General features: G+C 48.0%; 1 protein-coding gene across 7 annotated transcripts; it reads right to left on the bottom strand.

Moving 5' to 3' along the window:
• Positions 1-18,600: 18,600 nt before the first annotated feature.
• LOC144736000 (rho GTPase-activating protein 5-like) lies at positions 18,601-49,701 on the bottom strand. Of its 7 annotated transcripts, none has more exons than XM_078618627.1 (7): positions 49,620-49,701; positions 31,989-35,840; positions 30,515-30,641; positions 27,337-27,414; positions 26,274-26,405; positions 24,748-24,853; positions 18,601-22,223 (listed from the first exon to the last, which is right to left on the bottom strand). In XM_078618627.1, the coding sequence occupies exons 2-7, from the start codon at positions 35,670-35,672 to the stop codon at positions 21,962-21,964; spliced, it is 4,389 nt and encodes a 1,462-aa protein (XP_078474753.1). In that variant the 5' UTR covers positions 35,673-35,840; positions 49,620-49,701; the 3' UTR covers positions 18,601-21,961. The 7 variants fall into 7 exon arrangements, with proteins under 7 accessions (XP_078474753.1, XP_078474755.1, XP_078474756.1 ...); XM_078618629.1 differs by having other exon boundaries at positions 49,643-49,690; XM_078618630.1 differs by having other exon boundaries at positions 49,501-49,657.
• Between the last annotated feature and the right edge of the window lie 22,388 nt (positions 49,702-72,089).

Consider the following 72,089-nt stretch of genomic DNA (forward strand, 5'->3'; position numbering starts at 1 on the left):
CCTTTTAAACTGGTACAAAACTGACACCTTTATTCAAGGCATCATGTTTGCAATAACCACAACACAAGTAGTCAAAAAAGCAAACAAAAAGAAGCAACTCTGATAATGATAATAATATGCACTGTCCTTGAAGTTGATTGGTCCACACCCGAGACGGCTTTCTTTAGAGCCTAGTCCCCATTGTACCAGTTTTAAAGGGTAAAAACCTACTACTATATTTTGCCACTGGTAAAAGAGATCTCAGAGTAAATGCTTACCCCGAGCTCTCAATACTCTGATATTGCACTGTGTTTGAGTTGTACGCCTTCTGGTGTCATCTGGTCCAACACCAATGGGGACTAGGCTCTAAAGAAAGCCGTCTCGGGTGTGGACCAATAAACTTCAAGGACAGTGCATAATAGTATTATCATTATAAGAGTTTCTTCTTTTTGTTTGCTTTTTTGACTACTTGTGTTGTGGTTATTGCAAACATGATGCCTTGAATAAAGGTGTCAGTTTTGTACCAGTTTAAAAGGGTAAAAACCTACTACTATATTTTGCCACTCGTAAAAGAGATCTCATAGAGTAAATGTAATTAGGATTCTTCATTCCGAAAGTGAATTACACTTCATCAGCCAGGATCTATCCACTGCAAGGGGTTACCATCTCTCACAATATTACTATGCAACTCATCAGCGGTAGATGTCCCCTTAGGTGTGTTCTCTCCTTTTGATCTACGCAACCCCTCTAAACCCTCCTCCCTTCCCCACATAACGGCGCTTGGCCACTTTGGCTCAATGGCCAATACCCGAAACAAACTGACTCTCTGACTTTGACTGCCACTCCATTGTTAGTCTTGACCATTGGCCATCTTTCATCGTAGCGACACTCACTGCCACGTGGGTCCACTTACCTTTCTTACACGGGAGAGGGTGGCCCCTTACATTAACCGAGTGACAAGAGAAGTGAGAGAGAGAGACAACCACAGACAACAGCAATGTAACCTCCAATTTATCACTCAAACTAAACAAAAACTAAACACAAACTGCTTTTTGTGTGTAGCTTGTTATCCTTCTCCCGCACCTCCCATTTAGCATGGTTGGCTACGTACGGTGCGAAAGAAGTTCAACATGCTTATGTACGTACTCAATTACTCCCGAAACCCCCGACATCGTGATAGCTGCCGGCGTCGGCTATATCAGCACCGATGAAGCAAGGGGGCTGTTTGTGGATCGGGCTGCAGAGGGACGCGGGGGGGAGGGGGGTAACCCTGAAAACCGTGGCTCCAGACAAAAAACTGGGCTACAGCGATGTTTATCAAAAACGCTCTTATTTCAATAGGTCAGGGAAGGTCACTGAATCTTCATCAACAGTCCAACAGGCTTGCTCATTGCTCATTCACGCTTGGGTATTTTATACACTTTGTACTTTTCAGGGAGCACTATTTAAGTCCTTGCACCTGGGCTCATGCCAACCGACGCTACGCCACTCTGCTTACAGCCATAGTCTTTGCTGAGTTGGCTAAACAATCATAAGGAAGGCCAATGTATATTGAGATTAGGAAGGGACTGTATATAGATGAGTAATACGTAAACGTGCACTCTGTCAAATGTATGAAAACTAAACTAACATTTTTTTCTAGCAGGTAAGCCCCACTCAGCTATAGAGCTCTTTTTCATATTCATACTGGAGAAATCTGATGAGCTATGAAGCTCTTTTTCACAGATGTAATGCAGTTAGGGGTGGCCCACAACGTTACAATAACAAACAATACAAAACATGACAGGAGTATAACATTTAGGAAAGGTAAGCAAATAACTAAAACATGCAAGCCCAAAGCAAAGGGCTGTAATAATTTACAGCCCTATGTTAATCCACTGCTGGATGAAAGCCTTTCCACAATGTCACAGGCATGGCAGATGTTTGAAACTAAACTATTTTTATATTACCAGCTAAGGCCCACTGAGCTATTTGGCTCTTTTCAGAAGCGACCTTGCCACAAATGATTTGCAAACGAAGTGGTTTATCATGTGGAAATGTATAGCAGCCAAATACTCTAAACGCACCTTGATTTTAAATGTAGAGGGAAAAACCGGAAGACCCGGAGAATACAAAACGCGACCACGGGAAGAACACGAAAACTTCAAATATACATTCTAGAATTGAAGCTTTCGTAACTGTAAGGATTCATACTCTTAGGTTTTTTCGGTAAAGTCACGTAGGTAAAAAAAAAAATAATAGAAATAAAATAATAATAAATGAAAATAAATCAATTAAATTACAGTGATTTATTTTTTTATTTTCAAAGATACAGGTGTCAGGGTCGGGATTGAACTCACGACCTCCTATATACCAGGGGAGATAGTTAACATCTCCTATCCACCGTGTAGTGGCACATAAGATGCCATCTAAATCACGAAGTGTACCACTGTCTCTTGGTAGATCTATGGGGAGTGCAGATAAAGCCGTGTAGACCCCTCGGGTAAGATCTTACAGACTTAACAGGGCCTTAATTTAACCATTTTCCACGATTCTCCCGTGAGAGTACACGGCTACTCGATGGCTCTGTTCGACGGCTCAATTGACCCCCTCAGGTGCTCAATCAATTGGCGCTAATTGGGCACAGAGATGGTCCCGAGTGTCAGCGGCAAAAAAAAAATGCTACCGATTACAAAAAAGGCTAATTTAACCACGTTTCAGATTTTCTAAAAATAATAGGCAGGGCCTATATAATAAGCACTTACGAGTACATCTACACCACTTAGTTCATTAACAGCGTGGGTGGACACGCTTCTCCATACAGAGAGCGAGAGAGCTGTGTGTAACACATTTCACATTATCATGACACCACGCAAGTGTCTCATTGCAGATGAAGCCCTGGGTCTCGGCGCATTTCACAACTCGGTCCCATTATCTACTCACTTATTTTGACGTTCAAGGTCTCGCGAAGGGTTCGCAGTTATTTTTTCACAGTCGTTAATAATTTAACGGTTTACATAAGATGACTCAGATAACTAGTTATAAAATAGTAGAAGATGTCGAGCTCTACGTTGCCCTCAACTCCTAAGTGCTGCGGAGGGCTTGGGGGCTTTCGGGCTTCATTTGTAACCTAAGAAGGCTGAGCTAAGGTGATGAAAATATTTATAGGTTTTACCCTTTCTAGCAATAAAACAGGAGGTGTTAAGATGTTCGAACACCAAAATAGATACCCTTTTCAAGGAATAAAAGTCTGCATTAACTACACATACTTGAGGAAAAACATGCAAACAAATATGCTCTCATAATATATGTATTGTCTTTGAAACGGATTGGCATACACCAGAGACAGCCTTCTTTATGCCCTTGTCTCGCCAGTGTTAGACCAAAGAACGCCAAAAGGCGAACAGTAAAAATACAATGCAAGTATCAGAACACGTATAGCTCGGGTCTAGCAGTTAGCAGTATAGCTCAAAAAGGTACCATAGATATAAGCTAAGGTACGTATGTGCAATGGTATCATTCGCTCTTGCACCATTCAAAGTATCTTGAGCTCTCTGGGTGTTTTTATGGTTGCGCTAATTTGTCATTGTTTCTCGATATCTTTACAACTGGGCTTGATGCTTTCAACTATTTAATTTCTTCTACATTGTTCCATGGATTGGTGCACTTCCTCCAACCTACCGTGACTCTGCTCGTCGTTTGGTTACGACGTCGAGTCGCTTTGGCTCGACGATCTATTTGGAACCAATTGACTCTGCAGTTCTGTTTCGTTCCTTCTAAGATGTTCCAATGGAACAATGGTTTTGTTGCAATCGGACTAATTGACATTCAGCAGATTCTCTGCTGACTTGATCTGCTTTTGTCTGCCGATCTTTTCTCAAGGCGAGTTTTGCCTTCGCTCTTCAGTTTCACTCCTTCGATGATGTTCCAGGCATCGAAGTATTTGTTCCCACCGAATTCGACGTTCTGATTGGCTCTCAATGCTTCTCTGTTGCCACTTTGCCCAAGCTATCTCCAGCCTTGCTTCACATTCTTCTTCAGTTTCATTATCCCGCGCTAAGGCCTTTATGTGTGCTTCTGAGCTTGTAAGCTTGTGTTTGTTTGGCCATTTGAAGCTGTAAGGATTTGGGGAAAAAATCAGTGGCTAACAGGATCTTAAATTCATAATAAAGGTTTTTGGGTTCAATCGCGTAAGTATAAATGTGTCATTAATCTGCCACCACCCGACACAGCCAACCAGTAAGTTATGTCGCATAAACAAAACGTGCCGATTAGTTACTACTACTTCAGCGCACCGGTGTGTTGGAAAGTAAATCGCTGGTAAATACATCCAGCATCATCGGGCGATTTTGCCAGAATTAATTATGCTGGATGTAATTACCAGTGAAACGTCGTACTCAAATTGAAAATGTTGTGGAAGATATAAATAGCAAAGGCATGTGCCAGGTACCAGAGGTGTGGACTCGAGTCATGTGACTTGGACTCGAGTCAGACTCGAGTCATGAATTTGATGACTTGCGACTCGACTTGGACTTGCATAACAATGACTTTGTCCCACCTATGAGATGTGGACTCGAGTCATGTGACTTGGACTCGAGTCAGACTCGAGTCATGAATTTGATGACTTGCGACTCGACTTGGACTTGCATAACAATGACTTTGTCCCACCTCTGGCAGGCACTGGCTATCGCAGTGGGTCCAAGCCTCAATGGACACCAATCGACGCCATCTTAGATCCGCAGCCCAATGGTGATCCGTTACTGCTGCTGTACCTAGGCACAAACATCGTATGATATAACCAGCGCAGTATCACCGCTTCCCTGGCCCCAACACCTGGAACCAGTCACGGGCAAATGTTCTGGATCGATCCTTGACTCTGAGCCAGTCTTGAAAAATACTTAATACGGTGTTGTTATTCCAAAGGGTTTACTATGTGTGATCAGCGCGGCACAATCATGATCAGCTAGACTAATAGGAGTAGGTGAAAACAAATGTTCGGATTTACCTATACTGTTTAAGTAGGAACAAGTCAATTACTTACACAACATACCTTCATCCGTACACAGTATTGATTTATCAATTCAATCAGTCTTCAACCCGATTGATTAAAATAAAATAATAAAACACTTAAATAAACAAAATATACAGCAGTCCAAAATTCTAATTGAGTAATATCAAGTGTGTGCGTGGGGATGAGTGTTGTCAACCTTGCCACACACGTTACTTTGTACCTCATGTATCTTAATTTCAGCAGCAAGGGGCTTCAGCGTGTTTCTTCTGAACATTTCTTCCGTGCCTCCTTCGTTTTCAAGATCTCTCCATGGCTGGTTAATGTGAGGAGGGGGCTTGTATGTATAGAGTACAATTAGATGCAAATATAATAACCTCCGTGCACCACTAATTGGCAGTGACGTCATCACGGCGCTTGTGCCATGCTAGGTGCACTTGCAGGCCACGTGAAGTGTTGAAGGCCCACTGGCAGGCCACGGAACAGACCCAGGTGCCATGGGTTGACTGACTGAGATCACTGGCAGATGCACCAACTCTGTTCCCCACTGTGCCAACTTTATGCATTTTAGCCACTCTGCTTGTTGTTGTGAGTGTTGTGCCTGCTCCGACTTCCCAGTAGCATCCTTCACGAACATCCTCCACAAGAACCGATCTTGAAATTTCTGAAACTAATCATCGGCAAGTCCAATCAGCTCCGCCTCAGTCAATATTTTCTCGAGTCCGTGCCTTGGTCGGTTAGGCCCATCTATCCTGCGAAACAGAAGCTGCTTGGGCATCCTGTGGCTGGGTATGCACAGGCTAGCTTGCCGGAAGAGCTCAATGAAGGGAATGTGTGCAGATTTTTCCAAAGATCTGTGAGCTCCTCACACAATCCAGCCTAGTTAAACCCAGGATGGATGGTAGGCAAGTTAGCCAGAACGTTTCTAACTGGTGCAATGGAACACCATTTGGAGGGGGGTAAACTTCTCACAAGCATAGAGAAGGGAGGGGCATGGCTGGCCGAGAAGACAGGAAGTCATAATAAGGTATGTGACTCCGATGCCGTCTACAAGAGCTATTTTTGTTGGAATTCGTTGAAAAAATGTTGAGCAAGACACGGTGGTCCTCAATAAATAACGCGACGAAGTAGTTTCTTAAAGAGCAACCGCATACGCCTCCGGAGCCGCAGGTTGCCGACCTCTGGGTTAGAGCACGGGTTTACAGCATGGGGTCGAACATTGTTTTGAGGTTGTTGTGTATTTTAGCGTGGGGTTTCATCATGGGGGGTCGAGCATTACATTTAAACCGGTTCATTTAGATCAATTCCTATTCCCATAAATCATTATTTGGGTAAGCACACGTCCAGGGTCATCTTATTTGGGCTTGATACCTACTTCATGCAGGGACCCAACTTCATATTTCAACTGGGGGGCTATGCAAGATCCGACTGTGGCCCCCCCCTCCTTTCTCCTGACTCACTTTGACTGGAATAGCTACAGATGGTTTTAACCCGTTTAAAATAATATGAAGGCTATAACTATATATATTATTTTAGTTGCACAGTATATTGGGTTTAGAGGAAGATAGTCTCACAGTGACAATATTAATGCAAATATATATAGGTACAATACTCACAATTAAGTTATCATGGATCTTGCTTTATACGCATATCATCAAAACAAATCCTGGTGTTCAGTAACAAACACCAGCAGTAGCGCTACTATATTTTACGCGAGGTATTTTTCGAAGTATTATATATTTTTTATTTGTAACAATGTTTTTTTGGCATTCATGATTAATTGTTGGAATATTATTTGGAAAATGTTTTCTTAACATTTTTTGAAACTTGTTTATCTGTTGATTCGGGGCCCTCTTGTGGCCGACTTGGCCCCAATGCGTCGCATAACGCTGCCACATACCCCCCCCCCCCCCCATCGAATTGCCCGACTCCCAACGTCTGACGGATTCGTGCTCTTGAGAGCATTACAGAGCACCCAAAGGGTTCGACGCTAAATCGACGGAACCCGGACCATTGTATTGCACCACAGGAGAGCGTTTGGTATTATTTTTTAAGTACTAAGAACTTAAAATCACAACATGGCAGAGGTGGGACAAAGTCATTGTTATGCAAGTCCAAGTCGAGTCGCAAGTCATCAAATTCATGACTCGAGTCTGACTCGAGTCCAAGTCACATGACTCGAGTCCACATCTCATAGGTGGGACAAAGTCATTGTTATGCAAGTCCAAGTCGAGTCGCAAGTCATCAAATTCATGACTCGAGTCTGACTCGAGTCCAAGTCACATGACTCGAGTCCACACCTCTGCAACATGGTGATTATAGAACCGAGCCCATGGATTTTAAGTATAAATACCGGAAAATATACCGTTGATTTTTACATTTTAATAGCCGAAATGCTCTAAATGCAACTTGGCGTGTGCTCATAAGGCGACACTTTCCGATTCTTAATATGACTACGGTAAATACATATCTTTTACCTTTGTTTTTGAATTTGAATTCATCTATTAAATATAACGCTATTTTAACAGTCGATTCGTAACTCTAAATAATGATGACGACGGTTTAATCGGCATGTTTAATGCGGTGCCAACTAATTTTGTGGGTATCTTTAAGAGACGCAGTGTTAATTGGTGGCGCCACGGAATCAGGGAGGGGGGGAGGTGTCGTGGCAGGCCGCCGGGCAGGCCGCTCTTTATCCCGCAGAGCAATCCAGGAAAACGGGCTGCTAACGTGGGCCCTAATTACTCCCGCCAGCCATAAATTAAGAAACCAAAAGCAAACGAAGAGACGCTTGCGTTATTTTCACAAAATAAAGGCTCAATGGCCATTACAACTTCATAATGTGTTACTTAAAAATGTACTACGTTTAGCTATATTTGTATTCATCTTCAGTGTCGTCTTCCATACATGTGTAATAAAGGTCGTGGAAGCGACTTCTGGAATCCGGTCTTTATTTGTCTTTCGTTCACAACACTCCCATCTTACTCCTTCACGCTGCTGACAGACAGCGTGAGAGGGAGAGAGAGAGAGACACGCGCAGCCACGTGGCAGCCTGGACCCCGCTCCAGCGTGGCCTCACCCTCCGTTCGTTCCAGATCTGACCACGTGTTGTTCGTCTCCACCCCTTTTAATACCTGGGTCACGTGGTACCTTTCCACCAATCCTGGTTAGCCTCTATGGAATCTTCTAGACTCTATGGTACGCTCCCAGGACCACGCCTCTGACTCGTCTCCCCATTGGCTGTGGCTAAAGCCAGCAGAACCAATCCTCTACTTACAGATGTCACCTTCCCATTACGTCAGGACCACGCCCCTAGACTTCTCCCCATTGGCTATGGGCCAGGACCGGCAGAGCCAATCATCGTACGAGGTGTAATCCAACAGCAACCCGGATATGTCCTCACATTACACATGCATGTGTTCGAGTCCGTTATAGATTTCAAATGTTTGAATACGTGCCATGTATTTCATATTCATGTACACAATTACAAACGAGATGTTCCATCGTAAGAGCTTCTCTGCCTGAAATGTTTAACAATTAAGAAACTATCGCTGGAAGCTTTTAGGGCCGTCCATAAATGACGTCACGCGATTTTGGACGATTTTTGACTCCCCCCCCCCTCGTCACATGGCGTCACAAAAAGTCAGACCCCCCCTCAAATATTACGTCACAAAGTTCTGCCCCCCCCCCCCCAAAAAAAAAAAACATGCTTCAAATCGCTTTAAACTATTATCATTGTAGTGCGTATTTAATGTGGCACTGCACTCTGATGTTGTAGGAGAAAACATTTACTAAAAAGTATATTTAATTAAGTAAAACGTATTCTTGGTTCTTTCGGTAAAGTCACGTAGAAGGGAAATAATAAAAATACAACAATAAAACATATTAATTATCACGACGTTTCGATTGCAAATTGCTTGTGTTGCAATCGAAACGTCGTGAGATTTTTAATGTTTTATTATTTTATTATTTCCCTTCTACGTGACTTTACCGAAAGAACCAAGAATATGAATCCCTGTAGTCACGAAAGCTTTAAATCGAAATTTAAGTAAAACGTGTTGTCTATATTTATTTAAAATTGCGCATTTTTATGTGACGTCACATTTCTCACCCCCCCCCCCTCGTCACACATCGTCACAAATGTCTGACCCCCCCCAGATGCGTGACGTCATTTATGGACGGCCCCTTTTCTGTAAAACAAACGCCAATGGATGGAGGAGGGAGCGGTGGCACAGTGGTTAGCGCACTACGCCGTCAACCCAGCGACGACACGAATCCGATTCCCGATCACGATCGGCGGCAGTGGTTCGGGAAATCTGAACCGATCCCCCGGTCCTAACCCCTTCAATTCGCTACGGTTGCTGGGAGATGTTAACTACCTCGTCCAGTGTACAGGACTTTGTGGGTTCGATCCTGACCCTGACGCCTGCTGCTGTATATTTGGAATTTGTGTGTCTCTCCTCGTGCTTGCGTGGATTTTTCTCTGGGTCCTCTGGGTTTTCCCTCCACATTTAGAATCAACATCGCGTGTTTCGAGTACTATAATTTTCGGAGGCACGGGGCCGTCTTATTCTAGATCCTGCCTGCAAAATAAATCTGTACTCTAATGTATGTAGGGTGTGTAGGCACATATCTATATATATGTAATGTAGTAACTCGGCGGGAGACGACTTCACGGGTAGCACACTCTTTATTTCACCAAACTCGTTCACAGGTGACTAACACCCACTTAGTATCTCGGGTGACAAACACCCACTTAGCTACCCTGGCGACTAACGCCCACTGAGCTACTCGGGTGACCAACACCCACTTAGCTACTCGGCGACTAACGCCCACTGAGCTACTCGGGTGACCAACACCCACTTAGCTACTCGGCGACTAACGCCCACTGAGCTACTCGGGTGACCAACACCCACTTAGCTACTCTGGCGACTAACGCCCACTGAGCTACTCTGGACACTCCCTGCCCGGGGTGTCCGTCTTGACTGTGGGTCCCCAGCCCGACCCACGTGGGCGTCGGACCCCGGGTCCCACAGTCTCGCCTCCGAGCCACACAGGGCCCCGGTCCCTACAAGGACGGCGGGACTAGGGGTCTCGGGGCACTAGGTCTTCAACTCCGTCTTCGATCTTCAACTGGATAACTCTCCTCGAGTGTTCTCGCGCGTCCCCCTTTATACCCCACCTGCGGACGTCGCTGCGAGCACCCATCCTATTCGACCAATCACTGGGCGCTGGCTACGATCCTGTTTTCCCACATCTCAGCGTGCCTCACCACCCACGCCGCGCCGCCCCGTCATCTGTCACTCCCGGCGCGCGCGTCCATACCACGCCCACAACGCGTGCCCAACCCCGCACCCCGTGCCGCCCCGTGATCCATCACTGTCACAGTCGGCGCCCGTCAACACCACCACTACATCACCCCCTACCACATAGCTCGCAGCCGACCCGGCTGCTATAAAAATATACAAACCCCCCTGTGTGCCCCGTAACACAACAACAACAACAAGAACAACAACTAACGTAACAACACAACACAACGCGAACACTACCATCCGCAACCATCAACCAATGCCACCACGACAACAGAACAATATATACAATCCGGCGAGTGACAATACCAATGTGTATGCAGAAAGAAAAATAAATGTATTTTTTTTTTTTTTTTCTCCTCGACTCGTGCAGCGTCCCATTCTTTCCGAGCGTCCCTAGAACGGGACATTACCCCGGCAGAGGGGAACACCGGGCGAGCTTGGTGTCGAAAAAAAAAATGTCTTCATGAAAATTGTTGTGCCCTAGCCCGAGTCCGCCTTGCCGGTCCGTCGTACGGCACCAGACGCGGTTGACCGTCCGGTGGTGCCGGCAGTTCAGGAAGACATTGGCCAGGCATCGAGGACCCGTGCGTGCCGCGGGGTTCCGGTTCCCGACGGTCAGCAGCCGTCAAGCCCGAGGCACCTGGGGGTGGGTCAGGTGGAGACACGTGAGGATCAGCCTGCGACACATCCCTCCCCAAGTCGACGGTCACATCACACGCCCGGTCGTTACGGCACAGAACGGGGTCACACGGTGCCGCATAGGGCTTCAGTCGGGAGGGGTGCACGTACCAACGGCGTTTTTCCCATTTAATCTGTATACTCTGGGGTCGTGCAACCCGCACAATTTCCACCGGTCCCCTCCAAGGTCTCAACAATTTGGGGGACGTAGCCAACGGTGCATGTGGACAATGCAGCCAGGCCTTATCGCCTGGTTTCCAATCATGCGTATGCACCCTCCGCCCATGCAATCTCTCGTTCGCGATTTGCCGAGACCGCGAATTCAACCTCGCCGCCTCCCGCGCTTCAGTCAATTTGGCGATATTAAATTTGATGTGGTCTGCCAATTTTGATTTTGCACGTGGCTGGGAAATCCCCAGTTGGACGTCCATGGCCGGATCGGCCTCCCGCCCATACATAAGAAAAAATGGGGAAAACCCCGTCGCCGCATGAGGGGCCATTCGATAGGCCGCGAGTACCCCCGGCACCTGTAAGTCCCAATCAACCTGATCGTCGCAGACCTGTTGGCACAGCATAGACGTAATCGTCCTGTTCAGACGCTCAACCATCCCGTCAGTCTGCGGGTGGTAGGGGGAAGTACGCACTTTCTTTGTACCCAACAGGTCGCACACCTCGCGCAACAAAACGCTCGAAAAATTCTTTCCTTGATCCGTCAGCAAGCGTTCGGGGGCGCCCTTGTCCAAAACATAACCCTGGACGAAGGCATCCGCCACCGCTGCAGCAGACTGGTTGGCGAGTGGCCATGCCATGGGCCATCGGGTGAAGTATTCTACGCCAACCAGCAGGAACCTATTTCCCCTCGGTGTAGCAGGAAAGGGCCCCAAGATGTCCAACGCAACCAATTCGTTTGTGCGCGAAACTTGAATGGATTGCAGCGGTGGATTAGCTGCCAATGGTGGCGGTTTTCTTTTGGCACACCCTACGCATCCCTTAAGAATGTTCGCCACGTCGTTACCCATCCCCGGCCAATAATAGTCTCGCTGGATTAGGGCGAGCGTTTTGTGAAAACCCAGATGCATGAGCCGTTCATGAGCTGCCAGAACGACCCTACCCCGCATAGCAACAGGCACAACGAGCACGTGACGCCGGGACATGTTGTCCCACTTCATCAAAAGGCCCTGTCTGCACACCCAGGAACCGACCCGCGCATCCCCTACCTCGGGAGCGCCAACTTTCCGACGTAGCGTAAGTAGGGAGCTGTCGGACATTTGGAGACGGCCCCACTCAATGAGGGGCAACGACAACAGCGAATCCCTCCCCGTGGGAGCGTCGACTCCCGGGGTGTCAGTGGCGGCGAGCGCAACTCCCGGGGTGTCGGCGACCGGGAGTTTGTACCGCGCCGATCCCAGCAAACATGCGCAGTCCGTGCATGGTGGCAACCGCGACAAGGCGTCCGCATTTGAGTGTCGCAATCCCTTGCGGTAAATCGTCGTGAATTGGTAGTCCTGAAGGACCTCCAACCATCGGGGCCCGATGGCTGTGCCACGCGCATAGCGTATTGTAGAGCCGCATGGTCTGTACGGACCGTAAAATGACGGCCGTAAAGATACGGCCTGAATTGCTGTGTAAAAACCACAATCGCTAACAATTCACGGCGAGTCACGCAATAGCGTTGTTCGGCGGGGGAAAGAACTCTACTACCGTAGGCGACCACCCGTTCAACCCCCCCGACCACCTGTGAGAGCACCCCCCCGATACCCGTGTTGCTGGCATCTGTGTCAAGCAAAAACGGTTGTGTGAAATCGGGGTAACACAAGGGGGGAGCCTGCACCAAGGCGTCACGAAGGGAGCAGAACGCAGCCTCCTCTTCTGCCCCCCAGTGAAACCGCACACCCTTAGCCGTCAAAGCGTGCAGGGGCCTGGCTATGGTGGCAAACTGCTTGACAAAACGACGGTAATAGGAGGCGAAACCAATAAAACTGCAAACCTCCGTGACCGAGGTTGGCGTTGGCCATGAGCTGACGCAGTGCGTCTTAGCAGGGTCTGTCGAGATCCCTGAACGACTCACGATATGGCCCAAATACCTGACCGATTCCCGAAGCAGAAAACATTTAGCCGGTTTAAATTTAAGCTTAGCGGAACGCATCCTGAGGAACACCGCTCTCAGTCACTGGAGGTGCTCCTCAAAAGTCCGACTGAAAACGATGATATCGTCGAGATAAATCAAACAGGTGTCCCATTGGAGGCCCGACAAAACCAATTCCATGAGTCTCTGGAACGTGGCGGGAGCGGAATGTAAGCCCATGGGCAAACGGTTGAATTCAAATAGGCCACCAGGTGTCCGGAAAGCGGTTTTAGGTTTAGACTCGTTATCGAGTGGCAATTGCCAAAATCCGGAAAGCAGATCGAGTGTGGAAAAAAACTGTGCTCCCGCCAAGGCATCCAGCGACTCATCCATCCTGGGGAGCGGATACGCATCCGCCATCGAGATTTTGTTTAAGCGGCGGAAATCGACACAAAACCGCAAGGACCCGTCCTGTTTTTTAACTAGGACAATAGGAGCACCCCACGGACTAGAAGAGGGCGAAATGATATCGGCCGCCAACATATCATTAACCGCCGATTGCACATGCTCCTTCTCGGCTGGGCTGAGCCGGAAGGGATTCTGTCGAATAGGGGCCGCGTCCCCTGTAGCTATGTGGTGGCGCAACAGGTCCGTGCAGCCGATATCGTACTTATGTTTGCTGAACACGTCAGCAAACTCGAGTAGCAAACCCCTCAATGCTCCCAATTGCACTTTGGACAAGTTAGCAGAACCGGCACACAACGAGTCCAACCACTCTGTCCCCTCATCACTTGGAGGATGCGACTCGACAGTGAAATCTGCTTGAGCCACGAGCCGTTCCTCAACGGGTAGCGGCGCGGCGTGAGCCAGCACCGTTCCCTGCGCAATTACGGCCGGCCGCGACCCCGTATTCAGGACCATTACGAACGGCTCACTGTCCCCTTTCACCATGGTTTGAGCAACCGCTAAGTCGAGGCCCCTTCTGGCCCTGTTAGACGGCCCCAACAGCACTCCCTGTGCCTCCGCACCCACCTCGAGTGGTTTCCTCAACCGAAGGGGTACCAACATTTGCGATCCCGGGGGCACCCGTACAGTCTGAGTTGCCAGCGCCTGCACCGTCGCACAAACCGTGCGTATTTTGGTAGGGCTCGTCAAGAACGCAACCCGCCGACCCGACGGAAGCTCAATGCAGGCCTGATCTATGAGAATTTTGATGGGCATTTTGGACAAAAAGTCCGTACCTAGCAAACAGGGAACGGCCAGCGATGATGATACAAAAATAGGGCCCGCCAATTTGATGTCACCAATGCAAATAGTCGCCCGAATCTGGCCGATGATCCCCAGGGATCCCCCATTCGCCGCATAAAATGGCACGTCCACTGGCAGAAGGGGTCTACTTTGGACGGGAAGAATGTTATAAATAAGGTCCGAAATGATAGTGGCCGACGCACCCGTGTCCACAAGCACCCGGACCTCAACCCCGTCAATAAACCCCGTTACCACGGACGACCCGGCCGACGCAGCCACTATCCTGTGGGCCAATTCGGACCATTCGACTGCTTGCGGGCCGTGTACGGACCCCCCTCGCCGAAGTGAACCCCCGGCACCCAGCCGCGAACCCCCCACCGCCAATCGGCGACCCGAACGTGCCGTGTATGTGGACCGAGCGTGTGAGGTGCCGCGACTTGCCGGGTTTTGTTGGGATGACTTGTGGGCCTGGTCGTCGTCCCGACGTGGTCCTGTGGCGCGCTGACGCGGGGCCCGGCACCCGGCTGCGACGTGACCCCGAAGGCCGCAGTTGTAGCAGACGAGGAGGGACGTCGTAGGTTTCGGTTGCTCCAGCTTGCGGGATGAACGTGTGGGCGAACGACCTCCCGTTCTCCACTCCCCCGGACGCGATGCAGCGAAGGCCTGCTCCTGATCCGCAGCTGGCTGAGGTTCGGCGATCGTGGCGGCCAGTGCCGCGTTCCCCGCCAATTTGCAGACGACCGCCGGCTTGCGCTTGAGGACCTCGTACGCGTGAATGCTCGTGGCGATCGCCAGGGAGCAGATATCCATTTCGTCCGCCACATTGATGGGGACCCCCAACTCGTGGGCCAACGCCAGCAGCTGCTCCGTCACCATGGCGTCCTTCCCCTCCTTGTCCATGCGGGGAAAAGCTGCGTCCGCCAAGGCGAGCAGCGCCGTGCGATAGGCGAGCGTCGTTTCTCCAGCCACCTTTCGCCGATCATAGAACTGGTGGCGACAGGTGGAGGGCGGCCCGAACACCTTCGCCATCAGGTGTAGTGCGGCCTGGAGCGTAGAGCGGGACGACCTTGCAGCAGATGTGAAGGCTGCAAGCGCGTCGTCGTCGAGCATCGCTGGCAACGCACGCAGGGCAGTGGTGTCGGACCACCCCGACATTTCCTGATGAGCGAGGAACCTTCGTTGGAAGGCTCCCCAGTCGCCCCTATCCGCCTTGAACGCCGACAGCGCGGGCAATCTTTGCTGGAGGACCCGATCGTCGTCGACGTCGGAGAGATTTTCCCGCGCTCCGCTGTAGTTGTGTAAAATGTCGGCTCGGTCGTCAGGCGCAAAATGGAGAGCTCCGGCGCGCGCTGATGACGTGGGCTGCGCTGAGCGGAGGTCTCCGGCCACGTGGTGTCCGTGCTTCCCGCCAATCGATGGCGGCCCCTCAAAAACGGCGGCAACTTCAAGACTTTTGGCGCGAAGCGCCTTTTGGCGGGATCCCTCCAACCTCGCTTTCTCCACCAACCCCGCAGCCGTTTTTTCGCTCGCCGGAACGGAGATGTCCGCCAAGACAGCGGCGGCGGCGAGTAGCAACTCCGCCAACCGGGAGTGTGCGTCTTGGAGGCTGGTGTCGGAGGCGAGCGGAGCGTCGGCCATCACCGCGAAGTGCTGCATCGGCGGCAACTCCTCGTCCTCTCCTCCCGAGGTTGGTGTCCCCGGTACGCCGTCGTCTTCCCGACCTCGCTCGTGGGTACGGGTAGTCTTCCTCGTGTCCATTCTTCTTGAAGACAGGTTTACTTCTGACGCCAGTTGTAATGTAGTAACTCGGCGGGAGACGACTTCACGGGTAGCACACTCTTTATTTCACCAAACTCGTTCACAGCTGACTAACACCCACTTAGTATCTCGGGTGACAAACACCCACTTAGCTACCTTGGCGACTAACGCCCACTGAGCTACTCTGGACACTCCCTGCCCGGGGTGTCCGTCTTGACTGTGGGTCCCCAGCCCGACCCACGTGGGCGTCGGACCCCGGGTCCCACAGTCTCGCCTCCGAGCCACACAGGGCCCCGGTCCCTACAAGGACGGCGGGACTAGGGGTCTCGGGGCACTAGGTCTTCAACTCCGTCTTCGATCTTCAACTGGATAACTCTCCTCGAGTGCTCTCGCGCGTCCCCCTTTATACCCCACCTGCGGACGTCGCTGCGAGCACCCATCCTATTCGACCAATCACTGGGCGCTGGCTACGATCCTGTTTTCCCACATCTCAGCGTGCCTCACCACCCACGCCGCGCCGCCCCGTCATCTGTCACTCCCGGCGCGCGCGTCCATACCACGCCCACAACGCGTGCCCAACCCCGCACCCCGTGCCGCCCCGTGATCCATCACTGTCACAGTCGGCGCCCGTCAACACCACCACTACATATATAAAAGGGAAATTTTGTGAATGTGTGTTTGTTCAAAAAGTTGAGCGTACTCCCCGACATGCAACAAACTTTAAATTTGCCATGTGGGTACTTTCCAGACTGTACACCATGCAAAACGTATAAAAATAGACTTTTGTATTTTTTTTTGGGGGGGGGGGGGGGCGCAATAATCTCTGTCATGTGACCCCTATGCTCATGTCACCCCCCCCCCCAATCCTCCGCGAGTAAAGGGGGGGGGGGGTCCACCGGGCTTTTATAATAGATGTGGTCGCTGTACATTTCCCCGTGATGTCACTTCGTTGGGCTGTCATTTGTGGCCAGATCGCTTCTGAAATTGAGCTCCGTAGCTCAGTAAACCTTACCTGGTATAAGAAAAAGTTGAGTAGTTTAGTTTCAAACATTCACCTTGACGGTAACACTATGGAGAGGCCTTCATCCAGCAGTGGATTAACAGAGGGCTGTAAATTATTGCAGCCCTTTGGAATTGCATGTTTAGTGATCTAATTACCTTTCATATACTTTGCACTCGTATCGTGTTTTGCGTATTTTTGTTGTAACGTTCTCACCCCCCTCCGACTGGACTCTAGTATAAATATTCTTATTCACTGGATGTTTAGCATTGTAACCGTTGTGGGACGGAAGCCCCTCCTGTACGAATTTAGGGTTTTTGATAGAGATGGAGAGACAGGGCAATCTACAGGTAGAGAGACAGGGTCATCGATAGAGATACAGTGCCATTTAAAGGTAGAGAGCATGCTGCCTTGGCAGATTCCTTGGTTGAACATCGGAACAACTGTTTTATTTCCAGAAATGGTAAAACCTATTCTTATTTTTCATCATTGCCTTGCCAGGTGTTCGAGGGAGCTCTCCAGCAGTCTCTTGCATTCAGTTGCTATACTTTCCCTCTTCTCTATAGGCGTGTCTCGCTTAAGGAGTCAGATATGTTCCGCGAAAAATTGCTCTGGTAAGCGAAAAACGTGTTAAACAATCATCGTTTTCCCCATTGACTCCCACGTTAAAAGCTGAGCTACGTTTTTGGCCAGAAATGTTCCACTCTTGGACAACCTTTTTTACATGAAAATATATATTTTTAAAGAGTAATAAATGTAACACCACACATGAAGGACCACAGTGCAAGATCCCCCCTGTATAGCCTTAACGGATTGTTGGGGAAATTGCTGTTAACGAGCACTTATGGTACTGCACATGAAGGGGTTGAATGGCCAGCACCATGTCCCAGCCACCTTTGTTTCCCTTGTGGCGATTTTTACACACTGTACCAGGTACTAATTTGAGGCAGAGCAGACCTAGGGGACGCCCAGGACGAGTTCAGATGTTACTGGTGTTGGCCGTGAGCGGGAATCGAACTCGGGTAGTCGGGTTCGTAGTGCCACGAAACAGGCGTAACACACAGCACAACTGGTAAACAAACAGCGGCGGGACACCGTGCGCCCCCTGCCGCCACGGTACGCATTAAATCGATCGCTCCATTTTGCTCGTTTCGCAAACAAATGGGTCCGAATTCAAATTGCCCGTGACAGCGAATTCTCGCACGAACGCTCATTAGAGACACGCCTGTACATACACATGAAGGGCTTCCTTTAATACCTATTGTATGCATGGTGGTGACCCATCCAAGGCACTATCCAGGCTCAATTCTGCTGAGCTTCTAACATCTGATGGGATCGGGCACGAGGGAAGTTATTTTTTTCGATCAGCTATGAATTAATAATAAAAACTTAAAGAATATAAATGCTACCTGCATCACGGCAATGTTCAGTTGTGAGCGGGCAGGGAGGAGTGGTGTGGCTCAACGTGGGCAGATAGCCGAGCGGAAACACAAGGGGGCACACGCATTGGAGATGGGATTGGGCAGTGAGCAGGTCAAATTGCAAACCGGACAAAATGGCAAATGAAAAAAAACACGTTAAAACCTAACTTTATTTTTGTACAGTTTGATTATACAGCAGGCATGTCACCCCCCCCCCCCTCCCCAGAAATTATACACCAAACCGATTAAACAGGCAAATGTTAATAAAATGAGATGAAGGCATTCGTGAGATGCGTTTACAGAACATCAAAACAGTAAACTTTACTCGTTTAACCAAAACTATACAATTTAAATCTGTAAAGCTTCTAAATACAAAATACGTTTTTTTCTTCTCAATACGCATAGATAGCATTCCCATACGTGGGACTAAACACATTACTAAAGCACTTACCATTTTCACTTAAATCATATCAAGTGTATTTACCCAATTTCAAAATAGCAACACAAATGGCAATGTTTTTTTTTTAATGATCATCACCACAAATGGATAGTTTATCAAAAACTAGTTTTTTTAACAATATAGCAAACCGTAATTGGCATAGGAATAACATGATCTATAAACATGGACAACCGTGGACTTGCATGTTAACCTTTTAATAATACAAAGAAACAACAGTTCACAACATTTATATTCAAGTAACTTGTCTACTTAACTCAAGAGGTTTGCATTTCAGTAAAGCGTAAAAATGCAGAGAATTTATATAATTATCACTACATGCAACGCCCCAACAAAAAAACTCATGAATAATATGTGCACCTGTAAAAATGATATGCTCTCGCTGAACAACCTGAAACAGTTGGTTAAATCACATTGAAGGTTTTACATAGTAGTCAAACACTGATACAACCACTGTAAGTGTATCAGCTAAAGGGTTATGTTATTGATAATCATTACTTCCACTCTTTGATCAAAAATTAGGTTTGTAAAGCTTTAACACAGGACAACCCCCACGTGGCACGGACGTTCCTAACGCCTCACATCATCACGCATCGTCATGTCCTCACGCTTCACATTGTCACGCGTCACATCACGCCCTCACGCATCACATTGTCATGTGGAGGCGACGCACGGTGTAATCGGGTCCGCCGCTCAAACTGTGATCGCATGAGTCACACACTTCCGTGCTTTATTGCCCTTGATGTGCACATGGACTCTAGTGGTATAATGACTATGAACTGCAGTGGTATAGCCTGTACACAGTATATCAATCAGAACCGCGGTACTCACAATTACTGGAGAACCGCACAACTCAATGCACCTATTGTTAGCTTGAGAATAAGTAACTCCATAGTCTGTTTAAGCCATTGTACAGGACAATTCCAAGTTAATTTAAGATTGTGTTGAATTATACTGAGTATCATTAGATATATAATTGTCAACTCTTTTACAGTACATCCGTTTTCCTCAACTTGTGAAATTGACTGCGTGCAGGACTCAGGAGATTCACGATTTCAAGTGTAGAGCATGGTCCCTCTGTCGCACTTCCACCGCATCTACAATTTACAACTATTGTATGTTTATTTGGTCACGGCAGAGAAGTTATTCTCCAGTTTTGATGACCCAGCAGTGGCGAGATGGCGGCTACTGTAGAGTTTACGGGAAAAATGGCCGAACCAATTGCTCAGCTGTATGCAGAATGAAAAAGTGCGAAAGAGCGATGATCGCTTCACTGGAGAAAATCATCACCATGCGCCCACTGCCATTGGGGTGGTTCTGCAAACGGAGATTTGCTTTTAAACAAAAACAATTCAAACAAATATTTTACCAGGTAAGGTCCACTGAGCTATATTGCTCTCTTTCAGAAGCGACCTGGCTATTACAAATGAAAAGTGGCTTATCACGTGGACATTGAAAGCAGCCAAATACTCCAAATGCATGTTGATTCTAAATGTGGAGGGAAAAACCGGAAGATCCGGAGAAAAATCCACGTGACTATGGGGAGAACTAAATATATACAGGCATCAGGGTTGGGATTGAACCCACGACTTCCTGCATATCTTCTGAGGCAGTTAACATCTCGCCACCTTCGCGCCCCAATCTTTACCCAGATTACCGAGGGCAAATTAACACCTTTTTAAGATTCAAATTCATAAGAAAATCAGTCATGCGTGTGGTGGTTTTTCAGTTTGTTACCTGCTTTCATCACAGCCAAGTGTAATAATACGAAATCGTGACCTATTTACAGATCAGTAGGACGTTGCTTCCCTCGCGCGCAAACCCGAAGCATTTGGCATAAAACGTAGAAACACGTTGATAAAAAGAAAGAGAAAAATAAATAGAAAGTATAGATCTCCAAAAAAACTGGGCAACATTATGATACACAATAGTTTTTGAAATCAAAAGTTTGAGAAAACTTAGCATTAATATAGATATAAATTCAAATCAATGTTTACAAACAAAATTAACAGTTTGGGAGAGAACATATATGACGAACAATGAGCAGTCTGCACATCTACAATGAAAAAAAGCACAAATCACCAGCATTGAAACCAGTATTTCAGATGTTATGCTACTCCCCAGGACCTTATCCGCCACGGTGAAACATAACCACAACATCAGCTTCTTGACAAACATTCCACTTTTTAACATTAAAAATATGAAATCCACATTCGACTAGAGGGCCTCTAGTTAAAATTCGAGCAAAAATAACTGTTTAGTACCACGGACAGGCAAAGTGAAGCTTATAAATGTACCCTGTTGGCTGTCATAAACTCCCCGAGAGAAGTGCAACGCTCGTCTTACATTCTACACTGCTTCTCACGTGGGGGCAGCGGATACAGGCAGCTTTCACACATTTGCCCCACGTTTCAAGCACGCACACTCGCAACCCCCACTCTGTACCCGCAAAACACAAAAACAAAGATCACCCCCCCACCACGTATAGCCTGTAACAGACTGTTGGGGCAAGTGCTGTTAGCGAGCACCGATGAAGGCCGGTATGGCGCACTAGGGGGTGGGTGGCCAGCACCGCGCCTGGCCGCCTTTGTCTCCCCAGTGGCGATGTTTTCAAACACCGCACTGGGTACTAATTTGACGTTGAGTCGTCCTAGGGGAGGCCCAGGCCTGGCTCAGATAATCGTCACCGATGTTGGCCATGAGCGGGAATCGAACTCGGGCCGCCAGGTTCATTGTGCAGGTATGGTGCACCAGGGGGTGGGTGGCCAGCACCGCGCCTGGCCGCCTTTGTCTCCCCATTGGCGATGTTTTCACACACCACACTGGGTACTAATTTGAGGTTGAGTCGTCCTATGGGAGGCCCAGGCCCGGCTCAGATAATCGTCACCGATGTTGGCCGTGAGCGGGAATTGAACTCGGGCCGCCAGGTTCGTTGTGCAGTGCGCTAAATAACTGCTTGACCACCGCTTACCCGCAAAACACACACACGTGCGCACATTTGCAAACGGATTGAACACGGTGAATATGTCCGAATGCAATTCAACACTTTGGGCTCTCTATCCCTCGATGTCCACCAGCCTTCCCTCGGCCGGCAGGGCCTCGGCGGCAGCCACGGAGTCGTCCGGTCCCAGCGGGAGATCATCGCGGCCGTGGAAGATGCGAGGGCAGTGGACGATGAAAGGCCGGATGGGAGTGCGGCTCACCATCTTCCCCATGATGGTGGTATTGTCGCTGAAGTTGGGCTTGATCAGCGTGGGCCAGAAGCAGATGGACAGATTCTCCTCGGACATCTTGTTGGTGGCGCTGTGCTGGCACACCCTGCACGCGAGATGCACGTTTAGAATTCACGCGCATAGCTTGTCACTGGCCGTTTCCTGCACTACCGTATTTTCCCGCATATAGCCCCGCATACGCATATAACCTACAGACGCATATACCCCGCAAAAACTGCATTTTGTGTAAAACAAATTTCAGATAGTCCGCACCTCCATATACCCCGCATGCATTCATATCTTTAACGTCGTTACCGCAGCTTAATTCCATCATATTAATACAAAGTTTACATTTATAATCCATTCCACCATCAATTGTTAACATTAAAATCATAACGTGCACAAAGAAAACAAACTAACCGGAAACGAGTGAACTTAAAACAGTAAATAAGTAACGAAAGTAAATATCCAATAAATAAGTAACACATAACTGGTAGATAAGTACCATAAGTAAGCGTACTGTTAGGCTTACCAGCATTCGACCTCATCATATTACAGCTACTGGACCGGTAGTTACCCCTGTACAGTTTTAGCGCTGGTAGATTGCACACTGCGCAGACAATAGCGGCACTACGGTAACGCCATTGCCTCCTGGCAACAAAGCCATTGGAAGTGTGAAACAAAGCTCATGGTCGCGACTGTATACGGCAGTGCTCAGCCAATAGCAGCGGCCTAAGGGACTCGGCAATTATGATTCCGCCTCTGGTAGACGCTTGTTAAGGCCCTTCCCATTGTGCAATCCATAGCCTTAGCTAAAACTTTCGCACCCCCCTACAGCCACTGAAAGTATTACGGTAAACCAAGTGCACCCACTTCAAACATTGTCGTTTCATTGTACAAACAATTCGAATTATTTAAAACGTGATAACATGTGCAATTTTAGTGTGAGTGGTTTATTCAGCAGTGCTTTAGTCAAAGGTAAGTGTTGCATAGTGGATAGTCCTACCATGAAAACATTAAACGAGTTATGACATATCACATGTGTAAAATATTTTTGGGATAGCCCGCACCTCCACATACCCCGCAGGGTCTTGTTTTGTTTGTAAAAAGTGGTTGACCCCGAGGGTTATATGTGGGAAAATAGGCTACTCATTACATATGTAAGTTGAACTTATTTATCACTGTACTAAGCCAACCGTGCTAATCGGAGTAGGGAACATCAGTTTAACCGCTTCCAGTGTCACCAGGGGGTGGCATGTGCCGCTTCCGAACCATCGATGGGGCGAACTACTATGTGACAGCCTGCTGTGTGAATTCGGGGAGCTAGTGGACCATGGCACACCATCGTCACCACCTGTGAAGTCCGTCAGGGCGTGTCAGGCGGACTGGTGGTTGCCCTGAACGTGGGTTTAACCAGGCTGGATCCTTGAAAGATGTGGAAACTGTCCCATTGGTGAACTCCTCTCGCAGGCAAGGCTGCGTTGGCTGGGTCATGCAGTCCGCATGCCCAACCACTGCGTGCCCAAGCAGCTTCTGTTTAGCCGGATAAGAGGGGGCTAAACGGGTACGGCACGAGCTAGAAAAGAGATGGGCTGATGTGGTACAGGAGGATGTGGAGCTGAGTGGACTTTCCGAATACTGGAACTAGTGGTGTCAAAACTGGCCCCTGTGGAAGCTCGTAAAGGCAGCTATTGAACAGATGGAAGCAGTTGCCCTCCAACAATAGCAGAGGGCAAAAGAGCGAAACTCATAACAAGGAGCAAGTTGGCACAGTAGGCAGCACAGGTATCGTATCTGCCAGCCATCTCAGCTCATCAACCCATGGGACCTGGGGTCTTTCCCGTAACCTCGCCAGTGAGCCTTCAACACTTCATGTGGCCTCAAAGTACACTTAGCCTGGCACACTCGCTGTGGTGACGTCACCGCCACTTCATGGCGAATGGTGGTCGTTGTTGTCATGTGAGTGGGTGAGTGCGTTGCTGCGACCTGCAGTGGAGGTGGTTGGACACAATACTGATGAGATAAAACAGTGCGTGTCTGGTAAACCAAGTTCAACATGTTAGAGGAATCAAGGGAAGTTAACGCCAACGGTAAAGATGATAGTAGTGATAGCAGAGTGATAGGGAGGTGACTGGAGTGAATCAGCGAGTGCTGGGTCATCAAATCACCCTGACGGATTTACGTTGAATTCTATCAGGTGCAGTGAGGAAAAAATTGGGTGCTCTATCCCGGGTGGCATTAAGGCGATGGCCATCTGGTCAGGTACAAAATATTCATGACTGTTATTTCTGACACGCTGGTGGGACTATGTCACTCTGCTGGCCTGGGAACGCCTGGGAATTCCCCAGGAAGAGCTAGAGTCCATCGCCAGGGAAAGGAGGGTCTGGACGCCCTACTCAACAAACTCCCGTCGTGACCCTCACCAGGACAAGTGGACTGAGAAACGAACGAACAAAGTTTTTATCCGAGTAGACTTCTGATGAGAGTGAAATGAGAGACACAGTCATTGATGATGAGAGTGAAATTTCCCACAACAAAAAAGTTCCATCTATAAAGCGAAACGCACGGCAGTGCACTTCTAACCAGTGGCATCACGAAAGACACATGAGTTAAACCACAAGAGCACACACCTGTAGAAATGCGTAATAATGAATTTGAAGACTTCGTAATTGACAAGCGGGAGCTTTTTCACAAATTCCTGAAGAGATGCGAGCATTTCCTTTTCAACGGTGATGCCTGCAAAAAAACACACACAGCTCATCTCACGAGTGCATGAAAGTCACCTTCGCTCACAAGTTCCCGCTCCTCACTAAAAACTTACTTTTGTTCCCTAGCTCACCCCATGACCCCCCTAATCTCCCCCTCATAACCACCACCGTGATCGTTTCCTCTTCATATGAACTTTATGGCAGGACTCCGGGGTCCCATAAGCCCCCGGCTCTCAGATAAACTACATTGCGACATCATTTTATGTCTGTTGAAGATGAACGATACAGAAATGTATTCCTCTCGACGAGCTCTACATGATGCGCTAATAAAAATTAAAAGTTTTGTTTCTTCTGCGTATTCGTCCTCGCTGCGCTTGGACGACATGACAACAGAATGATCTGCGCCAGGTGGGTCGCGGCGTTTATGTGCGCGGTGGGACGGAATTGCCAACAATGAGGTTCATATTCTCATCATATGGCTATCGCTCATTAACCCCATTCATTCAATCCATTCATCATTTACTGTCATCGATTTAACTTTCACCAAATTCACGCATCATCACAGATTCGCCCCCATTCCTTCCTCTCGTCTATTTTATTCACCTCATCCCCACTATTACATTCACACACGCGTTGTTGTACCGTTCTTAATTCTCCGTTAAGCGCCTTAGTTAAGGCGCTATGTAAATTACATTAAGATAAGATGTTCATATCAAACAAAGTGAGATCCTGGGCACAACAGTTATAAATCCACAAGGGGTTTTTTGGTCGCGAAAGCCTCAGCACTAAACTGGTGATTATAAAGCATGAAAAATACACGGACAGGCTTTCGCAACCAATAGGCCCTATCGCTAACCATCAAGCAAAATGGTCACCATGATTGTGCACTTTCAAATGTGCTTCTGCGGCTGTTCAGAATGCACTTCCTTCAGATATTAGGAAGCCACTGGAGCTATACACTTTGAAATAATCTAGATTGAAAACTCATTCCTTATGTCTATGGGACCTTTTTGCCAGTATTAAAAATAATGAAAAAGAGTAAGAATAGGTGTTACCCTTTCTGGATATAAAACAGGAGGTGTTAAGATGTTAAAACACCAAATAGATAAATTTTGCAAGGCATCAAATCTGCATTAACACACAATGTATATATTACCAGAGCATGTTTGTTTGCATGTTTTGCCACAGATATGTGGTTAATGCAGACTTGATGCCTTGCAAAATGTATCTATTTGGCATTTGAACATCTGAACACAATTCCTGTTTAATTGCCAGAAAGGGTAAAACCTATTCTTATTTTCAAGATTTTAATCTACGTGTCTTCACGTCTGCGGATTGCACGGTGTCGTATGATGCAGTTGTATAAAAACGCTATGTCTAAAAGTCAATATGACTACTATTTGCAGTACTAACAAGGTATATTCACACAAATTGCCGAAAGCTCTTACCGACTGCATCAGCCAAGCTCTTCTGCATGTTGTAAGGCAGAAGCGGATCCGGCAGTTCCGTGAAGAAGGACTTGAGTGCTCCAGTGATTGTGTGCACCGTCACGTTGAGGCTGGAGATGTCAAAGTTGTGATCTGGAGCACAGTGGGGGTAGGGGAAAGGCAGCGTGTGAACAATGCTTACGACGCGCAAAGTAACCTGCTTTTTATGTTTTTATTGTATTTCAACAATACAGAGCCCAAACGGTGACATACGAAGAAGGGCACATTAACTAAGTATTACTGATTAAAGTCCCGGAATGGCAGCAATTGGTTCCTGTCCACCCCTGGAGGAGGGGCAAAAAACTCCCAGCATCCTTACTGCCCCCCCACTGAACCCCCTCAGTTATTTGTAAATCACACACTCGGCTCTGCAGGAATGAGGGACCATCCATCCTCAAATTCCCATTCCCTGCCTTTAAGCTCCTGGCTTAAATGTTCTGCATCCGCAAGGGCAAGAAGAATACCATGCCTTTGTAAACCCAACAGGAGTGGTTGACTCGTATCTATTACAATTTACAAAGTGCTGTTTGCTTAAATATTTTTTGCCATTGTGCCCTGTGCTCATAAACTGTAAAAAAGACGCAGACTTTCCTGCTTCCGCAGTGATGCTATGGAATCACAGCCACTGAGAGCTCCTCAGCAGAAGAGGCGATGCCCTTCAATTCCACACGTTACAATGCATGCTCATGTCAACAATAAACAAACCCTGTATAAATATTAAATCACTAACATTAAGCACCTAGAGATTTTATGAAGGGTGCTACATAAGCTGTAATTATTATTCTTATTAAGGGCAGAACTCTTTCCCCATTCACTGCGTCGAGGTGCGTGCCCCTATGGAAATTAACTGAAGTGCACTCTTGACGATCGGTCTGAGAGCATCTACTCTTCTCTACACTTGAGGATCCGGTTTTAAACAAGCGTGGTTGCCCAGATTCAAACCCGGGACATGTCCTCAACCGGTAACATAACATTTAGACCGACACTTGCTGTGCATGCGGGTTAATTTAAATTGTAACACCACCTTTCTCGAACTGTTGTAATATGTTTTTCTGGTCGACCTTATTCCCAGAAACTCGATACAGCCCTTCATTATGCAGGCCTAAAAAACACACAAAAAACAGATTTCAACATTAGAAAGTGCCACGATGGTGAGATGTTAACTATCTCATCTGGTATACATGAGGATCGTGGGTTCAATCCCGACCCTGATGCCTGCTGAAAATTTGGAGTTTGCGTATTTGGCTGCTATACATTTCCACATGATAACCCACTATGTCGAGCAATCATTTGTGACCAGGTCGCTTCTGAAAAAGAGCTAAATAGTTCAGTGGGCCTTACCTGGTAAAATAAAAGTTTAGTTTAGTTTCATAGAATAATAATAAAAACCACATGGAATAAACAGCACAGTTGTTAGTTGTCAGCAATAAACATACAAACCTCAAAGCAGTCAGGGCGATTGATGATCCAGCACCCACTGATTAGCTCACTCACCAGTAGTAAGTCCCCTCCTTATCACTCTTATGCCGCTACTACCATGGTTACTATTCCCGTGAACTTCACTCATCGATGCCTTCACCCATCTTGAGTCGGTCTAGAAGACACTTGACTGTTGTCTTCCATTACACACTGTGTTCAACCACCACACAAACAACACGCTGTGGTGTACAGAATTGTACACCGCAATGAAGTCAAAGTTGGAAGATTGCACACAAAGCGGCGCAAATGCGGTTTGCACGAAACAAGATGCTGTTTAACCGATTGGAGGGTCTGTTGGTTGGCACTCAAGACTCAGGCGAAAATATTTGTGGGAGGATGAGGTGTGGTGGTCACAGACTCCAGCATTCAGTTTTATACTTGTATCTAAAGAGCCTCGGCACCATACTCGACCAGAATATGTTGTTTGATCACCACGTACAAAATATAGTCACAGTTTCTGCATTTTTCATATCGACCACTATTGAGTAGTGAAATAGCCAACATGGTGGCATGCAGCATAGTATCAGCAATGATCGATTATTGAAACTCATTACCCTATGGGACATTGGTCAAAAACATTTCCAAGCTGCAGCATGTACAAAATAATTTCGCAAATGTCATGACAGGTACTGAAAGATCTGACCATTTCTGTCCAATCTTTGTTGAGCTGCATTGGCTTACGGTTGCCCGAACGAATACATTCTAAGGTTGCACTCATGACTGTACACACAACATGTTTGCCACAAATGAACCACGATACCTTGCCGATCTCGTCAACGAGCATAAACCATCACGCGAACTCGGGTCATCCTTGCATCGGCTTTTGGGAGCCATCGAACAAAGAGGGTCATTGTATTGCATGCTTTCAGATGCGCTTCTGTGGCAATTTGGAAAGCTCTTCATTCCGAAATTAAGAAGCCACTGGAGCTATGCACTTTTAAATCTAGATTGAAAACTAATTTCTTTAAAACTGCTTTGTGTTTCGTTTGTTGTCCTTTTCCCTGCACGTCTAATTAGCACGGTTGGTTATGTACAGTTCGAAAGAAGTTTAACATACATACTGCATCTAATAACCCACTCACGAATTAAGGAAATAGTTAACTTTATTTATTACTGTTTGTTGTTGGCCACTTGACGTTTTGTGCCTGCACTAAAAAACTGTTTTACGAGGATGTCCAGAATTAACACCCAATTTGAGACCCAAACATCGTCGCATACCTCCTGGCTTTGCCATTCCTCTTCAAAGACACTGGTGGAACCTCATCAATGAACTTGGCATACCCCAATGACTCTATTCACACACCCTGTAAATCACCACACAAATGCTGCACTGGCTCGGAGGTAATAACCAAGTACACTTACATGGTCACTTGCACAGTGGGAATAGAATGGAATGATTGCTGCCGACTTTGCCCCTGCGTGAAGCGTTGTCAATAGCCAGAATAACAATTCCAACTTGTAACACTGCGCCACCACCACCGCCGCCACATAGTACAATGGTTTTGCCAACCATGGGGGTTTTCAGGAACCTAACCCCCTATTCTCCATAAGCGTTTGGGGCTTGCCTACTACGGGGGTTTTCAGGAACTTAACCCCCCGCGGCTGGCAAGGGATTGCTGTACTCGCACATTCTCATATAATGAGTTGCGGCCGTTACGTCCGCAAATTTGCGCGCGTTATAAATTGCATTATTATTCAACAGGGACAAGGATGAACCGCTGACGATTGGAAAGGTGGCAGCAGCAGCCAGGCAATGAGCCTGCATAAAAATTCCCCACCACCACTCCCTGAGCTCTGCGGTCCTCTATATATATTAATGTGTTCTCCGATAATTAACAAGTGATTATATAGGGGGAGGAAACAAGAGTGATGGGAGAAAAACCCACGCATGCGAGGAGGCAACACTCTTGTCCCCTACAGCTGGAACAGGTGTCCACATTTTTGCTATACAGTCTTCTCGTGGTCGAGCCAAAGTATGTGGAAACCTCCTCGATACGCACGAGAAGGGAGTTTCACAACGGTTGTGTGATCCAGCAACCCCCGCTGCCTCCACAGCCACCACCAGCCAATGCCTCATTGGAATTACTAGGTAACAAACCTGGAGCAGCATCTCGTCATACATATCTCACTGCCCCACCACCCCGTTCTGCTTGCCCAACCGTACTGTGCCAGCAAGATATGGGTGTTTTTTTCCCACTGCCATGTAACAGAGCCGAACTACAAGTGAGCCGCAGTAGCGAGATATTAACTAACTCACCTGGTATGCAGGAGGCCATGGGTTTGATCCCAACCCTGACACCTGCTGTATATTTGGAGTTTGCATGTCTCTCTCATCGTGGTTTGCGTGGATTTATCTCCGGGTCCCCCGGATTTTTCCCTGCATATTTAGAATCAATGTGCATTTAAAGAATATGGCTGTATATTTCCACACAATGATATACCACTTTGTTGCGGTATTATTTGTGATAGCCAGGTCGCTTCTGAAAAAAGGCGGCTCGGTGGGCCTTCTTACATCATAAAATAAAAGTTAGTTCGTTAGTTATTAGTTAGTTATGCCAGCCTCACACGACATCCAAATCTGACTCGGCATGACATGGCATCACTGTGTTATCTGCAAGCGTCTCGGAGCGTAAGGGGGAAACATCCGCAAAAAGGAGCATGAAACAATTACGGAGCCACGAACGTTATGCGGGCATTTCTTCCCACATGAACAACATTCTCACCATTCCGCTCAATGTACTCCACACATTTCTTCAAGAACACGGGGATGGGCTGGTCTGGTAGATCCACGAGGTCCTTGAGTGGCACCCCGAAGTAAGCGTTTTTGTTCTTGCCCTTCTTCTTTTTGGGCTAAAAAAATTCAAGGAGAAAACAAAAAAATATATATTTTTTTATCAACTTGGCCAGGTCACGGAGAGCAGGTGGAGCAATGGTAGTCGGTACAAGGTCGTGTATGATAGGGAGTCCTGGGAGTGTAGGCATGGTAGTGTGTGATAGTGAGGGAGTACTGGGGGTGAAGGCACGGTAGTGCGTGATAGTGAGAAGTACTGGGGGTGTAGACACAGTAGCGTGTGATAGAGAGGAGTACTGGGGGTGTAGGCACGGTAGTGCGTGATAGTGAGTAGTACTGGGGGTGTAGGCATGGTGTAGTGTGATAGTGAGGAGTACTGGGGTGTAGGCATGGTGTAGTGTGATAGTGAGTACTGGGGGTGTAGGCATGGTAGTGCATGATACTGAGTACTGGGGGTGGCAGCATGGTGTAGTGTGATAGTGAGGAGTACTGGGGGTGTAAGCATGGTGTAGTGTGATAGTAACGGGGGTGTAGGCATGGTAGTGCGTGATAGTGAGTACTGGGGGTGTAGGCACGGTAGTGTGTGATAGAGAGGAGTACTGAGGGTGTAGGCATGGTAGCGTGTGATAATGAGGGAGTACTGGGGGTGTAGACATGGTGTAGTGTGATAGTGAGGAGTACTGAGGGTGTAGGCAGGTTAGTGTGTGATAGTGAGGAGTACTGGGGGTGTAGGCATGGTAGTGCGTGATAGTGAGTACTGGGGGTGTAGGCACGGTAGTGTGTGATAGAGAGGAGTACCGAGGGTGTAGGCATGGTAGCATGTGATAGTGAGGGAGTACTGGGGTGTAGACATGGTATAGTGTAATAGTGAGGAGTACTGAGGGTGTAGGCAGGTTAGTGTGTGATAGTGAGGAGTACTGGGGGTGTAGGCATGGTAGTGCGTGATAGTGAGTACTGGGGGTGTAGGCACAGTAGTGTGTGATAGAGAGGAGTACTGAGGGTGTAGGCATGGTAGCATGTGATAGTGAGGGAGTACTGGGGTGTAGACATGGTATAGTGTAATAGTGAGGAGTACTGAGGGTGTAGGCAGGTTAGTGTGTGATAGTGAGGAGTACTGGGGGTGTAGGCATGGTAGTGCGTGATACTGAGTACTGGGGGTGTAGACATGGTGTAGTGTGATAGTGAGGAGTACTGGGGGTGTAGGCATGGTGTAGTGTGAGAGTAAGGAGTACTGGGGGTGTAGGCATGGTAGTGCGTGACAGTGAGGGTGTGTTCAAGGTGTAAGAACGGTAGTGTGTGATAGTGATGAGTACTGGGGGTGTAGGCACGGTGTAGTAGTGTGATAGTGAGGAGTACAGGGGGTAAAGGTAAATAAACAATGAAAGCCAATGCCTTCTGCGACTCACCTTGAGCTTCGAGTCCTTCAGTTTGGCGGCCTTCTTCTTTCCGCTCTCGGCTGCCCGTACCCGCGGAGCATCGTCGAGGTCGGCCGCGGGGTTGTCGATGCCGCAGCTGCTCACTTCGGCGCCCGGAGAGAGCAGCGGCGCCGAGTCTGCATGGTGCCCGCCCCGTACCGCCCTGCGCCCTCCGTCACGCGGCGCTACTGCCCCACCACCGCGTCCCTGCTCGCCGTTCCCCAGCACCTCCGACGGGTACACCTGCCTCCGCAGCAGGGTCTCCGACCTGTACCTGTAGGACGACCGCCTCCGCACCACCGGTTGGCCCTTCCTCCTTTCCTGCTCCGTCGCACTTTCCTCCGTGTCAGAGCCGTTCAGAGTCGCCCTCGAGCGCGTGAACAGCTTCGTCATCGACCAGGTCTTGGTGTCGGCGGCTGCTGCTGCGGGGACGTCTGCGATTTCGGTGTCCTCGGCATGAGCTAGAGGAGCTCGAGACAGCTGCGCCTTTGTGGGGCCTTTACTCATAGTTTCATTTATTTTTTCTATTAGCTTAGGATCGAGTTTGCTCACCCCCAAACGCTCTGCGGGTTTCGCAGGCTTCGGCGGAAGCACCTTACGATTGCGCTCGCTATCGTGCGGCAGTGAAGCAGAACTAATTGGGAGGCTGTTCCCTTCCAAATCCATCGGTCTGCTCCTGGATATGTTCGGAAGCAGCTGCGTCTCATCGCTGGCAGGGCTGTAGGGCGGCTGGCAATCGTCGTCGTCGGAATCAGATAAGGACGATGATGAAAATGTGCCGCTCTGGTTCAGAGCCTCACTGCTAACGTTCATTGTGGGATCAAAGCGGAATTCCTCCTCGACGAGAGGTCGTTTCTCCAGGGCCTCCGCGAAGAAAGGTGTGAACACCTCGGTTTGACGGTGGAAATGCGACTGGGCAGGAACGGTGCAGAACCTCCCTCCGATTTCACTGGCAATGTGCTCCCCCTCGCTGACCAATTCCTTCGCTATGACATTCTCGAAAAACTCATTTTGGCTCTCGGTTATTGCTACGAGCTGCACAGGAATGACATCGGGCACGTCAGAGAGGAAGGCGCGCATCGTTGCCATGGACGCCTTTCTCTTCGCCGAGTAAACGAGGATGTGGCCATGGGTCAGGTCGTCCCTCCTCAGTGTCGCCATGTGATAGGACATGACTGTGATCTTAATCTTCTTACGGTGGGCCCCAAGGAACATCTCCAAGCTCACGGAATCCACCTGGCCAGGCTGCCCGAAGGTACAGAAGCGAGACTCAAAGAAAGGCGTCAGTACCAGGTCCACGGTGAAGGGGTCCCCACACATGACGCACATCGTGACGTAGAGATCTGCTTCGGTGAGGTCGCTGCGCCCGATCACTTTCGGCGGCACCACTTCCTGATGACACGAAATGGCGATATGGACCAGCGCCTGCTTGACTTGAGCCTCTTGGAAGGCCTTTAGCACCGAGTCACCTGAGCTATCAACGAAGGCGATCTGGTATTTGTTGGCCGCTTGCTGTGCTTGCTGCCTGAGCAGCGGGTATGTTCTATTGGCCACATCTTTGTGATTGGCCAACAACAATACGATGGGAATATTTCCGGAGAGACCGTCTTTTCTGTTGCCAGTTGAGACGTTTGTCATTCTTTCTAAAGACTCTGTTAAACATTTTAAAGAATCCAAGGAATTGAAAGCACACAGGTATCCACCGGGTCTACCATTAAAGCAGGGATTTTGCATCGCAGTTGTGAAGGCAGCGACATCTCCGTCAACCACTTTCAGGTCCAGTGCGTAGATCTTGTCGTTGATGTTGAGCTTGTTGCCCGTCGACTGTCTGGATATTTCTCTAGACAGCTCGTGCCCGAGCCCATCCTTCCCGAACACGAACACGCCGAGCTTGTCCTCGCCGCGGGAATCCGAGAGATTCTCCGTGCTCCTCTGGCCAACCTTTGAGACGACGTTGGACAGAAGCTGCTCCACCTGCAGATCCACGCAGCCCAGTCGACTGAAGCAGGACTCCTTGGTCGGGTGATGCACGAAGAATATGTGCTTGAGGATGAGGGCGTCGCGCTCCGCTGGCACAAAGCGCAATGCCTTGTACCTGAGGTCGTCCTCCAGGTCCTGCATGATCTCTCCAATCTTGTCGTGGTTGAACGCCTCATTCCTATCCACATCCGCAAATGTCTCCGAGTGTTCCAGGAGCATTTCCTGGTAGTCATTCTTCGCCTTTTCAATCTTATGCTTCTGGATGTCTTGGTAGATGTCGATTCTCTCCTTCTCAGATATCGTTTGGTAGCATTCCTTGGTGTAGATGGCGGACAATGAATAAACCTCTTCCCAAGGTTTTCCAGGAAAGATGCAGCTGGAACTTTCGAGGAGTTGCTTAAACTTCTCTTTCATTTCTGCCTTCTTCCTCAGGGTCTGCAGCATTTGTATGTGCGAGTGAAAGGAATTAGACCCACACTCCTTCAGAAAATCCAGGGGGACACGTTTGTCATTGGGCAAATCAATGTGTCTGCTCTCGCTCCACGGCAAGTCGGAGAGCTCAATGAACCACACCCCAAACTCACGTTTGCTTTGCACCAGCGGCAGAAACTCAGCCAATGACAGGGATTCGATTTCGTTTAAGTCAGGGACAAGTGACTCGAAAGCCTTTGGCAGTGTCTGAAGGTATTCTTCCCTTTTTTGCTCAATATGTTCAATCTTCAATCTTCTGAGATGTTCCTTGAAGGACACCTCTGCTTTTTTCAGCCCCAAAGTATCAACCATTTGCTTGTACTCGGGGAAATCTTCCATCTTCCTACGAGTGAAATTCCAAAGTGCGTGGTAATCTCTAACCTGATGCTTCAGCAGAGCCTCGTATTTCTGCGTGGTCGCCTGAGTGAACTCTTTGGCTTGCTTAGCCGCTTCGCAGTAGGGAATCAACTTTTGCTTCCCCTTCAGTTTGTCGATCATCTGTGCCAAAAGCACAAACGCGAACGAGACGTTGATGTTCTCCTGCGCAGACGTTTCCAGCAGGGGGAGATTCACCTTTTTGCTTGAGGCGAAGGCCTGCACGTCTTTCAGGAACTGCTCGTCGGCTCGGTCGCATTTGGTAGCAAGCAACAGAATGGGCTTCTTCGATTTGTTCAGCTGCACAAACAACTTATCGGTGAACCTCAGCTGGTCCGCCATGCTCCGCTGAGCAACCCGGCTCACATCCACACACAACAGAAACCCGTCGATGATCAGTTTGCCGTCTGGCATCGGCTGCTGTTCAAAGTCATGCTCGATTCCCAACTGATCGGTGCAGATGTACATGAGCTTCTCCGCTGACGCAAGCCTGGTCGCTGCGGCTCGCTTGATGTAGTGCTGAGGAACGGAGATCCGGTGCGCCTGGTAGGTGGCATCGTCGATAAACTCTGTCTGCTCCACGACGTTAAAGACGTAGTCCTGGCCCTCCTCCGTCGTCTTCGTGGCCTTGCCCCAGTAGAGAAAGTGGTCATTGTTCACAACCCTTCCGCTGAAGTCGATCTGGCTCAGGATTGTGATGTGGTCAGTGTGGTAGTCGTCCGCTTTGGGCCTAATGAATCTGTTACAGAGGCATGATTTGCCAATTCCAGAAGCCCCCTTGTCCTTTTCCGTTCCAGAAAGTCCAACAACACTTATGTTAAAGGTCCGGCTCTCCTTGCTTTTGGACATTTCTGTATTGTGAAACGTTGAGTGCTCAGTTCATTGTTGGGGAGGTCAATGGGCACTTTGGTTTTATTTCTTACAAAATCACATTATTGTTTCTAAAATCCAATGTTTGTCTTTTCTTCCAAAATTACACGGTGCACAAGGCCACAACAGTTTCCTCAAGCTGGAACTCTGTAAAGACAGAGAGAATACAGAAACACATGGCATCACGTGTTATTTATTGACAGCACAACTATGAGTGCAAAAAACACAAAGCAAACGTGTGAGCTGCATTTTTGTAGACAATGCAAACATTAGGCAGCAGCAATTCGACAGCTCAGCAATTGTAAAAGATGGCCATGAGTTAGGGTTCAATCTTTTGTCTAATTAACATTTTATTTTGGTCTCATTTGCATCGTATTAAACTTTTAGTCTCATATGTACAATTTTGTATGTTTCATTGGCTTAACGACACGTTAGCATAGATTATATAAATAGTCAGCATGTCTTACGTAACTGAATGAATTAAACCTACAAAGTATTATTACATGCTCTCGTTTAAGTTTTGGAATAAAAAAAAAAGTAATCACCTCTACTTATTTGGTAAATAGATTAACAATCGGATATCCCAACTCTACGCCTCCACCCACACCAAACTCCAGAGCCCACAACGCACAAGTCACTGCCTCATGGTGGCAGCGTGCGGTTTGCAGCAGGAATCTAGCAATGGCATTGATCAAAATCAAATCTAAATAATTTATCACGTATAAAGAGCTTTGTGTTTTTCAATGAAGGTTGCTGTATATATAAAAACATTATTCATTTAATGAATTGAACACGTGTAAGAATTCACTACTTCAGATTTGAGAGGTGGCCAGGCGGCTCAGAGGTCAGTGTTGAGCTGGCACTGATGACAGCCTGGGTTCGAATCCAGCTTTCAGCACACTGCCTGATTACACCGGTTATCACACGCAGTGCAGTACAGTAGTCCCTCAATTAATGTCTTTAATCCGTTGTACGAAAATTACTGTTAACCAAAATAAGTTGCAAGGGAGCAGTTTCCACTGCCAAAACAGAAAACGTAATTTAAGCAAAGCTAGTCGAAGTCTACACATAAATGGGTGTCCCTGACTGGCTGAGGGCATGGCTCAGCCCCACTTACGAGCGCCCGGATTGGCCGAAATTGGCACAGGTGTGCGTAACGTAAACGTACCATGTCAAAATGTTAACACTCATCAAAACCGTGGGGTCCCGATGGGAGGTAAAATGTTAATAGAAAAAAACTTTTACTGATGTCACTGTTAACCGAGGGACTACTGTAGTACGTTCATCATCTCAAGCCTGGTCATCAAACACTCACAGACATCCATCCTAACATGGAGACCCACAGACCCACAAACTGAATTGTGATTAAACTGGGTACTCAAGCACCATGAGTTGATGGTCAGTCTGGTCACCAAAGATTGCACAAAAAACCCCATCACTTAATTTGGCAAAATTTCAGCTGTGAATAAGCCCTGGTGGTGAGATGTTATCTGCCCCGCCCGGTATACATACATCTCAGGAGTAACTGACAAATTAGCCTGGGTTTTGCAAAAGCAAAACATTAAAGTAAGATTTGGTACAGTGCACAAAAGAACACCAAAGAAACATTAAATTATCTCAAACACAACTGTCGGCAGTGGCAGAGCATGCTTGTCAACAAGGACACTCAATTGATTTTGATAACGTTGAAGTGTTGTGTAAAACAAATTATTACTGACCAAGACTAATTAGAGAATCCATAGAAATTGAGAGAAACAGAAATAACTTCAAACGCTCTGACAGCTACAGGCTTAGTGCGGTCTGGAAGCGTATTATCAAATAAATACAATTACAAATCCTTATAAGGGAAACAAATACCAATGAATAACAATTGAATGATTACCAATCTATATAATTACAATACCCCCCCCTTCCTTGCCTCGAATCACTGCACCAGATTGAATTGAATTAAATGATGACGTCACACTGAGGCTGCTCTATTTAAGAACGGAAGCAACAGGAGAGCTTCACCATTCTTGCCCGATGAAGCTGATTGTAATTATCAGCGAAACGTGGTACTCAAATTTAAAATGCTGTTGATCCTCTCTTCAGCACATCGGTGGGCTAAAGAAGTGAATTATTTTGTCCTTTGAAAACGTGACACATTTTTTACTGTTTGGCCGTGTCGGGTGGTGGAGGGTTACGACACATTTATAAATAACGCGATATGACCCAAAAAACCTATATTATGAATAATATTGGTCGCGAAAGCCTACGTGTTAAATTAAGTAGTGGGTTCGATCCTGACCCTGACGACTGTATACTTCGAGTCTTCGTGTTCTCTCTCCCCGTGGTAATGTGAATTTTCCTCTAAGTCGTCTGGTTTTTCCCCTCCGCATTTAGAAATATGCTTCTATAAATTTCCACTTCGTTGAGTTATCATTTGTGATAGCCAAGTGGCTTCTGAAAAAATAGCTATATAAATCAGTGGGCCTTACTTGGTGAAATAAAAAAATAGTTTATAGTTTAATATAATGAAAACTACGTGGAATAAACAGGAGAGTTGTTAGGTGTCAGTACTAAACATACACATCTCAGCAACTAATACAGAAATAATTTAACAAAGCAGTCGGGGTGATTGATGATCCAGCCCTCGCCGATTCCCTCGCTCACCAGCATTAAGGGGCCATCCATTTCGTACGTACGCACGCATGGAGGGGGGGGGTTAACCCAAATGCGTACACTTGCGTATAGGGGGGGGGGTCTACTGACAATGTACGTACGCATAGGAAACGGGGGGGGGGGGGTGAAGCCTCGATAATAATTTGTCTACATTGGCCTTCAAATGAGCCAGTTCAGTTTTTCCTTAGCTGTTAGACAAGTACGACCGGGAGAAGTAGGTCTGGGGGAGAGGTGTCACTTGTATGCCACCGTACCCCTGACTGATAGCTATCACACAGCTCAGCAGTAAGTCCGACAGTCTGACAGTCTGGTGGCCTGCCCCATAGATTACACATCCTTCAATCTGACTTCGCTGCAGACTGCCACTGGCTCAAGATTTTAGCTGCCGCGGTGCTTTTTTCGTGCTGCTGCTGCCCGGACTTCAGTACTAACACTTGTTTGTACATCGGTCTACTGTTACAGCAGATGTTCAATCGACGCACTTTATTTAGAGACTAGTTCACCGAGTTTTAATTGTGTTTTAAGATCATAATAGGCGTGTTTTTGAATAACTAGTCAGGATGGATAACACGGTCAAGTATAACTTTGTACAAAGCTGTGTGTAAAGCTAGGCCGCAAGCTAGTACACAAGAACACGTTAATATTATGAATCTTTATAGTTTCTGCGTGGATTAAATATCGACCGTTCTATAATTTTCGGGGGGAGGGGTGCGTCAAGCGTATGTACGCAGGTGGGGGGGGGCGTGTAAAAAGTACGCGTGCGTACAGGGGGGGGGGGAGGGGTCAAGTTGACAGATGTTTGCGTACGTACTAAATGGATGGCCCCTAAGTCCCCTCCCTATCATTCTTATGCCACTACTACCATGGTTATTGTTCCCGTGAACTTCACTGGTCGATTCCTTCACCCATGTTCAGACTCAGTCTATAAGACACTGACTGTTAAAAAATAGTCTGTTTTATTTTATTTAAAATGACCCTTAAACCGTGACTAATCACAGCATGGCCAGGAAGTAGGCTTTGTGACGAAGGTATGGCCACGGTAATGTCACATCGCGCCCTTCACATCGATAAACCAGTTTGGTTGTTATTGACGCATGAGCACGTATGCCCCTTCACAAAAGGAGGGCACCTACATACCAAGACACCCACACGTTTACCTATATAAGTCACTCTGGACTTCACACATTATTTCCTTCTCTCTTTCTCGCCCAGGCTCGAAGCAAATGTTGTGACAAACGCTGCTTTTTTTACACTTCACACTGTCGATGAGCACAGTACTAAAGACCCAAAAACGTCAAGCAGGCAGGAACAAAGGGCAGTATAAAAGTTGTAATAGGGGCCAGATTGTTATCGGGCCAGATTGTTATCAGAAAAGCTTGGGTAAAGGGATGAATGGGAGGGATTTCCAAAGACGAGCAGTGTGTGAGGAAAGAAGCAGCAAGTGAGGTGACCTGCAGTGGTCAGTCAGTGAGCGCGTGGGTGGGCGAGTGTGTGAATACGTGGGAAGGCGAGCGGGTGTGTTGTTACCTGCAGTGTTGTGGGGAGCAGTCATGTAGTGGTTTGCACGCTGCACTACCAACCCGGCGACACGGGTTCGATTCCCACTCACGGCCAACACAAGTGACGATAATTTGAACCGATGATGGGCCTCCCCTAGGTCAACTCAGCCTTAAATGAGTACCTAGTGCGGTGGGTAAACTTCGCTACTAGAGAGACAAAGGTGGTCGGGTGTGGTGCTGGCCACCCACCATCTCGTGCGCAATGCCGGCTTTCATAGGTCATCACTAACAGGCTATATGGGAGATCTTTATCTTTGTGTTGCACTGTTGCTGGTGGGTGAACGTGTGAGTGATTGGGTATAGTGTGTTGTAGTCATCTGCAGTGATGGTGGTGGTTAAACAGTGCGGATGCGATATGGCAGTTAGTCTGGTAGACTGCGTCCATAACATAGGTAAGTGTGTTGTTGTGACCTGCAGTGTGGTGAGAAAGTGGGCGAGTGTGAGTGGGTGTGCGAGTTTTTAAGTGGGTAGGCGAGTCGATTAGTGCCTGAACGAGTATGTAGTGTGTGGTAGTCACCTATAGTGTAAGTGGTTGTGGTGGTTGAACACTGTGGTGGATAAGACGAGACAGTCTGTCTGGTAGACTGAGTCCTCAACATGAGTGGAGGGATCAATGATTGAAGCTCATGGGGACAATAACCATGGCATTCACGACCATATGAAGCACCATGTTAATATGAAGCACCCTGTTAAATATTTGAGACTCTGCAGTCCAATGTTTTCGAAACTTTCCACTGAGACCACAGACCATACTGCTAAAAGACGTCACGTGTTTTTACAACGGGCACTGTACAACGCGTAGGCATCAGTGAAGCAGCGTACACAAACAGGGATCTTGTAGCTCACAATCCACACCACACAAACCCTTTTACTATTTTATTACAATTCCACTTGTTTACCTGGAGAGTCTCAGTCATGAGACTCTTTTAGGTGGGTCCTGCCGCATTATCGCAGTAGGGACCAGACAATTTGTTAATTCGCTTCCCAAATCAAACTTATTTGCAGCATAATTTTTCAAATGTGGCAAATCCAGACCGTGTAAGTGGCACACAATGGCCTACCCTCTTCTTCGATTGTCTAACTAGGAAGCGGACAGTGCGTAGAATTTTTAAAGCTAATATACAATTCACTTCATTTATCGGGGCCGCCTACCAGATTATAACCACAAACCTCTGCAAAAAGCAGGGAACGCGCTGCCACTGAGCAAGTTCTACATAGCCCTGCAAGGGCCCATAACACAACATGCCTGTTGATCACCCATCCACTTGGAGAAGGGGGACTTAGTGCGGGTGTCAGTGAGAGGGGTGATGATGTTAGTGCTGGTGTTAGTGAGAGGGGTGACGATGTTAGTGCTGGTGTTAGTGAGAGGGGTGACGATGTTGGTGCTGGTGTTAGTGAGAGGGGTGACTATGTTAGTGCTCGTGTTAGTGAGAGGGGTGATGATATTAGTGCTGGCGTTAGAGAGAGGGGTGACGATGTTAGTGCTGGTGTTAGGGAGAGGGGTGACTATTCATAATCAACGTTTTTGGGTTTAGATTGCATTATTTATAAATGTGTCGTAACCCTCCACCACCCGACACGGCCAATCAGTAAAAAAGTGTGACGTTGACAAAAGACAAATAGTTCACTGCTTTAGCCCACCGGTGTGTTGAAGCGTGAAACCACAACATTTACAATTTGAGTACGAGGTTTCGCTGGTAATTGCATCCAGCATCATCGGGAAATGTGCCAGAATGGTGAGGCTCTGCTCTGTCTCCCGTTCTTATATAGAGCAGCAGCAGGGTGACGTCATCATTAACTAATTAACTCATCAGGTGCAACGATTTGAGGGGGGGGGGTTATTGTAATTATATACTAGATTAGTAATCAGGCAGTTGTTACGATGCGAGTTGTAGATTAGTAATCAGTTGGAATGTGTTTTATTGTGATTATGCTACATTAGTAATCAGTGTTTATTTTCCTATAAGGAATTGTAATGTATCTTATTTAATAATACGCTTCCAGGCCGCACTAAGCCTGTAGCTCTCTGAGCGATTAAAGTTATTTCTGTTTCTCTCAATTTCAATGGATTCTCTAATTAGTCTTTGCCAGAAGTAACTAGTTTTACACAACACTTCAACGTTGTAAAAATCAATTGAGTGTCCCTGTTGGCAAGCATGTTCTGCCACTGCCAACAGTTGTGTTTGCGATAGTTTAATATTTCTCTGGTGTTCTTTTAGTCTTACCAATATAGCATCTGCCACATAAACAATTAATCCGATATACACCTTCTGTTGATAATTTAGGTAATTTTATCTCAGGAGTAACTGACAAATTAGTCCGTGTTTTGCAAAAGCAAAAGATGACAGTAAGATTTGGTACAGTACACAAAATTCAACAACTAGTAACTTGCACTAAAGACGAAAGTGTCATCCACATACCTCTTTTGATGTGTTATCTCTATTTACCAAAGTCCCAGTACCTGACACCCTAACAATAATTGAGGACTTGGTCCAACATGGATTGAATTCGGATGTACTGCGCTGGTTAGGCATTGCCTCACCAACACCTATTTTACCTGGAATGGCACCTTCTACAAACAGAATGAGGGTACCCCTATGGGCTCCAACTTGTCACCAGTGATAGCCAACATGTTCAAGGAAAAGATTGAATCAGACGCCATCCAGACATCCACCCTGCGTCCTTCCCTGTGGAAGAGGTATGTGGATGACACTTTCATCATTTGGCCACATGGCCTCCCAGCATTGAACCACTTCTTGGACTACATCAATTCCAGACACCCATCCATCAGATTCACCATGGAAGTGGAGAAAGATGGTAAACTACCATTCTTAGATGTCTACAGGAAAGCCACCCACACAGATTCCTACTTGAAACCTGATTCCCACCACCACCCATCTTAAAATAATTATCTCATCAAAATGCTATACCACAGAGATCATGGCATTTGTGACCGACACCACCTGGCCAGTGAATTAAGACATGTACATCGGGCCCTCAGGATGAACGGATACTCTGACCGCACCATCCGCCAAGCTGTTTCTCCCACCATACAGAAACAGCCACATGAAACTCCGATCAAAAATACAGTAATCCCTCGCCACTTCGCGGTTCAAGTTTCGCGGCCTCAGTGCATCGTGGATTTTTCAAAAATATTCATAAAAAAATTCAAAAATACCACCATATCGGCAGCCGTATTGTGGAAAGCAGCGTTGTTTCATCGTGATGCGCGAGAGAAACGGTTTCCCAGGATGCCAGACAAAGAGAGAAACTCTCTCAGAGGCTTTGTACATACCCACGGGCACTCAGACAAGGCACGTGATTGGTTCCCGGTGCGAGATCGACGAATGAGAGCACGAGTGGATGTATCCCGTGAGCTGATTGGCTGCGCATCATCGTTGTCATCGTCGTCGTCGTCATTACTGGAGTCAAGTCTCAAGATACTACTGTCATCGGTGAGTGTAGAACACCATAATACGTATCGTATGAGAGAGAGTGAATGTATAATATTAAGGTTTTATAATTAAATAGATGTAAGTAAAATATAAAGTAGAAATATACATATTTTAAACATTCTGGTAATCACACACACATATACGGAAATTCCTAGGGGGCCAATCCTACTTCGCGGATTTTCACCTATCGCGAGGGGTTCCGGTCCCCATTAACCGCGATAAACGAGGGATCACTGTATAACTTTGTCATACATAGTAGGCGTGACCAAAAAGATCTCCAAAATTCTAAAAAAACATAAGATCCAAGTCCGATTCAGTACAGTACATAAAATCCGTGATCTAATTCCATCTGTGAAAGATGTCATTCCTGACTTACAATACCCTGGAGTCTACAAACTGAGTTGCAGTTGTGGTGATTGCTACATTGGAGAAACGAAACGTCATATCTCTGATCGTGTCCGCGAGCACAAGTCAGATCTGAAACACTGCAAAACTGATTCTTCCGCCGTTGCCTATCATTGCTACAACACTGTGGGCTCTCATGAAATTGTTTTTTTCCGGTGCTCTGAAAGCCTCCTGGCTAACATCAAAGGTTTGTACACGAGGCCATCCAAATATACAAACACAGACATAATTTCCACCGTGATGGGTACAAACTTAGTAATCATTGGAAAGATGTTATTATCTTCTTGGTTCTTTCGGTAAAGTCACGTAGAAGGGAAGTAATAAAATAATACAAATAAAACATAATAAAATAAAATAATTCTCACGACGTTTCGGCTACAATGCAAGCAGCCGTCTTCAAACGGCTGCTTGAAGACGGCTGCTTGCGTTGTAGCCGAAACGTCGTGAGAATTATTTTATTATGTTTTATTTTTTATTATTTTATTACTTCCCTTCTACGTGACTTTACCGAAAGAACCAAGAAGATGAATCCCTGCAGCCACGAAAGCTTTAAATCGAAAGATGTTATTAACCATGCAAAAATATTTAACTACACATTTGAAGCATTCCTGGCAGCGATTTCAGCCGCACCACCTCTACATAACAAAAGGCTCAGTCAACCATTCTACACAACACTCATTTCCTGGCAGCGATTTCAGCCGCATCACCTCTACATAACAAAAGGCTCAGTCCCATTTACACACCCCTTTACATCATCCGCACCTAGTTTACACAACAAAGGCTAATTCCTAACATCGTGCTTCAGCCGCACCGAACCTCACAAAAATATTCAGGGCCTACCTTGGCTCCTCCCACCCTCAACCAGTATATATACAAGGACTGTTTTCTTGGAATTTCTCTCACTTGATACAGCTATCGTGCTGTGACGGTTCCACCTGAAGACGGAAGCTTGTGTTGCCTCTGAAACGTCGTGAATTTTATTTTATTTTACTTTTATTAATTTAATTTTTTTACCTACGTGACTTTACCGAAAAAACCTAAGAATAGTGGATTGACAAGACACTGTGAATTAGTTCCAAGTAACATTGCAGATAGAGCGTAAGGATTTGGTGACTGCTTAACACAACTCAGTGGCACTGAACATTGTTCTGTAAATCTCTATATAAGCTGCACCGTTGCCTATGCAGAAAAGGGTAAGTTCACAGCGAGTAAGGAAGCAGTGCTCAAGGAAGTAGTGTCGTGTGGTATAGTTGTGTGTAGTTAGTATTGTGGTTGTCTTTGTTGCAGTGACTGTGTTGAAAAAGTGTAGCTGTGTTGTTTGAGAGGTCATGTTGTAGCTGTGTTGTGGCTGTTTTGTCGGAATGTGTAATTATGTTTGTGTTGTCGGCATGTGTAATTCTGTTTGTGTTGTAGGGGTGTGTAATTCTGTTTGTGTTGTAGGGGTGTGTAATTCTGTTTGTGCTGTAGGGCTGTGTAATTCTGTTTGTGTTGTAGGGGTGTGTAATTATGTTTGTATTGTAGGGGTGTGTGATTCTGTTTGTGTTGTAGGGGTGTGTAATTCTGTTTGTGTTGTAGGGGTGTGTAATTCTGTTTGTGTTGTCGGCATGTGTAATTCTGTTTGTGTTATAGGGGTGTGTAATTCTGTTTGTGTTGTAGGGGTGTGTAATTCTGTTTGTGCTGTAGGGCTGTGTAATTCTGTTTGTGTTGTAGGGGTGTGTAATTCTGTTTGTGTTGTAGGGGTGTGTGATTCTGTTTGTGTTGTAGGGGTGTGTAATTCTGTTTGTGTTGTAGGGGTGTGTAATTCTGTTTGTGTTGTAGGGGTGTGTAATTCTGTTTGTGTTGTAGGGGTGTGCAATTCTGTTTGTGTGGTAGGGATGTGTAATTATGTGGCTATGTTATAGGAGTATGTAATGTTGTAGCTGTGATGTGGTTGTGTTGTAGGCGTAATGCTGTAGCTGTGTTGTGTTGCATTAGTGTAATGTTGTAGCTGTGTTGTGGCTGTGTTGATTGTAGGAATGTGTAACGCTTGAGGTATATTATGGGAATGTGTGTGCTGTAGCTATAATGTTTGTGTTGTGGTTGTATTGAAGGCGTTATGATGTATTGTAGGGATATGTATTGCTGTAGCTATGTTGTTTGTGTTGTGGTGTAGACGTTATGATGTAGCTGTATTGTAGGGATATGTATTGCTGTAGCTATGTTGTGGCGATGTTGTAGGAATGTGTAATGCTCTTGCTGTGTTGTGGCCGTGTTGTCGGCGTAATCCTGTAGCTGTGTTGTAGGAATGTCGTGTGGCAGAACAAAGCGAAACATTTAGCACCAAATATAAAAGGCACAGATCGGCAGGGAACACGTCTCCTCCCTGGCACTGTCCATCCACACGCAGCTCTGCCGAGTGTTGGTGCTGTCGTGTTGTTATTATACGGTATTGTCACATTGCAGTGTAGTTGTTGTCACACTGTCGCAATGTAGTAGTAGCAGTGTGTAGTAGTAAGTGTGTAGTAGTAAGTGTGTAGTAGTAGCAGTGTGTCGCGTACACGTCTGCTGCGGGAATGTTGTAGTGGAACGGACGTTGTTGTTTTTACACAGAGCAGTATCTACCCACCACTGCCATACGCCACAATACCGCCCTTACTATGCGTGCTGCATTGTGATACAGTGGTAACTGCAATGCTCATATTGTGTGTAGTGTGGTGGTTCTGATCGCTGTGGTGGTAGTTGTAAGGTTGTGACTTGCTGTGGTTATTGTAATGGTAGCCGTTGTTGTGGTTGCATGGTGGTCGTCTTGGTTGTCGTGTAGTTGTGGCTACTGTATCGTCGTGGTTGTTGTAGTCGTGTTGATTGTGGTGGGTTTTGTGTGGTTGTTGTAGTCGTTTTGATTGTGTGGTGGTTGTGGTGGTCGTGGTTTCCGCATCCCGACCTGTAGGCCCAGGCTTACGCCGCCGCCTCGCTCGCAGCTCCAGGATAATCACTCCACTCTCTCTCCCCCTCCAAACTCGCAAATGATTTCACTCTCACTCTGCTCGCTCATTACTCCCCTCACTCATTACTCCCCTCACTCTGCTCGCCAATTACTCCTCTCACTCTGCTCGCTCATCAATCTCTCACCCTCGCCGCACGCGCGCTCACTTCTCTACGATCGCGCGCGGCTGCTGCTCTCGTCCGCACGCGCAGACTCGGATCACTCCCCCCCCACATCGCCCCCCCTCGCACCCTGCCCCCTCTCTCGTCTCCCCCCCCCTCTCTCGTCTCCCCCCCCCTCGCTCACCTTGCACCCTCCCCCCTCTCTCGTCTCCCCCCCACCTCGCCCCTCTCTCGTCTCCCTCCCACCTCGCCCCTCCCCTCTCTCTCGTCTCCCCCGCTCACTTCGCCCCCCCTCGTCTCCCCCGCTCACCTCGCACCCTTCCCCCCACCTCGCCCCCCCTCTCGTGTCCCCCCTTCTCGTCTCCCCCCAACCTCGCACCCCCCCCCTACCTCGCACCCCCCCACCTCGCACACCCTCCTCCCCCGCTCACCTCCCCAAATCTCCCCCCCTTCTCACCTCCCCCTCTCGTACCCCCCTCCTACCTCGCCCCCCTTTTCTTCTCTCTTCTATCCCCCCATTCTCTTACCTTCTCCCCCCCTCTCTTCTCCCCTCTCTCTCATCTTTCCCCTTTCCTTCTCTCCCCCTCCATCTCCCCGCCCTTTTTTTAAAGGTTTTTTTTTACGATCAGTGGAAACAAGATGCTCGGTGAAGTCGGCACTTTGCTTCGTCCCCCCCCTCGTCCTCTCCCCCCGCTATCCCCCTCTCCCCCTTTCTCCTCTCTTCTATCTGCCTCCCCCCTCCTCTCATCTTGTCCCCCCCCCCTCTCTTCCCTCCCCTCCCCCTTCCCCACTCTCCTCCTCTGCCTCTCTCTTCCCTCCTCTCCCCCCTCTCTCCTCCTCTCTTCCCCCTCCTCCTCTCGCCTCCCCCCTCTCTTCTTTTTTCTTTTCTTTTTTTAATTTCTTTTTTGTTTAATTTCTATTATTTCTTTGTTTCCTTATTTTCTTTTTCTCATTTTCCTTTTCCCCCTTGTTTTTTCCTCCCTCTCCTCCTCTCTCTCCTCCCCTCTCTCCGTGTGGCGCACATGTCTCAGCTCATGGTGCACCCCCTAAACCGCATTCACTGCACAAACCCATGTGCAACAGTAATTCCGATAGCCTGATGCGCAAACGGGCAGTGGTTCTTAATCTTTACCTGCAGCTTTGCACCCCTTTGATTCGCAATCGTATTTTTTAATGTAAATAAATACATACGCTTGACGATACGTGCCCGTAATTAATTAGTTGTTGATGATTTACCTTCTAAAACAAAATCTGGCCATATCTCGCAACCCCAAGAGGTGCGTGCATTCCATGGTTAAGAACCACTGCTCTAGGGGTTACTATAGTCACAACTCTACAGATTACTTACAATGGATTACTCTGCCGATTACTTTCGTTACTACGTTACATATTATTCTGGTAGTTACATATTGGTCTAGTCACTCCTCTAAAGAGTGCCCGAGTAATTACTCCAATCACTATGTTACTATGTTACGATAGATTACTCTACAGATTGCTCGAGTGATGACCAGTGGATTACTCTCGTGGTTACTCTGCAGATTACTCGAGTGATTACCCTACAAATTACTCCAGGGATTACTCATCGACGTTACTGCCAGCGATTAACCCCAGCGATTTCCGTCTTCGCTCCCACGTGTTTAAACTCTGTGTGCCTCCCGTACGTATTGCTGTACTGTATCGCACTATATTCCTGTGTAGTAGTGTGCACTGTTCATAACTATGCCGTAATTATAATATATATTATAAAATGTCCCCCCCAATATATTGCTATAAAATAGATTTCTGTCTATATGATTGTGGTTATGGTTGTACTTTATTCATCCCTAATCTCTGCCATTACATACAATGAAACAAGAAAAGGTAAAAAAAACAGAGCAATGGAATACAATACACTATTAGACATTATTGTAAAATATAAATAAAAAGTCCATCCTATGTGTTAGTGAATTTTTTTATATTTAGGCAGTAAATTCGTTTTCAAATTTAGATTTTTTTTTTCGGGGGGGGGGGCCCTCCAGACCCCCTGGAAGATTTGGTCTCCCCCAATGTTGACTCCATGGCAACGGCCCTGGATCATCAAAGATTTTTGGGTTAGATCGCATTATTCTAAATGTCGAAACCCTCCACCACCCGACACGGCCAATCAGTAAAAAATGTGTCATGTTAACAAAACGCCAATTAGTGACTTATTCAGCCTACCGGTGTTTGAAGAATGAATCCACAACGTTTAGAATTTGAGTACGAAGTTTCGCTGGTAATTACATGCGCATCTCCCGCCTTGTGTGATGCAGATAGGATTGTTTCCTGAAAAAACGTTCTATTAAATTGCAGTTCATATAGGTAGGCTAAGAATTTACCTTGTTTTAACTTACAGTATTGGCATTACTAAAGACATACAGTATATAGTTTATACAGTACGGTACTGTAAATTGCTCTGTTTTGCTAAATTATCACCATTCTTTAAGACTCCTGGGTAGGCTAGGTCATCTTCGACTTATGATATTTTTGACTTACGATGGGGTCGTCTTAACGCATCCCCATCGTAAGTAGAGGACCTGTACTCGATAATTTCAAGGCAGCGTAATTGACGAATGTGTTGAGTTTTGTGTGTACTCCAATGTATTGTGTAGCACTGCAGTTTACCGAATATCCTGTATTGTACTAGGCACAGTAGGTCTCTATGCTGTGTGTCGTATTGTGTGCACGTATAGCACTGTGTATATAGTATTCCATGTTGTGTACTATAGTGAGCTGCGGTGTACTGTTGCTGTCTGTGCTCCATCACCAGCGCTGCAGGCCCCGTCTCCTCCTCACGGCTTCCTGTCGTGACGACACAGGCCCCACGTGGTGGGGGTGGTGGGGGTGGTGGGGGGGGCGTGTCGCTGGAGGCGGGGGGGATGCGACGGACGACAGCGACGAGAAAGGGCGCGGGGACCCCGCTGGGGGGGGGGGGACACGACGGACGACGATGACGAGAGCGCCGACGAGGGGGGGAACGTGACGATCGACAGCGCCATGGAGGGGAATCCCGGGATTTGCATGACGTGTGATGCCATTGGTCGAAATATGGAGCATGAGGTGGGGTACCTGGGGGGGGGGAGGGTGCGACGGACGACAGATTTCGCTGTGCCCGTTGAATTAATGCAATCGGTAACTCATTGAAAAAAAGAGAGATTACAACTCTGTAGCAATCCACTGGTGGATGAATATAAAGACCTCCCCGTGTCGTTGTCGGTCACGAGTTCGTTGTTTGACCATACTTCACCACATTGGTTAAGTGCACAGGTTAATCAAACGGGGCAGGGATGGGCAGGACCGGTTCAATACGTCACTCGCCACATGATGGTAGCCATGGCCGGAAACTGGATGCATAGCTCAGATCGCAAACCACTCACTGCAACTATCACCCCCTCCAGAAAAGTACAATAAATACATCGAGAATAAACCGGTAACTCTGCACTGAGCTCTGTCTATTGGGTTGGAGAAACGGGGCAGTTCAACCTGCATTTGTTCGAGAGAGCCTGACTGCTGATGAGACACTGAATATCGAAACCAGTCCCGGGAGTGCTTGTGCTGAAAGGCCGTGGGAGCTGATGGGATATATAAAGAAATACTTTGCTTTTAATTTGAAGGGACTAGTGTGTGAAGTTGGTGGTCCCAATGTCATCCACCAACCCCATCACCACCCTCACCAAATATCCCCCCCGTAAAGCCTTTAACAGATTCAATTTTTACTTTCGTGACTGCAGGAATTCACATTATTGGTTCATTCGGTAAAGTCACGTAAGTAGAAAAAATAAATATAATTTTTTTTAATTAAAAGAAATAAAATTAAAATAATAAAAAATAGCAAAAAAAACCACGACGTTTCGATCGCAACAAAAGCGGTCTTCATCAGGCGGAGAGAAAAGAGGGGCAAGCCTCCAAATGTAGCTGCTTTTAAGGGTTCCAAAGTGAGTGGGCGGTAGAAAGAAAGAGCTGCGGTGGAAATAAAGAGCTGCGGAGGAAAGAAAGACAGAGTTGTGGAGGAAAGAGCTGCAGAGGAAAGAAAGAGCTGCGGAGGAAAGAACGAGCTGCGGAGGAAAGAAATACAGAGTTGTGGAGGAAAGAGCTGCGGAGGAAAGAACGAAAGAGCTGCGAAGGAAATAGCTGCGGCGGAAAGAAAGAAAGAGCTGCGGCGGAAAGAAAGAAAGAGCTGCGGCGGAAAGAAAGAAAGTTGCGGAGGAAAGAAAGAGCTGCGGAGGAAAGAAAGAGCTGCGGAGGAAAGAAAGAGCTGCGGAGGAAAGAAAGAGCTGCGGAGGAAAGAAAGAGCTGCGGAGGAAAGAAAGAGCTGCGGCGGAAAGAGTTGCGCAAACAACACGAGCTGCGGAAGCAGCGCGCTAATGCAGGGCGGTGGTGAGCTTGTGCAGCGCAAATAGCATGGGCGGGGCAGCCAGTAGCAGACAATTGGGGGGAAGGAAGGGGGCAGAGACAGAGGGAGAGAGGGGGTGGGGCAGAGATAAGGGGGGGGGGTAGAGATGGGCAGGAGCATTGCACTTCGCTACACCCATCCACGCTGCTGACGGGAGAGGTTGACATGTAAACACAAATCAAGTCATGACCCAAAGTGGTTGATGACATCTTTCCAATGATTGCTGAGTTTAAAACCGTCATCTCGGTTGAAATTGTGTCTGTGTCTGTATGTATGTGTAGTGTTGTGGATTCTGGAGATGTCGGACGCAGGTCTTGGAGGCAACACAATTTATTCAACACAATATCTGGCAGTACAACCCGGCACACTCAGGGCAACGGCCTTTCTATTACCCTTGCCTAGGGAGGTGCTGCCTCCGGGCTAACTCAGCCGATATGGGACTGCTACTCTAGGTCCTCCAGCTACGGGTGCCTAGGGGAGGCTAATCTAACCCGACCTAGCCAGGGTGCGGGTTCCAACCACTGGCCCACTCAGACCCGGCCATTTCAAGGACATCGAGCCGGGGATTCCCAGGGTCTCACCACTGAGCCGCACAGAGTCCCGGCCCTGACAAGGGCAGCGGGGCCAGTCTTATTGCTTCTGTCTTCGACTGGCCCCGAGCCTGTAGAGAGGTCCGGCTTATATACACCTTCCCACTCGAGGGGTGGGGTCCCGAGGGATCCCAGGACACCCCACAGCCCCCTCCTTCTCCGAGGCTAGGGCTATTGTGACTGCCCCTACTGGACTATGTCAGCCTTTACAGGTAAGTGTACACAGTTCATTTATGTCGCTACACATAACCCATACACGCCCCTACATATAGATGGCTTCGTGAACGAATCTTTGTTGATATCCAGTTAGCTTGCAAAGTACCATCGTCTTCGAGAAATCTATTTCATGTGAGCCAGCCTCATTAAAGTAATGATCAGCCACGGCAGAAGTATTGGTCCTCCCGTGTTTCAGATCTGCCTTATGTTAACGAACACGGTCCGAAACATGTCGTTTGGTTTCATCAATGTAACTGCTGCCGCAGATACAGCTTAGTTTGTAGACGCCGGGATCTTGTCCTTCACAGATGGGATTAGGTCACGAATTTTGGGTTAAATCGGACCTGGATGTTGAGCTTGTTCAAGATTTTGGAAATCTTTTTGGTTATTCCTATGTAAAGTAAGGTGATGGTTTTGATTGGATCTTCAGATGGCTCCTTCCTCACGGTTGGGGTGATGGCTTTGCGGTGTAGTCAGAATATCCATTCGCCTTGAGAGTCTGGTGCACGTGTTTGAGTTCACTGGTCAGGTGTTCATGGTCGGAGATACATTGAGCTCTATGGTGTAGCGTTTTAATGAGGGAATTCTTCTGGTATGGATGGTGGTGGGAATCAGGTTTTAGGTAGGTGTCAGTACGAGTTACTTTCCTTTAGACAGAGTGGCTCATTGAGCCATCTGGTCTCTTTTTGATGAAGACATCCAAGAAGGGTAGCATGCCATCCTTTTCTACCTCCATGGTAAATTTGATTGCTGGGTGTATGGAATTGATGTGGTTGAGGAATTGTTCCAGAGCCGCTCGGCCATGTGGCCAGATGACAAACGTGTCATCCACGTACCTCTTCCACAAGGACAGGCGTAGAGTGGATGCCTGGATGGCATCCATCTCAAATTTTTCCATGAAAATGTTTGTCACAACCGGAGATAAGGGATAACCCATTGGGGTGCCTTCAGTTTGTTTGTAGAATGTTCTATTCAAAGTGAAGTATGGATTGGTGAGGCCGTGTCTCACCAGGGCTGGTACATCAGCATTAAGTTCTTGTTGGACCAAATCCTAAATTATTGCAATAGTATCGGGCACAGGAACTTTGGTGAACAGAGAAAGTACATCAAAACTAACGAGCAAATCACCTGCGGACAGTGAGATGTCTTTAATTGATGATACCAGGTAAGCTGAGTTAAAAATAGAATAAGTGGTTTTACCAATGAATGGCTGCAAGGTCTCAGACAGATACTGGGCCAGTTTGTAGGTGGGTGAGCCAATGGTGGAGACGATGGAACGAAGGGGTGTACCTTCTTTATGGATTTTTGGTAGCTATTTCCACCGCAGCTCTTTCTTTCTGCCGCCCACTCACTTTTGAACCCTTTAACAGACTGTTGGGGCAAATGCTGTTAGCGAGCACCTATGAAGGCCGGTGACGACATACGAGAAGGTGGGTGGCCAGCACCATGGTACTCATTAGGTACCCATTTGAGTCCGAGCCAACTTCGGAAGGCCGAGGACCGGTTAAAATTTTCGCCATTGTTATTGGTCGTGAGCGGGGATTGAACTCAAGACGCCGGGTTCGTAGCACAACTCACGAACCGATAAACGACCGCTCAGCCCATAAACTCACCATCCTCGCCAGACAGACCACCCTCACCACACACAACCACCCTCACCACACACCCCACCCTCAACACACTCACCACCCTCACCACACACACCACCCTCACCACAAACAACCACCCTCACCACACACAACCACCCTCACCACACACACCACCATCACCACACCCTCAACACACACACAACAACAACCGCCATTCACCACTAAGTGGCGGTGACGTCACCACTACGCTTGTGCCAGGCCATGTGCACATTGAGGCCACGTGAAGTGTTGAACGCCCGCTGGCAGGAGGTCACGGGGAAGACCCAGGTGCCACGGGTCGACTGACTGAGATGACCGAGATGACTGGCTGATGCACCACCTGTGCCCCCTACTGTGCCAACTTGCTGTGCTTTAGCCACTCGGTACTCCACTCGTTGTTGTGAGCGTCGCCCCTCCGCCCTCCGTTGTTGCTGGAGGGCGACTGCCTCCAACTGCCCAGTAGCGTCCTTCACGAGCCTCCTCCACAGAGGCCGATCTTGACACACCACCCTCACCACGCACACCACACACACCACACTCACCACACACATCATCCTCACCACTCACACCACCCTCAGCACACACACCACCCTCACCACACACACAACCCTCACCACATACACCACCCTCCCCACACACACCACCCTCCCCACACACACCACTCTCACCACACACACAACCCTCACCACACACACAACCCTCACCAAACACACAACCCTCACCAAACACACTCACCACACACACCACCATCACCACGCACCCCACCCTCAACACACACACACCACCCTCACCACACACTCCACCCTCACCACACACACAACCCTCACCACACACACAACCCTCACCACACACACCATCCTCACCACCCTCACCACACACTACCCTCACCACACACACCACCTTCAACCCCTCACCCCACCCTCACCACACACACAACACTCACCACACACACACCACCCTGACCACACACACAACCTTCACCAAACACACCACCCTCACCATACACACCACCATCACTACGCACCCCACCCTCAACACACACACACCACCCTCACCACACACACCACCCTCACCACACACACCACCCTCACCACACACACCACCCTCACCACACACACCACCCTCACCACACACACCACCACCACTACACTCGCAGCAGCGGCGATGGCTCCAGGGTGAGGGCCGAGACGCGGGAGGGAGGAGGAGGCGGATGGAGGAGGAGGCGGAGGGAGGAGGAGGCGGAGGGAGGAGGAGGCGGAGGGAGGAGGAGGCCCAATCGCGGTCTCTGTTACTGCACTCGCCTCTCCCACAACAATCACCACCACATCAACCAGAATATACACAACCACAGCATCCGCTGCGAGGTGAACTTCCACCACCACCACCAAAATCACCGCCGCCAATCGCGCGTATTGTTATTGCGCTCGGCTCTACCACAGCCACAACAATCCCCACAACCACCACCACCAACAACACTTCGACCATCGCTACAACCACCACCACCAACCACACACATCCACCACCACGTAACCCTCACTCGACAAACACCATCCCTTCCACCACCACCAGAACTACCAACACCACCATCGCCACAACGACGACCAACCACCACACACACCTCACCATCACCACCCAGCCCTACTAACACCATCTCCTCCATCACCACAACCATCACCACCTCCACCATCCTCACTCGACAATCACTACCTATCACCACCACACACAACACCATCGCCACCACGACCACCAAACCACACATACCTCAACAACAATCACCCTACAACAACCATCACCACAATCATCACTATCAAAGTCACCACAATCACCCATACAACCAACACCACCACAGTCATCACATCCACACCTATCTTTGCAGGCAGTCACCATATCCAATGCAACCACCGCCATCGTCATCACCACTACTGCCAACATCATTACCACTATCACCATAATCATCTGCACAACACTCTGTGCAACCACCTCAACCACATCCACAGTTGCCATCTTCATCGCACGACTATCTGCACAACCACTGCCAATCACCATATTCAATAGAACCACCACCACAGTCACTGTCATCACCACTACCAACATCACCACCACTGTCACCATAACCATCTGCAGCACAACCTCGCTCTGCAACCCACCTCGACCACGGTCAAAAAGTTACCATCTTCATCACCACAACCACCACCACCCTGGCCGCCCTTCGCGAGGCCATGGTGAAGAGGAGGCGAAACCCGAACTGGAGCGCGCAGGAGAAGTCGCTGCTGCTGGAGGAGTTCTGGAAGCGGCGCGAGGTCCTGGCGAGTCGCCCGGGCCCCGCGGTCTCGGCCGCGGCGAAGCAGCGCGGCTGGCAGGAGGTGGCCGCGGCGCTTGCGGCGAGACGCGACCCGGGACTCGAGCCCCGCAGCCCGGCCGAGATCCGTAAGAAGTACGAGAACCTGGCAGCCGGAGCCAAACGCCACGCGGCGGCTGTGGTGGCAGCGACGATGGTGGCAGCGGCACAGGTCACGGCGACGACACCGGCCGTGCAGCGGGACGACGGAGACGAAGCGGCCGCGGTGGAGACAGAGGGCGAGAGGCACACAGCCACGATATGACGCTACAGCCGTCAACCGCTGCTGCTGCTGCTACCTGCCACCAGCTGTCACTGCCAACTACATTACGACTCACTACAACCACCACCACCAATTGCTGCCACTGTTATCAACCACCTACCAATACCAACATCTACTATCTAAACTTGTTTTAATTTTACCAGGTAACGCCCACTGAGCTATATACAGTGTATAGTTTTTTTTTAGAAGCGACTTGGCCACAAATGACAGCTCAAAGATGATGCATGTTTTGCCACAAGTACGTGTGGGTTAATGAAAACTTAATTTCTTGCAAAAGTTTTCTATTTGGTGTTTGAACATCTTAATACCTCCTGTTTTGCCAGAAAGTGTAGAACCACAACTTATTTTTTTATCAACGAAGTGCCTTATTACGTGGAAATTATAGCAGCGAAATACTCTAAATTGATTAGAATTGACGCAAATCCACACAAACAGAGGGACTTTTAGATTAGGGGGTGGTCCGAGCCACAGACAATGACCCACACTCATAGCAGCAGCAGGAGGTCTCTTAGACAGCAAGGTGTGACCTGGCCACAAATGGTAGCTCAACGAAGTTGTTTATCACGTGGAAAATTATAGTCAGCCAAATACCTCTAATTGCACATTGATTCTAAATGCAGAGGGGAAAACTGGAGGACCCAGAGAAAAATCCACGTGACTATGGGGAGAGAGATATGCAAACTCAAAATATACAGGGTCGAGATCGAACCCACGACCTCCTGTATACCATGCAAGGGAGTTAATATATTGCCACCGCTGCTGCTTCCTACCACTGCGAGCCATCATCGACCAAGACCCACCATCGCCTTCTGCCTACCACTACGTCGTATTCTTTACTATGGCCAATGAAGAGCAACTCCAAGTGATTTAGGCCATTCTGCTGCGGTGAGAGTTGGTAAATTGCAGATTCATCACCTTCACGTGCATGATTGGGGGCAGTGCGAAGTTACCTGGTCCATGGTTTGGAGTTCATAGCCAAGTTCACTCACACAGGAGAGAGTCTTTGATTTCTCACTTTTGCATTAGGTATTCACATGCTCCGTTGTTTTCCGGATCCAGTTAAGCACTGCCGATTTTTTTCCAGTTGAAGATTTGCATCCAGGCAGTGTGGTGGTGGTGAGCTCACTGATCACGTGTTTGTTGGGTATGCCTAAAGCCCATGAGTTGCTCCGTGCCGTTTCCATGCCTTAAATTCGCATCATGCAGAGTTGTGCATCATTGTATAAAAAAAATGGCCGGGCTCTGGAACTCGGTCCATAAGACGCGGGATGTTGTTCAGGTTAGGGTTGATCGGCAGGTTTGGGTTGGCTTCTCATCGGTGAAGCTTACGGAGTTGTTGCAGGATCATGCCAAATATCTGTAGGGGCGATATTTGAGAGCGCAGGAAGTCAAGGCACTGGTGTTGATTTGACATTCCCTGCGATCTGCATCGTGATGCTTGACCGACGCCAGGGCATCGTTCCATATCCGAAGCACCGAGGCATCTGTCGCCGTCTCATACCAGCTAACATTTGAATGAGGTTCACCCATATCGTGGTTTTTCCTGCGGCCTTTTATTCAGGTGTCCATTAAAAAACATCAGTGTGCAGTCAAGTGTCATGAACCTTTTCGCCACAGAAGGTCGTGTCAAGAGTGGCGTCAATGTTGCTTTTGCTGTTGTCGAGATGAAACTGAGAATCCAGTTCCCTGAGTTCGCTGTCGGTCGCCACAATTTCGGAAGTGCTCTGTTATGATGTTGTGCCACGACTTGATTGCGGTGGCGTCTTTGTGGCGCTGAACGTGGCTTATGTGGTCTGGGACATTAAAATTGAACTTTCGATCCACGGGTAAGGTTCAAAGTTATAAATCACATTGGCAAAATGTATCTGGTGCTAATGTATTGCCTCAGAACATGTATTGAAGGAAGATTTACGATGTTAAGGGGGGAAACACGGTTCTTCCAAAACGTTGGTGCTGTAACGGCAAAGGCTTTGTTAACTAATCCAATTCTTGTTCTCGGGATAGTTGAAAGACAATCAGATGGATGTCATAAGAGGTTTCTTGGGTTTGACAATGTGATCAACGAATTAGCTAAGTAGAGTGCAGATTTTCCAATAAGGAATTTATGGATGAACAGGGCTCAATGTTTATTTCTTGTTGCATCAAGTAATCTGAGATTGGAATTTAAGTAGGGGTCAAAATGGTGTATGGTACAGTGCAAACCGAAAAGCAGAATGATAAAGTGGGTTTAGTGTTCATGAGGAGCTGATCTGTAAGCAGCATCACCATAGTCAAAGTGGTAGAATGATAGCTTCAACAATTGGCAGATGCAATCGAATGGGAAAACAATGTTTGTTTCTGTCTAAAAAACTTTTTTTTTCACATGTGATCAATGTGGAGGTTGGAATGCAGGAATTCTCAGAGCTCAACTGTTCACGACGGCCTTCACTTTTTGTTGGTAGTGAGCGGTTCATGGTAGGTAGTAGTGATAGTAGTGGTTGGTAGGTGATTGTGGGAAACGATAGTGTAGTGGTTAGCGCACTGTGCTATGAACCTGGCGACCGGAGTTCTATTCCCGGTCACGGCCAGCACCAGAGACAATTATCTGAATCAGTCCTGAGCTTCCACTCGGTCGACTCAGCCTAAAATGAGTACCTGGTGCGGTGTGTAAAACATTGCTACCGGGGAGACAATGGCGGCCGGTTGTGGTTTTGGCCACCCACCCCCTCGTGTGCCGTACCGACCTTCATAGGTGCTCGCTAACAGCGCTTGCCTCAACAGTCTGTTACAGGCTATACGGGGCGGGATCATTGTCATTGTCTTTTTAGGTGGTGATTGTAGTCATGTTAGAAGCTATTGGGGGAGTAGGTGGTTGTGGTCGAAAGGGGGTTGTTGGTTAGTAATGGTATGGGAAGGCATTAGTAGGTGTCCAGTTAAACGCTAGTGGTGGAAGGTAGTCGTTGTGGGGGGGGGGGGGGCATGAACATGGCTACAAGCTTGTGGTTGTTGTCAAGCTGGACCCTTTGTGTCTGCCACTAGCCTCTCTGCTATGGAATTGCCGATCGAGACCCATGCTGGATGTTTAGACCTCAGGCATTTCAGGAGCCCCCTCGGTTTCTCTGTGGTTGTTGTCAAGCTGGGCCCTTTGTGTCTTCCACGAGCCTCTCTGCTATGGAATTGCCGATCAAGACCCATGCTGGATGTTCAGACCTCAGGCATTTCAGCAGTCCCCTCGGTCTCTCCGGCTTGAACGTGCGTAATTGATGCTTTTCCTCGTTACCCTATCCACCGCTGGCATCTGGCCCAGTCACTCTGAAGGAGCCTTTGCTGCTCCTGTGTCCTGTACAGCGCTTTGAGATCCTTGATGAAAAGCGCTATATAAATGTAATTATTATTACCTATGGGTTGTGTTTTGCCACAAGTATGATGTGTGATTTATGCAGACTTGATGCCTTGCAAAAGGTATACCTATTTAGTGTTTGAATATCTTAACACCTCCTGTTTTATTGCCAGAAAGGGTCAAACCTATTATAATTTTTTACCATTAACATTCACGTTAGATATTTAATTAATCTCTGAAAACACATGCGCGTGTCTACACAGATAATCGAGGAAATTACATTCACATCGACATTCACAGCAGACCGGTATGCTGTTGGCACGCATACCCATCCCATCATCAGACTTGCAAGAGCTGGTGGATTTCCCAAGATAATCGTGCAGAAAAGTATTCTTTATATATTTGGATACTGGCAAAAGGTCCCATAGATATAACTGCTCGAACCGAGCTATAAGTGTTCTGATACTTGCATTGCTTTCGGGGTTCTCTGGTCTAACACTGGATAGACAAGGCCATAAAGAAGGCTCTGTCTCGTGTATGCCAATCGGTTTCAAAGACAAAACATTATGAGAACATGTTTGTTTGCATGTTTTTCGAAAGGTTAATGCAGACTTAATGCTTTGCAAAAGGTATCTATTTGGTGTTTGAACATCTTAACACCTGCTTTATTGTCAGAAAGGGTAAAAAAATATATTCTTATTTTTCATTACCTGTGGGTTGCCCACTGACTGGTTGGAATTGTTGAAACACAAAGCCTCACGCTCCGTCAAGCGTCTGTCAACCATTTTTTTCTGAAGCCACAGGGGATGTTGTTGGTTTTTTGTTGCGCAGCAGAGATCAGAAGGATATTTAACTGGTTCAAGTTGTCTGGTGTCAGCGGGATCTAAAAGAAAATGTTGTTTCTGATGGCAAGGGTAAAAAAAAACGACATCTGGCCTCGCTGACATTCCATCACGGACTGGCTTCAACAAAAAATTACAGAAACTTTGATTTCCGACGCGTGTCACGATTTGGCCTATGTATGGCTCTGTGGAGGAGGCTCGTGAAGGACGCTACTGGGCAGTTGGAAGCAGTCGCCCTTCAACAACAATGGAGGGTAGAGGAGCAACGCTCACAACGAGGAGTGGATCGCCGGCTGGCTAAAATGCAGCGAGTTGGCACAGTAGGGGGTACAGCTGGTGCATCTACCAGTCATCTAAGTCAGCCAACCCATGGCACCTGCAGGGTCTATCCCGTGACCTCCTGTCAGTGAGCCTATGACACTTCACGTGGCCTCAAAGTGCACTTGGCCTGACACAGGCGCCGTTGTGACATCACCGTCACTTCGTGGCGAATGGCAGACATTGGTATGGGTATGTATGGCTACTCGCTAAGTCAAGTGAGGGACAGTCTGGGGCCCCGCGCGTAGAGGAGTGCACCACTGCCATCCGTGGAGATGAAGGTCAGAGTCTGCATTATGATTCCCTCCTCCATCTGACCGACCGGAAAAAGGTAGCGCAGTTGTATTCTTTGTTGGTCCAACAGGAGGCGGAGGTCCTTCTGCAGGTGATGATTGGTATGTGTACACAGGTCTGCCTTCTCCCGTGCTGTCGCCGACAGCACAGCCCCCACTGTGGTGGGTGTGATTGCGCACTGGGTCACGGTGGATTGTGGCCCAGTACGCACGTTGGATTGATAATACTCATTTGCAGTGGTGAGCTCACCGATATCAGACAGATTCGGCGGCGGGGGCTGTTGCCTCCTTATCCTGCTGAGTTTGGTGATGTCCTTTTCTATTACATATAGCATTATCTGTCTTCAGGAGCTGAGTGCAAATGTCGAAGGTCTGCCAGTTGTGAGAGGTTTTCAGGAGAGGGTTTGTGTGCGCACACTACAGCGATTTACTTATTTGCCCACGGTTTGGGTTACATGGCCACACACACGACTGGTTTGTGTCTTTTCGTTTCTATTTATGAAGGAGATGTGCACATTGGACTGTTGATGTTCTGCTATGGTCGATGGCTACTCCACTGCCTTCGAGGATTGTCAATGCCAGGTGATGTCATGTCTCTCGGGTAGATCGCCAGGACCATGCTTGGAGTGGTAGGGGCTAGGTAGTGGCTCGTAGCCATGTGTACGATAACCGCACACTTAGTACTCACTGGAAATGTGGGTTTCTTCGAGTGATAGAATTTAGATGTTGTTCATCTTCAATATCTTCGTGGGATATTTTTTTGTGGAATTGGCCCGCAGGTGTTCAGTTGATATCTGTAGGTCCTTGATGTAAGGTTTAGCCCTGAGATGGATTTTTTGATGGCTTTAAACGTTGGTCTTCTGACCATAAGGTCAATGATCAATGGGCTTTCGCCATTTTGATATTTGCTGTGGTTTACCATGTAACAGAGTGGGCCACATCCTCTCCTTTACTGCCACTACCAAAGACAAGAATGAAGATAATCCATATAGCCTTAACACACTGTTGGGGTAAGTGCTGTTCACATGGCACATGAGGGGGTGGGTGGCCAGCACCACATCCGGCCGCCTTGTCTCCCTAGTAGTGATGGTTATATCCCGTACCAGATACTCATTTAAGGCTGAGTCAACCTAGGGGAGGCCCATGACTGGTTCAGATAATGGTCACTGGTGTGTTGGCCGTTAGTGGGAATCGAACTCGGGGTCACCAGGTTTGTAGTGCAGTGCGCTGACCGCTGCACCACCGCTCACCCCACCAGCAGTACCAGCACCCTTGTCCCTTTTTTACACTGTGTAGGGAAGTGTTACATCTTGAGGTGTGACATCTGGAATAGTGGTGGTGGCTAACCACATGGCTTGTAATCCACCGCTGTGGATGCAGCGAAGGTTGTTGGATCGCACAAATGTTGTTCAACTCCCTTACGGTGGGGATCGAGGTGCTATACACACCTTGGGTCGCCAGGAAAACTTACAAAACCCACTAAACTGTTTTCTTTTATTTTACCAGGTAAGAATGCCCCACTGAGCTATGTAGCTCTTTTTCAGAAGCAACCTGGCCATCAGAAATGAAAGCTCAACAAAGTGGCTTATCTTGTGGAAATTTATAGCAGCCAAATATTCTAAATGCATTTTGATTCTAAATGTGGAGGAGAGAGAGAGAAACATGCAAACTTCAATATACAAGCGTCAGGGCCCAGGATCGAACCCTCGATCTCCTGTATACCAGGTGACCTGTATACCAGGTGAGATAGTTAACATCTTTCCACCGTGGAGAGGGTGGTACATCAAGTTGACTATTATCTGTTACAACTGCGTGGGATAGAGTGTTGCCCCCTCGCATGCAAAGCTTTTCTATGGGTGCTCCGGTTTCCTAAAATGTATATTGATCTTCGTTCGCACTGTATGTAGCCAACCATGCTAATCAGAACTGTCAATCCCTAATGTAAAAAGTCGTTGACGGAAAACATCTTCACATATACACGTACCTCTGTGTGTTGGGGATTGTGCAGTGATTGTGAGATGCAGTTTGCATGAATTATGCTAAATAAAAACTCACATGTTTATTCCTATCAGATTCCTCCAATAGTTTTATGATTGTGTTATAGCTCCATATTTCTCTCTAGAGAGGGCCAAAGTTTTTTTGAATTGGTAATGATTAACTTCCTTTGTGCTGGTCGCATGTTCTCACAAGATAAGACTTTTGTGGGGAAGTCGACAGTGGTTTCGTTGTATAGACCCCCCCCCCCCCACCGTAGGAATGTGGAATTGCCACCACTGACTCAGGTCTATAAATGGGTGATGAGGAACACCTCAGTGCCCATTTGAGCAGAAAATAACTCTTGACCTTTTTACACGTTTTTTTTTTATCAGCGAAGTAAAGAAGAAGTGGGATATTGAGCAGTGGCTTGGTTAGAGAGAGAGAGTTGAGCCGTCCTCAGGGAAATGTTTTCCCACTCGGCAATATGACTCAGACTCATGGTGGCCACGGGCTCCCAAATGAGCCAGAGGAGCAGAGTTACATAATGCGTTGGCCTTTCCATATCGCCCACACAGAAACAGAATTGCTGTCTCTCCCCCTGCCCATATATGTCCATCCACGTTCACAAATAAGAGTTTTGTACAGGTCTCATCAGCTACATGGCCTAACAGAAAAACCTTTGTACCAGTTTTGACATTCAGTGTCTCATCAGGAATAAGGCTTGCATGTGTAGTGAGTCCAACTGAGTCGCAGACGTTGTTCTTTAGAGGCAACACTTTTATTGTAACATCAACCCGCTAACACAAAGGGGTAACTGCACCTGGTACAACCTAGGGTGGTGATCACCCAGCTAACTACTCTATACGTAGGAGTTACAGCTACTAAGGGTCAGACCCTCACTCGGGTCCCTGACCACGTGTTGATGCCTCGTAGGACGTAGAGCTTCCAGCTTTTAGACGTGCAGCTTCAGCTTGTAGAATGCAGCGACCACAGTCCCTCTCAGGGACCCACCTTATATCCCACCCGGGTCGGGGCCGCACCGCCCTTGGCCCCACCCGCCTTCTCAAGCATTCTAGCTCCATCTCGATCCCTCTCAAGAGCTCGCCCTGGACACGTGATCACACCCTAGCCCCGCCACCTGGGGTCCTCTCTGTGGACACTCCGGATCACGTGTCTATGGGGTCAACCAGAGTGCCATGGCTCGAAGCAACCCTGCCGCTGGGCTGACACTCTCCCACTCCCCCTGGTGGGAGCTCGCACTACCCGCTATGCGTGGTGCCCACGCTATCCCAGCGCTCACCAAGCCCCGCTAGGGCTGGTACCACACCCGCCCACGGGGTGTACGCAATGACAGTGCATCGCACGCCACGGCCCTCTCAGGCCGGCACCATATAGTGACATCCCTGATGTCACTACATCACCCCCACCCCCCCTTTGGAGCATTCAGCTGTCCCAGCTGTCAACTCCCCCCTCCAAACGAACAAATTATTGAAATGCAAGAAAACATAGTGTGCTTCAACAATTACAAGATCAAAAATAAATACCCTAACCCACCTGTACAAATATTACACTATCCACAAATATACAAACCAACAGGGAGAACGGTGTAAACCAACGAACATAACAACACCCCATCAACAAGAAATATAAAAAAATGCACGTAACCCCTCGGGATCCCTCTTACCACTTCACCATGTAACAACAATCGTGAGCTCAATGGCAGCCAGGATCAACCAATCACCGCCACAACACAGCGAGCGCGACAAGCAACTGACAGCGTGGAAGCGTGTGTGCAAGGGTATCACGAAAAACTAGTCTTTGAGGTGGGCTCGCTAGTCTTTGAGGTGGGCTCCCTCACCCTGGAGGTCCCGGGGGGAATGTGCAAATGTTCCACCGAACCAGCTCCTCACGGAGAGCAGTAGGCCGGGTCGACGAATTCTCCGCGCTCGAAGCCTGCAAAGCGGGCATGCGCGGCCGCACAGGGGACGTCAGTCCCGCAGCACCTGGGAGCGGAACAGAATCGCTTTGCCCAGGACCAACCGCCGCTGGCACACACCCCGGGTTGCCAGACACACTTGACACTCGGCCCCAGCAACGTGGAGATGAAATAAATTTGCGCGGCGCGATAACCGGTTCCAGGCGAGAAGGATGATCCACCCCCGGGATTGTCACATGCACCTGCATTTCCGATGACGCCCCCTTCCAGACGTGCCGGTGACACATGAGCCAACACCGTAGCCTCCTGGGTGACCGTGGTGTCCAACCCAGCATTAAGAACCTGAATAAAAGGTTCCTGGTAATTGGACACTAACGTATGAGCTACAATTGCGTACCCCGTAGCACCCAAATCGAGCGGCTTCCTCAAGCAGAGGGGAACAAACATCTGAACCGTAGCGTTGGCCACACACAACCGGGTTGCGGGAAGGCAAAAATGCCACACGACGTCCGGATGGCAATTCCAAACAGCCGCGGTCAATGCAGAGTTCCAACTGCATCCTACCAAGGAAATCAGTTCTAAGTAAACAAGGAACAGCCAGTGACAGGAGACAAGAATGTGTCCCGATAATTTAACGTCAGCTATGCGCACCTCAGCCATTATCCGACCGATGATGTGCAATGAGCCGCCGTCAGCGGGAAACACGGCGCATCAACAGGGTCTAGAACCTGACACTTAGGGGGCAAAATATTGAAAATCAACTCTGAAATTATGATTGCCGACACACCCGTGTCGACCTGCATCCTTATTTCCACACCCTCAATGGACCCAAGCACGGTAGATAAACCCGCAGCCGCAGCCACCACTCGATGGGCCAGCTCCGACCACTGATCCGGTCGGAGCTGACCAACCTCATGATTATGCGTAGGACTCCCCCGTACTGACGCGCGATCGGGCCACGAATCAAAATGCCTAGATGGGTGAGGTGAGGCCAGGGGTCGAGTGTGAAATGCGTCGTGACTTGCCTCAGGGTATAGGGAAGCGTAGGATGGCGGTGATGCTGGGAGGCGCCGTCGTTGTACGCGGCAGACCGATGACACGTGCCCCGGCAGGCCACAATTGTAGAAGGTAACACGGCCACCTCCGGAGTGAGACGACGACCTTGGCCGCCGCTGCTCGACCGTCCGCCACGCGCCATCACCACGCCGGTCGCCTCCACCCCGAGTCGACGCACATGCAAAAAGCGGCTCCGTTCCATCAGGCGGCCCCGGCCCCGGCCCCATGCAGGACATGGCACACGTCACCTGCGCCCTGTCCCGTTGTAAAAGTAGCTGGGCTCGAATGCACGTAGCGATCTTGAGAGACGAGATGTCATCATCTTCGGCTGGAAGAATGATGTGGGGGGTTTCCGCCAAGGCCAGCAATCTCTCCAGGACCAACGTGTTGATGCCATTGTCCATCTCCGGGAAGGTGGCTTTCACCAGCGCCAAAAGCGCGTTATGGAAGGCGAGGGCCGACTCGTCCTCCCCCTTCCGTCGCGTGGCAAATTTGTGGCGCGCGTTCGCCGGAGGCTTGTAAATAGATGCCATCCGGTCAAAAGCCTGCGTGACGGTGGACCTCTCTGGTGGCAGGATGGCGAGAAATGCGTCGTGGTCGAGGGCGGCAGGTAGTGCCCATAGCGCCTCCGTCTCTGTCCACCCCGCCAAGCCGGCGTTCGTGAGGAACCGCCGCTTGAAGGCCACCCAGTCACCACTGGTAGCTGCGAACTCTCCAGCAAAGGGAGGCCGACGCTGGACAGCCAGGATGTCCCTCAGCGCCAAAGGCGCGTCTTCAATTTTGGTGGGATGCGCGCTCAGCATAAAAATGGCGGCCGAATGCGCGGGCTGCGCCACCGAGTTTCCTGCCAGCTGTGAAATAGCGGCAGAGTCGTCGTCCACAAGCGGCATTGCCGCTCCCTCCTTCACCGTGAGGAGCGAAGTCGCAGCATGGAGGAGCTCCGCGTGGCGATCGTGCACCTCCCGGAGGGTCACCTCCGCCTACGGTGAAGCGTCGAGCGCCAGAATGGCACCCTGCTCCGCTGGCAGCGTCCCTCCCCCGCATCCTCCAAAGCTGTAGGTGACACGAGGTCCTCGTCCTCGCCATCCAACGTCCTGGTACGTGGTCTGCGACGCGTAGACATAGTCTACAGCTAGCTATATAAACTAGCTTGTTGGCCACTTCCGACACCAGTTGAGTGAGTCCAACTGAGTCGCAGACGTTGTTCTTTAGAGGCTACACTTTTATTGTAAAATCAACCCGCTAACACAGAGGGGCAACTGCCCCTTCACCTGGTACAACCTAGGGTGGTGACCACCCAGCTAACTACTCTATACGTAGGATTACAGCTACGAAGGGTCAGACCCTCACTCCGGTCCCCGACCACATGTTGATGCCTCGTAGGACGTAGAGCTTCCAGCTTGTAGACGTGGAGCTTCAGCTTGTAGAATGCAGCGACCCCGGTTCCTCTCAAGGACCCACCTTATATCCCCCCCCAGGTCGGGACCGCTCCACCCTTGGCCCCACCCGCCTTCTCGAGCGTTCTAGCTGCCTCTCGATCCCTCTCAAGAGTTCTCCCCGGACACGTGATCACCCCCTAGCCCCCCCCCCCCCCACCTGGGGGCCTCTCTGTGAACACTCAGGATCACGTGTCTATGGGGTCAACCAGAGTGCCATGGCCCGGGGCAACCCTGCCCCTGGGCTGACACTCTTCCACACCCCCTGGTGGGAGCTCGCACTACACGCTATGAGTGGTGCCCGCGCTATCCCAGCGCTCACCAAGCTCCACTAGGGTTGGTACCACACCCGTCCATGGGGTGTACGCGATGACGGTGCATTGCATGCCACAGCCCTCTCAGGCCGGCACCATACAGTGACATCCCCGATGTCACTACTCTCTATTAGATATGGGTCCTAGTTTTGACAAAAAAAAAACAACTCTGCAATATGGAACACAAAATAATTTGCATCGTAGTGGAGAATACAAGTGGCAAAATAAATATATACAGACAATACGACGCCTTCACCAATATATGTACTTCTTTATTTTACCAGGTAAGGTCCACTGAGCTATGTAGCTCTTTTTCAGAAGCGACCTGGCCACAAATGATAGCTCGACGAAGTGGCTTATCACGTGGAAATTTATAGCAGCCAAATACTCGTTACCATGGAGAGAACATGCAAACTCCAAATATGCAGGCGACAGGGTCAGGATTGAATCCACGACCTCCTGTATATCGTGACATCCTGCACAGTGCTGGATTACAGGTGAACGTAGCCACCACCGCCCGGCTATTAAATGTGGAGGGGACCCCCCACCTATAAAATACAAGTAAAGTTGCTGCGAATGTTGCGGCTCAATCTGAACATTGCATTACTGTGCGTGTCTGTCTCCGCATGCACGTGCGTCTGTGTGTCTTTCCACGTGTCACCGTGGTGCAGGGGGGGTAGGGCGGCTGCCCACAAGCACCCCTGTGGCGACGCGGCTGGCCGGCGGCCCGGCGGGAGGGGAAGCTCCAGCACCTCGTGCGCTCTCCGCTGGGACCAATGGCGAGGAGGCTGCTCCGAACAAGCGCAGCCGCAGCCCCGCGAGTGTCAGGTGCACGCACCACAGCCACCATGTCGCCATGCCGAGCCACTGCTGGATGAGAGGGGGGCATCCCCATCGCCATGCTGGTGTGGGCCTTGGGGGATTGGTGACTTTGCCGTGCTTCGCCACACCTATCAGTGTGGTATGGGGAAGGGTGGGGAGCATAGACGTGGAGAGCATGGAAATGCAATACAACAAGGTGCAGGCGTAACTCCTATAGGGTGCCACCATGGCGGGATGTCAACTACCTCGCCTGGTATACAGAAGGTCGTGGGTTCGATCCCAACCCTGACGCTTGTTATATATTTGGAGTTTGCGTGTCTCCCTCTCCCCGTGGTCGCGTGCATTTTTTTCCGACTCCTCTGTTTTTTCCTCCACATTTAACGTATTTAGTCTTTGGCTGCTGTCAATTTCCACGTGATGATAACCTACTTTGTTGAGCATGCATTGATCGTTTCTGATAAAAGAGCTATATTGCACAGTGGGCCTTACCTGGTAAAATTTTAAATAATATATTAGTTTGATGTATTATTGGCAAACAGAGTGCCAATTGGAGGTGCGACCTGGCCACAAATGATATCCCAACGAAAATGACTTATCATATGGAAATTTATAGCAGCCAAATACTCTAAACACGATGTTTCTAAATGTGGAGGGAAAAACCGGAGGACCCGAAGAAAAATCCGCACGATTACAGGGAGAGAGACATGCAAACTCCAAATATACAGCAGGCGTCAGGGTCGGGATCGAACCCACATTCTCCTGTATACCAAGCGAAGTAGTTAACATCTAGCCACTGCTGAACTCGGCCATGTCAGCAACTTCTATTTTGAGCGGCTGACTCCTTGAATGTTGAACAAAGTGGTTGGCTTCCTGCTTGTCAGTGATTCCTCCTCGTGCCTCTTGAGTTCTCTCTCATCGAGAGTGAGCCAATACTGTGCAGTGGCGCATTACAAGTTCACATTATTATTAATAAAACAGTAGTCCCTCGGTTAATCTTTTTAATCCATTCCACAAAATCTACTGTTAACCGAAATAACTTAATCGAAAAGAGAGCTGTGTTCCACTGCCAAAACAGAAAACGTAATGTAAATAAATCCAGTCGAGGTCTAAACACTCAAAGATGGATGTCGCTGATTGGCTGTGGGCATGGATCAGCCCCACTTACGAGCGCTCGGATTGGCCGAAATTGGCGCCCGCGTGGACAACGTAAACATACCGTGAATCGAAATTTTATGTTAGTGGAAACCATGGGATCTCTATGGGAGGGGAAATGTAAACCAAAAAACCGTCAACCGATGCCACTGTTAACCAAGGGACTACTGTACAAGCGTTTTTTAAAAATGATTTGTATTGCTGGTAACTACATTAAAAAACAAAGTAGCAACAACAAAAAACGTATTTCATTTTTTATATTTTTTACCTATAAATCTCAATTTTTATCTGTCTGTTGGTCCTTCTGTCTGTGTGTGTGCGCACGTTTGCGAGGAATTTGGCTCTCAAAGGGTGGGGTTTACGCAAAAAAAAAAGCCAGGTACCACGCCGTAAGCCCCGTGGTGAGCAAGCCATATTCGTTGTTCCATCTGTCAACTTTAAAGTACTTTATTTAGCGTTTTAGTGCAGTTTCCATTTATTTATTCATTACGCCACTCTGCTGACCGGGGGTTGCCCCTGGCAACGCACAGGCACTTCGGTGGAAGGGGGGCGGATTTCTCTTTCGCCTTCATAATGCAAATAAACGCTGAGGTAAATTCTTAAAAGTTTCATGCCCCCCCCACCCCGATGCGTGCAGTTACTACTATACAGTCGGTAGATATTAATATTATAGCGCTTAGATAGTATTATTGTCGCGCGGGCGGGGGGATGGTGGGGGGGGGGTTAGCGGCCCAACCCCCAGCCTGCCAAGGTGCTACCTCGGCTGGCTGGGTAATGTAGGCGAGGCAGGGGGGACTAGGCCTCACCACGGCAATGTTAACTACTTTTTTATTGCTTTTTTCGCTAAACTCACGTTAATAGAAACATTATTTAAAAAATCACCTTGCAAATATTACATTAATAATGTTTGTGTGCAGACAACGAATATTTATATTTCTTCTTTCACGAAAGTCACGTACATAGAAACCTAATCTTTAATATTCACCTTGGAAATATTAAATTAATAATGTTTGTGTGCGAACAACTCATTTCTATTTCTTGCTTCTTTTGCTACATTCACGTACATAGAAACCTATTATTTGTATAATCACCTTGGAAATATTACAATATTTTAGTTTGTGTGCTCACAAGTAATATTTCTAAATTTACTTTGTATATATTAATATAATTATTTCAATAATCACCTTGCAAATATTACATTTATTATGTCTGTGTGCTGACAACTAATATTTCTACATTTACTTAGTAAATCATAATTTCTTTATTATTGTGTCTAAGTCCTTGTGTGCGAGTGAGTGTATGTGCGTGTCTGCGATGATGTTAGAGTGTGTGTACGTCCATGTGTGTGTACATAAGTCCATATGTGTGTGTGTGCTAAAATATAACTTTGCACATATTAAAGTAATAATGTTTGTGTGTTGACAACTGCATATTGCATTAATAATGTTTGTGTGCAGACAATATTTCTACTTATTGCTTCTTTCTCTAAACTCACGTACATAGAAACCTATTATTTTAATAATCACCTTGTAAATATTACTATATTTTTGTTTGTGTGCTGACAACTCACATTTCTAAATTTACTCGGTGAATTATTGTGTCTAAGTCCTTGTGTGCATGTGAGTCCATGTGCGTGTCTGCGACGATGTTAGTGTGTACGTCCGTGTGTGTGTATCAGTCCATATGTGTGTGCAAGTCGATGTGTGTGTGTGAGTTGATATGTCTGTGTGTCAGTCGAAGTGTGTGTGTGTGTTAGTGAATGTGTGTGCGTGGTGTATGTTTGTACACAACTAAATTTAACAAAGAGATTATTACTTTTTTTACATAATAATGTGTGTGTCTAGGTCCATGTGTGCGTGTGAGGCCATTAGTATGTGTGAGTCGATATGTGTGTGTGTCAGTCGATGTGTGTGTTAGTCAATGTGTGTGCGTGGTCTGTGTATGTAGACAACTAATATTTTAAAATTTAGTTAGTACATTTTAAAATATTTTTGTGTGTGTCTAGGTCCATGTATGCGTGTGAGTCGATGTGCGTGTTTGCGTCGATGTGTGTGTGTGTGAGTCGATGTGTCTGTTTGTGTGAGTCGATGTGTGTGTGAGTCGATGTGTGTGTGAGAGTCGATGTGTGTGGTACAGATATACACGTCGATATGTGTGTGTAACTCCATGTGTGTGTATCTAAATTCGATGTCTGTGTGTCAGTCCATGTGTGTGTGTTAGTCAATATGTGTGTGTAAGTCCATATGTGTGTGTTGGTCATTGTGTGTGTCAGTCTATGTATGTGTGGGTGTGAGTCGATGT

The sequence above is a fragment of the Lampetra planeri genome, chromosome 58 (genome assembly GCF_965212315.1).
Source record: "Lampetra planeri chromosome 58, kcLamPlan1.2.h2, whole genome shotgun sequence".
NCBI lineage: Eukaryota > Metazoa > Chordata > Hyperoartia > Petromyzontiformes > Petromyzontidae > Lampetra > Lampetra planeri.

Bases quoted from the DNA above. Each gene is read 5' to 3' on its own strand.
- LOC144736000 (XM_078618627.1), bottom strand. From the start codon at position 35,672: ATGTCCAAAAGCAAGGAGAGCCGGACCTTTAACATAAGTGTTGTTGGA. The intron at 26,406-27,336 runs GTGGTGTTACAA...ACTGTGCTCCAG, and splicing joins ATTACAACAGTTCGAGAAAG to ATCACAACTTTGACATCTCC. The intron at 22,224-24,747 runs GTGTGTGCTCTT...TCTCGCGTGCAG, and splicing joins ATTATTACGCATTTCTACAG to GGTGTGCCAGCACAGCGCCA.